The sequence below is a fragment of the Glandiceps talaboti genome (assembly GCF_964340395.1).
Source record: "Glandiceps talaboti chromosome 2 unlocalized genomic scaffold, keGlaTala1.1 keGlaTala1_2_unloc_1, whole genome shotgun sequence".
Lineage (NCBI taxonomy): Eukaryota > Metazoa > Hemichordata > Enteropneusta > Spengelidae > Glandiceps > Glandiceps talaboti.
Genome location: NW_027554289.1, coordinates 151626 through 202113, shown reverse-complemented (window position 1 = coordinate 202113; position 50488 = coordinate 151626). Strand labels below are relative to the sequence as shown.

Below are 50488 nucleotides of genomic sequence, written 5' to 3'. Positions count from 1 at the left end.
TCAATAACGTAAATTATATGATGTAGAATGAAACTGAAAGGGTTGGACACATCAGGAAGAATGATTTGTGTTATTTTCGTCATTGGCAATTATGGCAATCCAAATCCCACAAGATGACAACATACACCTATAAATTGCAATACCAGATAATGATGGATTTACTGTTAGTATCTGGGTAATTTACTTCCTCCACATGTAAAACAGATTGATATATTTTACACAAGATTTCATTCCTGAGACTCCTACCCAAAGTGGATATTATTACTATCTGCTACACAAGACTATGATCATCATACAAATTTACTAGCAATAGCAAGAACTTTGGACAATTCTTGTTGCTTTCTGAGGTGTGATGGTATAGGTACAGTTATTCGTGTTCCAGTTGGGTTGCCACTTTCTTCCAGAAGTACTATATTATTTGTATCAAACTTTGGTGTATTCCTGGCTCCTGGCATCTTGACACCAACAATAAGCGCCTTCTTTTTCTGTCCTTTTATTGCAATTAAAACTTTATCTCCAACTTTACCAACTCTTTGTTTGTTGTATACATGAATACATCTCGGTGGTTTGAATCTTGATGCCACACCTAAAGCTGAATTGTCAACTACTCGAAGTCGACTCAACAAAATGATGGCTGCAGATGGTGTGCTGGTACTGGAAGTTTAGGAAAGAAACCACATGTTAGAATGTAATAAAAATGACAGTAAATAAACAACATCTACAGACAAGAATAGCTGCTGAGTGGAAACATTATAGCAACTTTATAGCAAACAAAACTCAAAGTAGGGCGCCCTCAAGAGTTGGTACTTGGTGGCTAGTACATAATTTGCAATGGTTATGCTGTGATTACAACTGAAATCCAGATCCAGAATCAGATCTCTACCAATATCACTATCCCTGGCCAGACCCCCTAAGTTGACGATTATTTCTAACATAAGTGTGAATAATATATAAATACAATTGTATATGATCAGCCTACCTGAAGTGATGAATGACTTGTGTTTGGTAGGGAACCAAACACTTTGTTAGGCTCCTGTGGAAAATCTCACGTAAGGCCATTACTGAAAGGTGAGAGAAACTAAAAAAAGGTAAGTAAAAACACACTGGAATGAAGACAAAGCCATTGTAGAACTATATAGCAAATGTATTGCACAGCGTTGGCTATCTGGCTCAATACATTTGTGAACAGTATTACCAAGCCAGATAGACACATCTCTGGGCTAGCAACTGTATCATGTGTAGGCACTTGGCACACTTGTCTGTGTATGCAAAATGCGATGCAATGTAACATCTATTATCTGAGAGAAATTTGTGTAGACTATTCTTATTCTTTATTGATATTTCAATTAATTAAAAATATTAACAGTAGTCTGAAATCTACAGTCTCCATTGCATGTGTGATACAATTCAGTAATGAAGCTGAATCAACATGACATCATGATCTGTATGTAAAGTTTACCACCTCCTTCCCCCACCTCTTTAAACAAACACTTTCTTCAAATGTCTGCGCATATAAAGTAGGAGTATTCATAACATTTTAGACGTTTCGATTATGTCATACCTCAGACTTGTCTTGGTGTTAGTTACCATCTCAAGAAACTCAGTAACTTCTTGAGAGAGTAACACAAAGACATGTCTCTTGGCTAAAACAGTAAATACAAAATGTCAAAATATCATCATCGTCGTCGTCACCTCCACCACCACCACCACCACCACCACCACCACCACCACCACCACCATCATCATCACAACAACAACAACAACAACAACAACAACAACGTTAGGTGCGGGTTAAACACAAAAACTTAAAAAGTCACCAAAACAGACGAAAAAACCCACAAAACCGCAACAAGACGCTACAATTATTGCAGCTAGGTGTGCCTGCAGAGAATCCATAATTCAAGTGAAATGAATATTCGAATGTATCGATCACTGGTATATAGCACTCTATTCACATATACTAATCGAAATGTTTGTGTACAGTTCATCTCACCTTACACTTGCTGAGAAAAACAGAATCTACGCGAACAGACGAGTTTCACCTCAGATCAGACGTCCAAGCATGCTACCATATTAGAATGGTATATGGTACATCGTTACTGATTGGCTTAGCTCACAGTGGTAGCCAATCAAAGGCATCGTTTCATTTCTAGTTTAATACCCCACTGAACGACTTCCGGTTCAGTTTGTGCACAGTTTGGCGTCTACTGATTGTGACTGACGTCTGCTAGCTGTGGTGGTAACTTTGAATATTGAATATTCTGGTTTGTCATTATCTTTACCGGGACCACGACGGAAATTCATTGGTAATCAAATAGAAAATAATTCTTTTTACGTTCTCATGACTCCGGAAATGTTGTGTTGTGATAAATGATTTTTGTGAGCTGTCACATTCACATTATATTCATTCACAGTGTCAGTACACTGTACAAAAGTCAGTAGTCAACGGGACCTCTTATATTTTAAGTTGTACCGAGTACGCGGCCCTATGTATCATCTCTGAGATCCTGGCCACTGAACGGAAGTGAAACTATTATTCTGAGCTGAAGGCAAATGTATCACTGCACTGTTGCGCGACGAATGGTAGGTACTAACTACAATAATTGTACCTTTGTTTTTACTTACAACACTTTTTTATTCTTTTTTATATTTTATTTTGTGTTTCTAAACATTTTTCGTTTTATAGTTTATTTTCATACGGAGTTTGCAACCCCCTCCCCTCCCAAAAAAAAGAAGAAGAAGCAAAAACAAAAAACTAGAGGAGACATGATCGACGGAGCGAAACCTCTACAGTTACTACAGGCATTGGTATATACTATCCATACTCTTGAAAATTGTGTAGTAATAGTATTTGTTTGGTCTGTTACATTATGACGAAAGCAACGCTGTTTTTCTTTTTGGTCATAACGACGTCAATATAAAGATGAGACTAAACAAACGCTACCCAATTTGCAGCCAGCAACTTTTGGTATGGAGTCGAGTGCAGAGCCCCCCACCCCCCACCCCCACCCCCCACCCCCGACCCCCCCCCCCCCCCCCCCCACCGTATACTTGGATGGCCAAAACGGAAGTTTGGCCTGTTTCTTTCATACTTTGCCATGAATCATTGTATGTCTTGAACTTGTATGTCTTACTGTTAATGTGAGGACAATATGATATTGCACATACATACAATTTAGATATATACTACAATCAAAACATAAGGATATTATAACCGCTCTCTACATATACCTAGATGATACATGTAGTCAATAGACACACACTAGAACTACTGTATACTTTAATATTTATATTTCATAGATCATTATTAACTTTATTTTGTTTAAATACCAAATTAGAAATGTAAAATTTTCTAAACGGCTAAAATAAAGTGTTATCTTATAATATAATATGTATTAATTATCGTCTAATAATATTGATTAAATATAAAGTGTTAAAGTGTCTAACTTAGTCTCACATAAGGGAAGGACAGATATAAAATCTAAGTTAGAGTCTCATCAGTTGGTATGTGCACTTCATCATGTTCATGCCTTGAAGCTTTCTGGTGAAATTGTCCTTTTACTTGTGATGTTACTGAGATATGGTTCCGGGAGTGGGTGGGTGAGGGGGCGACAGTTATTTATATTGGATAATGTTGTCTCATGAAAGTTAGCGTGTTATATCTAAGGTATTGGCTAATGTTAGAGGGAGAGTGGATCAGCAAGGTCCACACCATAGTTTTTTTTATCATCCATAGTCTTATGGGGGAATATCTAATTTAGTCCACCGTCTGTGATAGAGGGACTGTTGTTACTATGTCACAAAAGACAAGTGAATGTCCTCAAAATAGATATATGTATAGTTATAGACCCTCCACCCTTGGTGGAGAGTTTATGGTACAATAAATCAATTTTATTTGAAATAACATCTGAGAAACATGTTGATTTAAGTATTAAAATCTGAGAGCGATAAAGAACAGCTTTGGATTTCATCCACATTAGGATCCTGCCCTAAGGTTGGGTAATATATATTATGATATTTATATAGCTGCCATCTGTGCTGTATATAACTTATAACATTACCACCAAACATTGTGATGTAACAAACTGTCTGTGATCAAGTTATTCTATTACAAACTACAACAGATAGATGTACGGTACACATGGATATGAACTGAGGTGTCACCAATTTTGCTATTATTTCTTCAGTTTTGAAGGATGTGGAAGGTTAGGATGTATGTAGTCTTTGACATGGTATAGATGAAATATCTAAGTGTCAAGAATTAGAAAACAACCAATTGTAAATAATCAAGTATCATGAGCAAAATGTGCTTTCACTCCTGTTGAAATAAATATAGCACCATTGTTTGTGTCAGTGCACATTGTGGATTGCTTGTTAATGTTATTGCTGATTAGTAAACCCAAAGAAAAGCACACGCTTCCTGTTTTAAATACCACTATGTTGTCTTTGGTCTTTTGAAAATGTCAAAGAAATATCTTGAAGGAAATTTTATCGATTGTGTAGGCAAAAAGCTGTTGCTACAGATGACATACAGCATTTGATGCTAGGAGATAAAGTAAAATGACACTGTAAGGGCAAGAACTTTTTTAGTTAAGTATTTTGACTGAGGTATAAGCCTTAGCTGCTTATCAAATAGAAGGGAAAAAATAGTAATTAAACTTAAACTATTTATTTTGTAGAATTTTACATGAAGATAGACTATTAGTAACCATACATTTACTGAATTTTGAAAGGTTCTTTTTTTATTGAAGAAAGTAAGTTAATTTTTAATTTTTTTTTTTAAGTCTCACTCATAATGGATTTTTGAAAGTTTGTGGACTTTATAATTAGAAGCATGAGATGTTTTGATGGAAATTTTCAAAAGAATTCTTCTATTAACATGCTTTAATTAGCTCATTGCAATTGTTAATGTCTTATATAATCTTTGTAGTGTTGTGTTGATTTCAGTTGCTGTTACAGTAATATATTTCAAGTTTATTTCTTATTTTATGAATTTTGTTTTTTTTAACTAAAATTATTCTTTCACTGTTCATTTGTGCATATGATTATTTTCAGTTTATTGGGCGTATCGTTATCTGTTGTGCATATTGCGTCTTGTACTGTTAGAACTTCTTATTTTGATTTATCCATTGGTAATATGTTAATAATCAAATGAATTTAATGGCAAAATCTCCTTCTTTATTGTGTGACCATTTGAAAACTGAAAGCAATCAAATGAAATCAATAAAGCTTTTATGGTAGTTTTTATTTAACACTTGAATGAACTAGGTTTTAGTTATTCACTTTTTCAGAAGATGAAGTACATGTAATATGTATATGGAGACAGATTCAGACTTTGATCAGTTGTATAGCCTTCCAGTGTGCCCTCTAATTTGATGTGCCACTGATGTACACAATTTCTAGTGACGTGCCAAAATTTGGTCTTCCCTAATATCTCTTACTATGTGGTGACACACAAGAAATGCCAATTTTTATCATTTTGACTCAAAACAATAAAATATGGCTATCATTAGAGGGCACACTGTAGCCTTCATTGTACTGTAGATGGTTTCTCAAGTCAATACCTGTCAGAAACTTGATTACACCTGACAGGACATAATAGTCATTTGTTTGATCTTGTGATTATATGAATAAATTAATTATTGGTAATGCTACCACTCAGTCATCAGTAAATCAATAACTCTTTGAGAAGCTGTCATTTTGTGAATGTATAGTGTATATCATATGATGAGAATTATCATACTCTGTCTCTTTAAAAGCTAGTGATGTAGTTTTAGAAACATGATCTTTTTCTTCTATCGAGTGTTACCTATTGAAAAAAGCTGAATAGGTAATTTTTGATGCATTGAATTGTACAAAATTGCTATCGTTGTTAATCTCAAAGTTTGCCCTGCCAACTTAGGTTTGATATTTGATAATATCTGAGTGGAGAATTCAAACAAGTGTTTTGATCTAACCCCAGTGACATTGGAGTTCAAAGCACCAATTTTCAGGTGATAAAATGTGCTCCCATTGTAGTGATATACTGTCAAAACATACCATGTTACTTGAAAATAACATTTCTTATGAATGACCATGTATCCCAGGATCTGACAACCCTAGATATATATCAAGAAATGAGTGAGTGAGTGAGTGAGTGAGTGAGTGAGTGAGTGAGTGAGTGAGTGAGTAAGTGGGTGGGTGGGTGGGTGGGCGGGTGGGTGGGTGAGTGGGTGAGGGAGTGAGGGAGTGAGTGAGTGAGTGAGTGTGCTGGTGTGTCTTGTGCTAAGGAAATGTGATTTGGTGAAATATTGCTGGACCAATTTTATTATAATTCAGTCCCAGTTTTATTTTCAGATGCATAAAACATGATGTGCAATCTTTCAGGGATGCAAAATGTGAGACATTAACATAGAGTTCATAACTTTCATTAAAATGTCAATGATAGCGAAATATGATCGCCCTTGTACACATGTCATTATTTCACCCCTCCAGGCATTAATGGTAGAGTCAGTCATTTTATCCAAAGGCTTACTTATGTTACATCCCCTCAGCATAATATTGGTACAGTCCATGTGCCAAAGGAGGTTGTTTCATTACTATTGTTCACATTCATTAGTCTACATATTACATTGTGCGTATGCTGTTGTCTGACATTATGAAAGAATTTAATGATTTCTAAGGATATTTGCTACATGCCTGGATAGTTATTTTCTAAGAATTATTTTTACCGCTAATTTGTTCCCATGGCAACTGCAGCAATGGCTGTTATATATACTGAAGTCTCTCATTTAATATTTATATTTTGTGGAACACGTTTCTACATGGAATTTTGATAGAGAGGGATATTGAAGACATTCTAAATGATGTATAGCATTATGTTCATTCATTCCTAATTTTAGAACAATGCCAATGGTGTACACTTGATATCACAGCAAATGTATTTTTCTTTGTAATGTTTGATTTCCAATTATCTCAGCAATTGCATTAACTTGCATGTTCCATTATGTCCAGTCAAGAGTACTTTGTTTGCCTATATTCTATTTTACTTTCCACGAGTGAGCATATTACAAAAAAAAAAATCTGTACATTTTGTTCCCCCCAACGTGCAAAAGTTCAGTACATTTAATTTGATAAAGAAGATATATTCTATGTAAACCTTGCTCTGAGTTGCAGTTCTAACATGTCCTTGGAGAACAGATTGTCATGTGAACACCCCTGTTTGTATGAATGGAATGTGCCATGTTTAATGATTTTTACCAGTACAGGACTGACTATATAGGTAGGTGTATTGTAGGTGTTTCTGCTTTCTCTAATGCTTCTTGTCACACGGTGCAGCTCTCCTTCACTTTCATTGATCAGTTCTACCTAATTATTCCTTCTCTACAGACCTAGATTTACTAGTAGACTTGAGGCTAACTGGAGAGTGTTAGTGGTAAGTAAAAACATTAAGTCAATCTATTAGCCTTTCAAGTCTGTACTTGTGTGCGAAATATGCCATGATTCTGTCAAAAGGTAATATTTGAGCATTGCTGAGATATTCAAATAATTTATTGAAAATATTCATAACGTAATCAATATATGAATACTAAATCATTCTTGTTTGCTAGACACTGTTGGAGAGAAATATTTTGACATTTTGGCATGGACATTTGCCCCACTGACACTGTTCATATTTGTGTGTGTGTGTCTTTTAAGTATGTACGTAGCAGGATGATATCAATAGCTCACTGCTCAGTTGGTTTAGGTCATTACTGTAGCTGTCCATTTTCAGGTTCTCGTAATGATGTAGATGTGGGAATTTAGAATTGATTCTGCAGGGTACAGAATGAGAAGTAGGTTGTGATGGAGAGAAGAATCAAAATCTGAAATTGTAGTCAGGGATGGAATTAGAATAGGTTTATCATTTTGTAGCTATTTTCCAGTGGCTATTTTGATGTGATAATGTAAAAACTAACATGGTACATTTAATACAGGATTCCGTGTACAAAAACAATCCCAGGGGGTGTATTGTATCCCAACACTCCCCAATGTGCACTTGAGGAGGGGTGGGGTTGGGGTTGGGGTAGTGTATAACATTATACCACACTGCTCAGTTTACTCTGCTGTGGTGCTGGTGTAATTGATACAAAATTGTATTGATTACAAACACTTATAAACACAAATTACACGGTAAAGTGGGGGGGGGGGTGCATTGTGTACAGACACTTTGTGATATACACTGATGATGATGTCTCTTGCTTTGCAGTATGATAAATAAATGTTATGGCTTTCAGTTTTGTAAAGATGCATAAACGTCAAAAGGATTGCTTTCCATTTGTAGTGCATGCAAGGTGTGATATTGGTTTGATTGTGCTGATGAAAAGCATTCTATAAATAGCATTTAATGATGCAGAGGTTCACAGTCAATGTATTTCAATTTGTAGAAACCATGATATCACAAAAACAAGTGTTCTTGCTAAGGTGCATTTTCACACTACTTACACAACATCATGTCATCATCTGCTCTTACAGTTCAATTTCATATCTTTTACAACTTCATAACCAAACATCAATGAAAATGCGAGAATAAATGTTCATAGTAATGAAAGTTCTACTCACAGAGTCAAAAAAATTCTGGAAGCGAATCATAAATTTTCACTGACATCTTGTCAGCATCATCAGGGGGTGTACTACCTTGATGATGCTGATGAGACATCAGCAAAAATTTGCGATTCGCTCCCAAGAATTTTTTTCTTTGAGTAGAAATTTCATTAATAATTATTGAAAATGTTTTCTTTTAAAAATATATTCAGAAAAAATGAATGACATGATTGATAAATTTTATGCAAGTGTGAGTTTTGTTAATACTACAGTTTATACTATTTCGTAACGTAATTCCAGCCACCATCATGAGACCTGAGAAATGGCTCGTAAATGGACATACGTCACCACACTCTTTTCAAATTTGCGCATTCTCAAAAATTTATAGACAGAACACTGATAAATTAGTACAGCAGCATCTAAATTCATAGGAAGACCACAGCTTCAGTTATCAGAATTATAACATAATGCCATCAAGAGGATAACACATGGTATCTTCTTTCCGACAGTACACATCCCCTAAATCCTTATTTTGAAATACTTCCCTCTGGTCGCAGATTCTGCGTACCACAGGCATGCAGACATTTCTATAGTTAATCTTTTACTCCATCAACAATTTAAATTTCAAATTCCAGAAAATGTTAATTTTAACTTTCATGTCATCCTAGATCTGTTATTTTATCCTACTGTCACTTTTTTACTTGCTGTTGATCAGCACTTTGCAAAGTCTGTAATTTTAGCCTGTGTCATGGCTTTATTTTCTTTTATTTCATTTTATTAATATTATGTTGTTATAACGTTTTGATTTTTTTATTATTGTATGTCATTTGTTTTAGTCGCAAGTGACTAGAAATGATTTTCCAGGTTTACACTATGGACAATGGACAAAAACATTAATTTCTGTATTTATGACAAATTCATTTTGTTTTGACAACCACAAAATATATACAGCACACTTTGTGGAGAATGACAGTTTGTCCTGTTTTGAATACCATCAAAAAAAGTTTGCAAATCCCAGCATTATTTTAAATTTGGCTAGCGAATTCATTGAGTACCAAATATTCAGTGGTTCTCTGTTTTGAATATTTTATGCTTGATATATTGAAGATGATCCTATCTTTTTATTAGTCATGTTGTAATGATGTGTCATACATGTGATGTGAATCTATTGGGGGTTGTGCCCTACCTTCAATACAATAATTTACAACTGATATACCATTACATGTACATACGCATGCTATCATAGGATATCTTACTTTATCCAGTGAATATTGTCAGTAATTAAAGCATTCCAGTATAAATATTAAGTGTTCCTAAATCTAACCTATTTTTATTTTGATTGATGGCTTGTCTGAATCGATCCTTCCTAGCTAGTTTATGTTATGAATCATAAATTATAATTGACATCAACAGACCTTGTCTATGCAAACATGAATTTGAGAGCTCTGAGTACAACAATTAAAATGTTTGAAATACACCGACTGGTTTATGTCATACAAAGTTTAAATTGAATGTTTCAGGAACAGAGAGCTCAAAACTGTGCGTAAGACACTTTCATTAGATCATAGATGACTAACAAATGTATCACTTAAGGCCCCCATTAGCAGTATTAAACTACAAGCATTTTGTAAGTAAGTCCTAGTAATAAAGACGACTTATACAGAATAGAAATCCTCCTAGCTAGGAATCAGGTTGGCTTGGTGTCCATGTAAATGCAAACATATCTTGAACTCTCCTGCAACCCTTGTGGGGACACCTATAGATTATGTCTCCTGAAACCCTCCCGAGAATATTCAGTGTGTGTGTGAACACATGACTAGATATAATTTTCTAGCTGTCGTGCAAGTACACATAATTATTATAACTGTCATGCCAAACGTAGGATGCCTGCACTACACGGGTTTAATATTTTACAGTCCAAGAGCACACCTGCAGTCTTATACTTTAAAAATTTTGAACAGTTTATGAATCTTGTCTCTGAAATTTGATTTCAGATGAAATGACCCCAGTATGACCTTTATCACATGTATGAACTAATTCAAATAAAAATGTGTATTGATTTGGGAATAGACAAATTTAGTTGTGTGAAGTCTACCTCAGAGTCTGATAGATTAAAGGGAACAAAGGCAAGGCTGATTTTATCATAGCTGCTTAGGGGACCCAAAAAAGTCATTTTTACCAATCATGCAATGTGCATCCTCTCTAGAAGAGGCCTGCTGTATGCTTGGCGAGGCATTCTCGGAAAAAACAAAGTTGCAATCTAAACACTTCGTCAACAATAACAACACCAACAAAAGTTGCAGCAGCATTGTTTGGGCAATGATAAAAGAGATGTTTAGCTAAGATAATTCCAGCCTCATCTTTGTTCCTCTTTAAATACTGATTGAAATTTTAATCTGTTTAAAATATATACCACTAAACTCATTTTTGTTAACATGCATATACTCACAGTCTCAGGGACTGTGATATACTGTATTTTGTAAATTCAGAGTATAAAAGATTTCTTGAAATATAGGCATTGATATGAGCTTGTAAAGAATATTTGGCTGCCTAAGTGGCCAAGCAGTACCAACAGTTCACCATTGATACAGCAGCATGCACCGGTGCGAGTTTAATAGAATTAGAAAATACGAGTTGCAGGGATGTGACAGCTGCAGAGTTCATACCTAGTGACAACTGTGCTATGGAGATTGAGTAAATTTGTATATTCTGAATCAATGTACATATGTACATGGACATTGGAATCATACTTTAAGCTGTATTTAGGACTAAATTTTGACTTTTGTTAGGGGTGCAATTTTAGTAATTTTCTGCAAGGCATCTTAGAGGTGGAGTGTAATGTACTTGTATATGTTGTTGTATTTCACAGATACTTGTAGCTCACACTCTCAGTTAATTGTTAAATTGAACACTTGATTATTTATGCTGCAGTACTAGTAGTATATGATTTGTATAAGGCTCAGAAAAGTCATTGCCAGAAGTCTTTCACTGATGATTTAGACTAATACGCACAGTGAACTTTTTTTATTTCCAGAAATAGTGTTGATAAAAAGGGACTCTCTTTCCTTGAAGGTTTAAAATTGAAAAGTCCATATGATATATTAGTCTAGCTGCTAGACCCTCAGGGCAAAAGTGACCATAGTTCACACTAACTTTACAAGTGACCATAGGCCACATAATGCAGAAGGTGCTATGGTCGAGGACATCCCTTTGTTTGGCAACCTTGCGAGCACAGATCTGGAGCTGCGCACCAGTGGTAATATCATTTGGCTTTTGTACAGCAACCTTCTGAGCACAAATCCAAGGTCTGTTACAAGACTAATGTCATATATATATATAAACCTCTGTGTAGATATATAGTGTTACAGATGATAGTTTTAGTACATGAATGTGTTCTTGTATTAAACCTGTACGCCTTGTGATGATTTACATTTTCAACACTTGAACAGCTTTTACTTGTGAGTATGTGATGACAAGACAGCAATAGGTGGTGCTAGAATTTATCGCAATTTACAACATATTAGAGGATGTTCCAAATGATGCCATAGACCTTTGACTGCTAACCAACATTTGAAAGTATTTTGTACAATTTGGAATCAAAGTCCAATGCCGCAAGGCTGAGACAGGTGTCTGTGTGTGCAATGACTTTCCCCAGACAAAAGTATGTAATAGGACCATTTTCCAGCAAGAAAATCTTTGCTGCAATGCAATTTCCTAGTTAAAATGTCTGCTGCAACATACAGTTTCTCTGCTGTGTGATGTATTGTGCATTGCAGCTGTAGTACCACTACAACATGTCTCATCAATGTTGCAAGTTTGTTGGGCAGGATTGTAGTGTGCTAAAAAGCTTCACCTTAGAGCTATTTCTTAACTAACATTTTGTGCAGTAACAGCTATAAGTTACCAATGACAATGCAACGTGCAGTACTGATGTAGCAGCAACTATGCACAAGTGCAGTAAGGATGCATGTGCAACGACACTGTAATTTTAACTTATGACAGGATGATAGATTCACATCCTACATAGTGTATCCTCAGGTGTCAGTAATGTACACAGTAGGCAATGAGAATTCAAGCTGTATCTCATAAAAAGGCGACCATATACTTCCAGATGATTAATATGAAGTTGTCCATTGGAAATTTAAGTCTGAATACATATCCTGTGATAATGCTCAATGACATTGTCACAGTGAAAGCCATCAGGAATATTTTAGTTGGGGACATTAAAAATATGACATGGATGGTGAAAATCTGAATAACCAATTAAGTTATCAACACTTCAACAACTTTTTGAACATTTGCTCAATCATGGTATAGTTTGATTGAAGTTGAACCTACTTTAGAATTAGTCTGGAATCTGTGCACTGTACAAGGAATATACATTTTCTTGTTAGAATACTGGGCAACATTAATTTAAAGTTTGTGAGATTTCAACTATATTTAGTAATTTATAGATCAATACAGCTATGAAAATCACAATTCCCTACTAGTAATCTACCTTACAGGAAAAGTCTATTTGTATTTATCAAGACAGAGATTGTACATGTAGTCTGTTTTTCCCATAAACCTGTGCAGGAAATCCCCAAATTTGCTACACGCATGTCCAGTGCAGGGCTTCTTGACAAGATCACAAAGCTGAGTAAGTTACTGAGGTATGACATTTATTTTATTGCCCAAAATTCATATTCAAGTTGATAGCAGTAATCAATACTTGTGTACTAAAGGTAGAAATAAGTCTGACTAGATTTCCCTTTAAAGCATCAGGCATATGATAAAAAAATGAAATTTACTCATGATATAAATTATATAATATTGTTTTAATTATACTTTAACTATACAGTGAAAACTCTCAGGTAAAAGATATATTGTGTGTAGGTTCTGGGTGAGAAATATATTTGGAATTCATTTGCAGTCTGTTAGAATACCCCCCACATATTTAAAGTCATGCATGATTTCACTCCTCTAGTTATTCTTATCTCAGAATCAAAAATTATAAAGGGCAATGAAACCTGGCAGCACACACTGTAATAAGTTATAAGGGGCAATGAAATCTCATAGCACTGTGATAATTTAGAAAATTTAAAGGACAAAACATTTTTCATGTCACTGTAATAATGTAGAAAAATGCACTGAATCCTCATGTCACTGTTATAATGTAGAAAATGCACTGAATCCTCATGTCACTGTTATAATGTAGAAAATGCACTGAATCCTCATGTCACTGTTATAATGTAGAAAATGCACTGAATCCTCGTGTCACTGTTATAATGTAGAAAATGCACTGAATCCTCATGTCACTGTTATAATGTAGAAAATGCACTGAATCCTCATGTCACTGTTATAATGTAGAAAATGCACTGAATCCTCATGTCACTGTTATAATGTAGAAAATGCAATGAAACCTCATGTCACTGTTATAATGTAGAAAATGCACTGAATCCTCATGTCACTGTTATAATGTAGAAAATGCACTGAATCCTCATGTCACTGTTATAATGTAGAAAATGCAATGAAACCTCATGTCACACACTAATATTTAAGAAAATGTGATGAACCTTATTATGCCAGTATAATAATGTAGAAAATGCACTGAATCCTCATGTCACTGTTATAATGTAGAAAATGCACTGAATCCTCATGTCACTGTTATAATGTAGAAAATGCACTGAATCCTCATGTCACTGTTATAATGTAGAAAATGCAATGAAACCTCATGTCACTGTTATAATGTAGAAAATGCAATGAAACCTCATGTCACACACTAATATTTAAGAAAATGTGATGAACCTTAATATGTCAGTATAATAATTTAGAAAATGCAATGAAACCTCTTGTCACAATGTAATTTAGAAAATATAATGAAACCTCATGTCACACTAATAATGTAGAAAATGCAATGAACCTCATGTCACATACTGTAGAAAATATAATGAAACCTCATGTCACACTAATAATGTAGAAAATGCAATGAACCTCATGTCACAATGTAATTTAGAAAATATAATGAATCCTCATGTCACACTAATAATGTAGAAAATGCAATGAACCCCGTGTCACAATATAATTTAGAAAATATAATGAAACCTCATGTCACACTAATAATGTAGAAAATGCAATGAACCTCATGTCACATACTGTAATAGAAATTTAAAAAAAAAATCAGTGTAATTTGATGTGAAAATCACCCTAGTCAGTAGAGTCTGATTCATACATTTCCATATTTCCATCTAGTATTATACAGGTTAGTTAAAATTGATTCCAAAAGAACATTATTTGATTTTACAAGATTGAGAAAATATCTGGCAGCATACAATGTACTAACAATATCTAGTAAATTGCCAGGTGCCTGTTTTTCCTGACATTTCACCGTAATGAATTATAGAAGAGCTTTAACTCATTTCATGTTGAATGGCAAGCTTTTAAATGGAAAGGTTAAACCCACAATTACCGTTGCTTACTGCGCTGCTGGAGTCATATACTGTACACTGATATTTGATGTACACCACCAGATTTTTTTGGAAAAGTCACAAGCTATGCCATGGCTATTTGATACACAGACACACTTACGATATAGTAGCCAGTGCGTCATTTTCTAAATAGGTTGATTTTTGCTTCATCATGAGGACAGTTATTTTTGATAAAGCAATGAAATAATAGAAAGTGACAAGAACGATGTTGATTAATTAAAAATAATGTAAAATATAAGTTGTAGTAATATGCAGACTGACTGCCCTGCGACACCAATATATGGCCTATATATGTGTCATGTTCTATTCATCAAACAATGCATCCTGGGAAATGGGGGCCTCCCAGGGATATGGTTTCTTTATAATCCTACAGTATAGTGTTTATTAAATACTGTAAATCATTCATTTCAAGATTCTTTCGGTGCTTGTTTAATTTTGAATATTTGAAGAACATAGATATAGCTAGGTGTCATTATATTTGCCAACATGATTTTATATTCATATAGATATGTTCTATGAATGTGATCTTGTTTCTTCAATTTTTGATGCCCATGAAATGACTTCTTTGTCAGACTATTGATTTTGCAGAATTTTAGCAAAAAAATATGAATTGACTTTAAAAGGTGTGAAAGTCTCTTTGAATGATATAGGCTGTGCCATTACCATGGTTACAAGGACAAAGCATGATTGGAACATTCACTTCAGGCCGTACAGAAATCTTAGATTTTGTTCGTAATCATGGTAATTGCCATGCAGACAGCAAAACTTGTTCTTTAACAATGAAAGCTACCAAAGAAAAATATCAGATCAGAATTTTCATAAATCCCTTTCAAAACCTGTCCATGAATAAAATATAAAATTACGAAGAAATGTTTCAATACCAAAATTACTTTTCCAGAAAAAAAGTCAACTTAATTAATATGCACTAAACTGATTCCAAATCTAAAGTAAAAAAATAAATAAATATCCCTCACCAAAATTTCTGATCGTTTTACTTGCCTTTGAATACAAGTCTAAAATTGCAAGAAGGGAAAGAAAAACAAATAAAAAAACGTAACATTTTGGAGTAAAAAACAGTCATAATTTTGAAAATTACCAGTAATTATTGAAACTTTGTCTTTTTAAAAATGTGTCGAAATATTGTAGAATCTGAAGTTTACTGTTATAATGTTATTATAGTGCACAGTTTTATCATGAAATATACCGGTAGCACCGATCTGTTCATATTTTCCTGCAGTACCTCCTTCATGATTATATGCACTGTTAGACTGGAGTAAAATGTTGTTGGCGATACAAAATACTTACAGCTGAGTAACTCAGTAAAGGGTAATTGTATTTGAATGTCATTTAGATCTATGAATACAATACCCAAATTGATTTTTTTTCTAGATCTTAATTGTATTTTACAGTGTCTTGGTTTTCATTCATTTCATTTTTTGAAATTAAGTTACTGCGTTATAAAAGAATTTAGCCAAATTTTAATGGAAAAAAAAGGCTTTGATTTTGTGTAGTGTATCGGGGTAAGATGTGTAGCTGTAAATCAGATGATTCATTGTGAAAAAAAAAAAATCGTGATTTTAGAATCCAAAGTCTGCAGGTTTTAGTCTAAAGCTAGCTATACACAGAGAACTTACTGTATCTTTTGTATAATCCTGTGTGAAAAAAGTGATTATTTCAGGTGAATATGGTTTCAAAATAAGTGAACGGACAAATTTCAGTACAGCTATTTTTCTGTCAGTTTATAATCTGTACAGACTCAGATATGCTTGTATTGTGTGCCCCAGTGATTTACATTCACTTAATAGTTGTATTGAAACATTGATATGTAAATGCCACAGAAACCTCAAAAGTATGTGCTGTAAACTTTACACTTCTGATTCACGGTTATATTTCTTACAGAATGCACAGAATTGATGTTTTAAATGCATTGTGTATTAAATTATTCTGTCTACCAGTGATTTACATTCTAAATATTGATGAAGCTAGTTTGAGATATCATTTGTAAATACTACAGGGACCTCATATATAGTTCAAAATTTGTACAGCCAATTCTTGGGTTTTTTTCTGTCACAGTTACAAAATGTACGGAATTGATGTTTTAAATACATTTTGTATTAAATGAATCTATCTACCCGTGATTCACGTTCTAAATATTGATGAAGCAAGTTTGTTTTATTGAGATATATCATTTGTAAATACAACAGGGACCTCAGATATAGTTTATAATTTGTACATCCGATTCATGGCTATTTTTCTGTCACTGTTTATATAAATGTACAGAATTGATGTTTTAAATGCATTGTGTATTAAATTATTCTGTCTGCCAGTGATTTACATTCTAAATATTGATGAGGCTAGTTTGTTTTTATTGAGATATCATTTGTAAATACAACAGGGACCTCAGATATAGTTTATAATTTGTACATCTGATTCATGGCTATTTTTCTGTCACTGTTTATATAAATGAACAGAATTGATGTTTTAAATGCATTGTGTATTAAATTATTCTGTCTGCCAGTGATTTACATTCTAAATATTGATGAGGCTAGTTTGTTTTTATTGAGATATTATTTGTAAATACTGCCACAGGAACCTCATATATATAGTTTAAAGTTTGTGCACACTTTAGATAGTGAACTATTCAGAGAGACACGTAGTGTATACATTTCTGTACTCTTAAAAGTTACTGGTAGTGAAGGTGTGAATCTATTTTTTTTTTTTTTTTGAAACATCATATTTAAATACCACAGGGACCTCAAATATGTGTAGCTTAAAGTTTGTGCAGATGTCACTGTAGAACTATATAGAGAAACATGAATATTGCTATAAAAAATGTTGTTTCCTTGATATGGAATGATATATTGTAGTAGTTCCGAACTCAGATTTTTGTCCATACTTCATGCGTAATTCATAGTAGAATACAACATTTAATTAACCTTTGTAGGCAATCACTTGCCAGTCAGTCTTACTTTGAATATTCGTGAAATGAAATGTCATGTGAATAAGTAAAGTCAAGAAGATAGCTCAAATCCAACCACACGGGATATTGAAGTGTACATGAGAACTCAAGAAGTGTTGGATGTGAAATGGCATCTTGATGCCAGCTAATACACAAGGCTGAAAGTGTTTTGAGATAAATGTTGCAGATATACAGCTGGCATGAAGTACTTGAGATGAAGATCAATAAAAAGTAGCTAGCTGCATTGTACCCTTCTTATCAGTTGATACTTAGAAAGGGCCATTAGTTCAATACTTGGCTTTGGTGCATGCTGTGGATATAAAATGTCAAATATCCTTCATCAGACATTATCAATCTGTCTATGATGCACATCTGTTTGATGTGATGAATCCAAGCCCTAAAGTATGTATACATGAACGCTTGGAATTAACTTTTCTTAGGATTCATTTGCATTGTATTGCTCATTTAGCCTGAACTCAGAACTGTTCTGGTGATGTCTACAGTTGTAATCCACAGTCCCCTTTCGTGACCTGGTGTATGACAGTAAATCATCACTTGTAGGTATATGGAATGTTTTGGATTCTTGATAACAGGATAACATAATCTCTTAAAAAAAGCTTTGTCTCTATATATTATACTACATGACTATAATGTCCAATGACATTGCTTTCAATACCATGTGTTTTCCATCCTTTGAAGTAATGCATCCGTACAACATGGTTGTATGTGCAGACTAATTGTCAATTTTTACATGTATGCTGATCACTGTTATTCGTGTTATTTTTATACTGGCTTATTGGTCTGCAGTTGATGGGATTAAGAGAATGTGAGTCATAATGGTACTTATGACAATACAAGTATATGAAACAGTGATGTGATTTGGGTAGTATCCTTGGAGCATCCAAGTTGTGACCTCAAACATAAATAGATTCTTATCAAGCAAATTAAAGATAATGCTGGTATGGTATCATATCCTTGTGAAGGCTTCGTTTCAGATAAATTTCATATTGTGCAGACATACATGTAGTAGATCACAGGAGGAATATTGATTCTGATCTCTTCTAGGTTATCCCAGAAATGAAGAAATCTGCACTGCTATAATATTTGGAGTAATTTGACGACAGAGAAAGAAAAGCAAGATGGAGGACGATATGGGATGGAGTTCAATGTATTCAGGATCAAGATGTGATGTGGTTGGTAGAAACAACACAGAGTTGCAGTATCTCCTGTATGGTGGCATCCCTCAGAACTTGGGATTTAATATTCTGTGCTGGGTGGTAAGTAACTCAGTCTAGTAGTGCTTCAATTTTTAGCCGATAGCTATAGCTGATTAATGAACCATAGATGCCACTTGAATAATATGCCTTAGGCTGTAGTCAGTGAAAAAAACATAAATTGTCTTGCAGTTGATTTTTATGTCTGGATGATGAATAAAGGGTAAAGGCCATTTCTACTTTTGAAAACAAATTAATATCTATTTGGTTGGTTTGAAGTAATTTGACATCTCAGTCCATGGATATGTTCTTTCCTTAATCATGGTTGGTGATATGACATTGTAAGCCAGGTGCACAAATACTTAAGATTAGATTTCAATCAACATTTTTGTACGTCAGCAGCATGAAGATTAGCATATTACGCTTGAATTGTCTATTTTAATTCAAATAGTATGAGGGGATTGTAGTTATGTCATTACAGTCATAATAAATGATGATATGTTGTTTTCTTCATCCATGATTTCAATCCATGAATTGAATATTTTGTGATTTATTTATTTATTTATTTATTTATTTATTTATTTATTTATTTATTTATTTATTTATTTATTTAGTCATTCATTCATTCATTCATTCATTCATTCATTCATTCATTCATTCATTCATTTGTTTATTTTTGGCATGATGAGAAAAGTACACAATCTTTTAGGGAAAGACAAGTGAAAATCTTGAAGTGACTTTTTTCAGTAACAAAATCCCTGATATTAATTAAAAATCTGTACATGTTTTCAGAATGGTAAAATCTGTAAGATTTGTACATTTGTCCAAACTGATGAATATTTTATTTTTGTGAAGTTCACGTCATGTAACAGTCAGTTGAAACATGTTGAGATATTGCATAATGTATAAAAAGCCTTTCCGCTATGAGAATAAAATCCCCCTTTTCAGTAAATAGTAGGCTTAAAATTCCTAAGAGACACCTGTGACCATAGTTCAGGTCCCTGGAGATTCTTGAAATCCATGGAAATGCATTATAGATCTCCAATGACCCTTGACCTGATGAAAATTGATCTGTTAATAAGTGAATAATTTCATGAAGTACTTTTGGCCAGAAATTTAGTAGAATAATCACATAAATCATCAAAGTTATGATATTTTCAATTACTAAATTATGACATTTTGTACATTTACTGATGTATTTAGTCTGAACATGTATGGAAGTAGTTATCATTAAAAATGACATTTATACAAGACACAGTCTAGTGGAAAAAAAGAATGTTCTTGTACTATTTCAACCCTTTTCACAAGTTTGTAATGGTAACATATTTTTGATTTGCAAATCATTTCTTGTAAACAGAATAATCCTGTGTACAATAAATACCACGAATGCAAGAAAGTGAATACTACTTTGTTATTTTTCGTCAATTGGTTTTCTACAACAAGTAATTAGCAATGGTTTCATCATGTTGTCTTTTTGTAGATTGTTCTTCTCCTGTTTGCAGTATGTAGGAAAGTAGCCGGAGATTATGGTCGCATTGCTTTAGTTCAGCATGAAGAAGAAAGGTAAGCGTAAAGAGTGTTTTTTTAAGTAGTTACGTAGCAGGTTTACTTCAAATCAGTCTGTGACATTTAAGGAACAACTCTCTGAAATGTTAAGTACATCATGTTTTGATTTATGTGGGCTCTATTAATACTTGAATTTTTTCCAATTGTGTAACATAACTGTATTGTACTGAAACTAATAAGTTAAATTATATTAGTTAAAGAAACTGGAAGTACAGTGACAATTAGATATTTTTTTTTATACTTTGTCTGTATGAGTATGTTCAGATTTGGAAATGTGGGTGACTTTAAAGGGCTTTGTTACTAAGTCTTAAAGGCTTTACTTCAGATTAGGATTAACATCTAGGTGAGAAATACAGTTTTTTGGCAGAGCTTTAGAAAAAGCAGGTTCAAAACAAAAACATCATCCCATGTAATCCTTATTAAGAAGATAAAACTAACGCCATGACCTGAAACATGGCCCTTTAACAAGACTTTGGTGTCATGAGTATATCATAACTTGATAAGAAAATACTATTGATATGTGATTACAGATATTTTTTGGGAAATTTGAAAGAAATATTTGATGAGTTAAACACTTTTAAAAAATAAATCTAAAATATTTGCTATTCACAGAGTGAGAAAGTTATTGAGAATAGTACTAAATTTTCACGAACATCTTGTTCGCATTGCTAGTGGTGTACTATAATGGGCTGACTTCGCAAGATATTTTTGGAGATTTTTGAACTTTCTTAGTATATGTGTATGTCCTTTTTCATGACTTGTAAGAGAGCAGGAGACTGAATACTGTTAAAATTATAGACTGACTTTGTACTGTTTATTAAATAATGAAATGGACTTAACATATACGCTTTACTTAAGATAGCAAGACAAAAGGTGAATTGACTCCTTGAGATGAAAGGAAAGTACAATAATTGCACCACAAATATTTAAAATTGATAGTAAAGAACTGTGCAAGCTGAAGATAGATTTTATGTTACGTAACTGAATTTAGTGTGTAAGACATGTGTGTTGTGCTGCCATATCAATACATTACGAGATGGCGCCCTAGCAACACATTATGAGATGGCCAAGGACGATGAAACCTCATGATATATCTTACAGTCTACTCTGACATTTTTATTCATTTTAATATTAAATCCATAGTTTAGCACTAAGCAAGCTGAAAGTAACGTGTATTTTATTCTTGATTCAGTGTGTACATGTATTTCATAATTTAGTTTCATCTGTGTGTCAGATTATAGAAGTGTTATGTTTTACAGTTTCTATTGTCTTCCAAGCTATGCAAATGATACAGTGTCAGGGTTTCAAATGAGTCTGACTAATTGAATATATACCAATTAATTGAATTAGTTTGAATTGATGTATGACAAATTGAAAGGGTCTTGATAATTATCCAAAATGTAAATGTCATGTATTAAAATATACGTTCAGGAGTGTACAGTTACTGAAATGATACTCTCAGATTATATTTTTTTTTAAATGTACTGTCTTTATTTAATTACTTAACTCCCTAATACAGGAGTATTCCCACCGATGATATGTGAGTGCCTACTTATCATATTTTTTGCCACAGCTTATGCTCATTATACATTCAATTTTATACATGTACACTGCAAATTTAAGAAAAATCTGCCCCCACCCCACCCCCCACCAAAAAAAATTGTCTAAGCAGCTGCAAAGTGTTTGCATAGCATTGTTTTTTTATGTGAATGTTTGTGCGAGGTAATTCAAGCTAACATACCAGTAGAAAAGAGAGAAGATTATACATGTTCATTTCAACTTGCATCAACACCAAATGGGTTGATGTCTACAGCAAGCAATACAAATAGTGCATGCAACCTATACACCATGTACATGTTTTGCTTTACAGAATAAGCTTAATACATGCCAAGAAGTACTAGAGAATAGATGTAAATAGTGCTGGCAATTCGTACCAAGCAATGCCCAGAGAATGAATGCAAACAGTGTTGGCAATTCGTACTAAGCAATGCCCAGAGAATGAATGCAAACAGTGTTAGCAATTCGTACTAAGCAGGGCCCAGAGAATGAATGCAAACAGTGTTGGCAATTCATACTAAGCAATGCCCAGAGAATGAATGCAAACAGTCTTGGCAATTCGTCCTAAGCAGGGCCTAGAGAATGAATGCAAACAGTGTTGGCAATTCGTACTAAGCAATGTCCAGAGAATGAATGCAAACAGTCTTGGCAATTCGTACTAATAAGCAGTGTCAAGAGAATGAATGCAAACAGTCTTGGCAATTTATCAAGACTGTATAGACTGTTAGCAAATGTTACACTATTGCAGTGCACATGAAATGAATACATTATTAATATATATAAGTAAACTATGGTAATCTCATCTTTATTTAAAGTATATTGACGTCTTTATGTGTGATTATGTACAAAAAAATTGTGTCTCAATTTTTCACTGAGATGCGTTCCATCATATCGTCCTGACACCATGCATTTCTAACTCAAATATTTCAAGGCAATATGAACAAACTGATATTTGTAAAGTCATTGGTATTATCATTGGTACCGGTGTTTAGCTGAAATGATGGACAGAAACATGAATGATGATCTATGCATAATATCTGTTGTCAGCTGTGTTTAACAGTTATCTTTGAAACCCACCATCTTGAATACCTTAAATGATGCATTGTGGGAAATGTGATATCATTCCACTGATACATAATGTGTTAATTACGCTTGAAAATAATCTTACCCAAAGTTTGTGACAATGGATAACATAGTTTTCATCACCCAGACCCTCACAAGATGTATAGGGGGGTTACTTTAGCCTTTAATTTTCATCACCCAAGATTTGGTCATACGTACCACAACAATACCATCATAGGTGTCAGTATCTTGGCATGGCTCAGTTTGGATTGCAAACTGTAGTTGAGTAGGACCTCTTGCTTTTCACCAACATAATATCTGAACTGGAAAATAACCTGAGCAAATTCACAATTTCCATGTGGGATGTTGTCCTCAACAGCAAAAGAGGGGATCAAAAATTGACATGAACAAATAAATATTGTTGGTAAAACATTGCTGGTAAATATTATCTAAGCACGGTGACATTTCAAAATTGATTGAACCATTTTGAATTAAATGGGCACATCATGTACAGTGCATGTTTATGATTTAAGTTTTAATACACACTTTAGTTTCATATTTGATTATTCTTATTATATTCAAACTGCTTCACGTTGCGAATCATGTCAAGCAGTTTGTAATGCTCCCCACAAGGAGTGTGGCTGTAATTTGAAAATTTATATTATGATGTAATTTATTAGTTACCAATGAATTTACAAGACACCACAATCTAAGTTACCAAGTCTCTGTGCACATCTTTTAAAACCACCTCTATTGAGCTGTATCAACTCAGATTTCCTTAGGTTTTAGCAAGTATCGTTTGAATGGATTTAGTAGACTGACTTCAGCTAAGGATGGGGCCTCAATGGTATATGCCACTTTTAATGTGTAGATGGTTGAAATTGATGATTGGTTGGAATTATATCATACACAAGTCAGCGCGTCAGCTCAACATCACTCTCTGCATATCCATCATGATACATACCGTATATCTGACAAGTCTATTAAAGCTCACTTCTCTGGTACCGACAAGAAAATTCAATCTCAGAAACCAATTTAGCCAGTGAGGTGAGGCAGAGTTGAACAGTGCCAGTCTGAAGCAATTGTAGAACGAGTGTAAGGGTAAAGTTGACCCTATCGAAGTCACTCATAATTGGGTGGTACAGTTGAACAATTGGAGAGGATACACGGTGCATACTAAGTAGTGCACTTAGAGAGAGATGCAGAATACAAGATTAGCCACCATCTTACACTATCAGTTACATAGCCAACACTTGTCTGTTTTCATTTTCAGTACACACTGTGTCTATCATGATCCATTTTTAACACTCTAGCTACAAAGTTTGCAGGGTTTCTTTTAATCATGTATGAGTTGGAATATTTTCCTTTCAGGAATGGCATTGAAATGAGAGAGGGGCATGTTTATTTTTCAGCTTTTTCTCCAAAATGTACCACTAAACCTACATGTATAGTACATTTATTTGGCAGATATTATACAAACTGCTTTGTCTGTATGTGTATAGTAAAAGCCTACAACATATACCACTTTACTAGAATTGTTAAATCAGAAATCACTGTAAAACCTGACATGAACTAATGTTTTTCAGGACAGGTCACAGAAATCAGAAAAAAAAGCCAGTCGGCTTGCTTGTTGTAATTTGGGCCAACAGTAATACACTTTTTCATGTTATGTTCATTTCTTTATAATTGAAACTTGAAGATTTACCATAATATAATGTACAGTGTTTAGTCCATCACTTACAGCTAAAACAGGCAGTGTTCACCAAAACACTATAAATAACATAAAAGTATTATACATTTATGATCAAATTGACCACTTTGCAAGTTTAGGTTGTTGTTTTACTTGATAACTAACAAAACTTTTACTGCTGAACACAGCATGGTTGATATTGAGGGGAGTCTAAAAAGCTGAATTAATGTACACAAAACTCTCGGCAATCACAATCCTGCTGTGTTCAGCAATAAAGTAAATGCTATTATCTAGCAAGTGAAACAACAACCACAACTTGCCAAATGATCAGCTTTGATCATTGTAACTGTATATGCTATGGTATAGTCTTCTGGCAAACACTCCCTGTTTTAGTTGTATAAGATACAAGACAGTAAATTGGTCTCACACTTCAGGCTTTTTCCTTAGGCCAAATTAAAAGAATTGGTTCTGATTATACGTTACTAAAAATCTATAATTTAATTTTTTTTTTTTTAAATTCTGATTTTCATGCCATTTTAAACAGCATGTAACTAAAACCTCATAAAACAGTTTAGAGTTGACTGGTAAGGTCAGGCAATCATGCAGAACCACACCACTTTCTTATATTTGGCACTAAAATGGAAAGCTTTCATTTTACAATTGAGGTATTCTTGACCTTTACATACTGACCTTCTCTCAAAATAACTGATAGTATATAATTTAATGATGGTATTTCTGTACAGTTATGATGTCACTGAATTGTTTATTTATCACACAGAGTTGTGAGTACTGCCAATGGCCTCATAATCTGATTAAAATTTTGGCTGTAGACTGGAAATCAATTCCCTCATCTACCTTTGTTTCCTTAATATATTGTCATTTGTTTTGACTTCGTAGGAGTGGGATCACTCCCAGAATTACAAAATGAAAAAAAGAAATGACAATATACGTTAAAAAAAAATAGAGATAACCTAAGGAATTGAGCAGTATTCCTACATCAGATTTTTAATCAGATTGCCCATAGCACATACTTCTGTTGTGTAAACATTTAGATACTAAAATAAACTATGACATAATGGACCATAATTGAGGCCTCCTTCACAAACACAACCTGTTTAATTTATAGCTTATACAGGAAATTAAACCTGTCATATTATAATTGTAAAACATACACCATCATTTGGTAAATCTGTGAATCTTCAAGTTTCAATAAATCAAAGAATTCACATTAAAAAAAATGAAAATCAAAAAAGCACATCATCTGTGTTATCACCTGGCAAATGATGGATACAGTTGGATTGTTGAGAGATGTACAAACACCAGGTTATTCATTAGTGCATGACACCTGTAAGCTGCAGATTAGAGAGAACACACTGATGAACTAAATGTGCATGTTACTTTTTGCAATAATCATAAATCATGTTTTCCTTTTTATCCGTTCAATAATGGATGTACTGTGATGTGGTATGATGGTAAGAAATAGTAGAAATTACCCCTAGTGTTGGTATATATATACATACATGTGTACATCTAAATCTAAATTTCACATTGCATGTTTGTTTCTTTTTTTTAGGTGGCCATATGGATGATGATTAGGTATTTATTTTAGATATTTAATTTATAAAACATTCGTTCATGGCATCCTACTTGAAAAATCAATGTGAAACAACATTGTCCAAGTCTGTGTTTGTCACTTTATACATTGCAAAAAGTCAAAAAATGTGTAAAAATGTTTGTTATTGTACATACAATAACAAACATTTTACACATTTATTATGCTTTTGCAATTCATTGAACTGCAAACAAGGACTTGGCATGTGTTGTGGCACATTGATTTTTCAAGTAGGAAGCCATGATAAAATTGTTTTATAAATCCAAAATCCAAAATAAATACCCAATCCTCGTCCATATGGCCACTTTTAATGTATATTTACATTGTATGATTTGTTTACATTATGCAGGTTTTCCTGACAATTCTAATATTTTGCAGTGTTCACTGGTACTAATCCAACCTAAAAAATTGACATAAATTTCTAGAAATGATTCCTGTGAACTGATAACTTTTCTTAACAAACGTATACATACATGTTAACTTTCATTTCAAGGTATAGCACCTGCATGTACTTCACTGTCACCAGTTTTCTTTCATTTCTCTTTGGAAGAATGTACACAGAATCGTATTTTCATATCTCAAATCTTGTTCTATGCTCCCTTCAAAACCAAGAAGACTATAGGGATAGATTCTCTCAGCGTAGATAAAAAAAAAAGTCTTTTCTGTGGAATTAACACAGTTTCTCAGTCGTTACCTTTCTGATAAACATTTTCATTATTTGCATGGTAAGCCCTAAAAATTTACATTTGTTTAAAAAATATGGGTTCGGACTTCCCTGTGGAATGTACCGGTACTTATTAAAGCAAATTCATTGTCAGTATGAATACTTCAATCAAACTTCAAGTCTAGACGTTTTATTATTTTTTTTCTAAAACTGTAAAATACAGTTAATGTTTGTAGTGTCTGTAACATAGAAAATTGGAGTGCTTATACCCATGAAACAATGCAACTTTACTGTTTGAAAAAAACCCTGTCCTGCTCTGATGCTGAATAAAAACACCTTTGAGCACTCCACACTTCATGGAGTCACAAAATTATACACCGAGTTGCCAGTCATTGGATTATGCAATGCGTTTTGCCTCCTGCACAACCTGATACTATCACGTATAACTCTAATTTCAATTCTCGTCTGCCGTTGTAAAGTTTCCATGTTTTTGCAATTTATCAATTTTCCAATCTCTGTCTTTGTGGCCATCACAAGTCTGACCGTTCACTTGTCATTCTTACCTTGTACTTCTACAATATACTCTCTTTCTGCACATCCTCAAAATTATATTTTTATGCACTAAATTGATGTTAGTATAAATAACATTTTCCTTTTTTCTTCCCCCACATTTCAGTCAACTTATGATCAATGCTGTAACCAGATACAGAGGATATAATGTGTAGGAGTCAGGTTTTTACATTCAATTTTGTTATTAATCCAGTCAATTCTCAATATTTCATTTCTAGCGTTGTTTTTTTTTCCTGGAAACAACTTTTTGTGCTAACATTTCTACGTTTTCATTCCTTTCACTTACTCAGCATGCCAATAAAGTTAAAACATCCACAACTTGTCCACCCTGTTATAAAAACACTTCACATTTTGGAATATTCCTGTATTGTTTGCTGTGGGTGAATAGTAAATACCAACATTTCAATAGGCATACTAAGGTCTTCGTGAGATCTTAAATCTCATTCATTTTCATCATTCTATAACAGTAAATAACACTAAAATTCATTCCAGTTTCCACCTCTTTTTTTCATTGTAATACACTCACTGCAACCCTATCCTATGTCTAACATTGCAATATTTCAGTCTCTACCAAACACCAACATGGCTGCCACTCATGTACAAATACTGGTGCTCACAAATAAGAGCCGAGACCATGAGACACATAACACCTACAAGGCCTAATGCTGACATGGGATATCACTTTCTATGCATTATATGTGCACCGGTTATGCTTATCATTCTGAACTAAGGTTATATGGACACAGTAAGCATGGTAACAGTTGCTGTGTTCTATTCAATTCTGTATCACTATGTATTGAACTCATCTTTCTGATGCACAATGAATTATCACAAATGTTTCTGAATTTACACATTGGCTGACATCATGCTGCGACTTTGAGATATTAAATGCACCCACTTCACTGAACATGAATCGCCTTCAATCTTATTTTATGACTCAGCTTGTGTAATTGTTCAAAAAAAAAATGATGATGAAAAAAAACACCCCCCAATTATTGGCTGATTCTGCACATGCTCATAATATTGTAATGGCTGCCATGTTGCCTAGCAACAGCACGTCATCTCATGGTTGTTGGGGAAACTGTGAACATCTTCATCATTTCATGATCATCATGCTTTTCTCTTTCTCCAGGAAAACAGTCACATCTCTAAGGGCTTTGTAGTCAAAATGTCTCTCTGAGGATTTTTGTCTGTGAAAATAAATATTCTTTCCATGGTTTATCCTCTCTCCACGTTTTCCACCAATACTTACCTCTTTTCAAAGTTGTATTTCTTGCACACATAACAATTTTAGTAAAATAATGATATAGCTGTAATTTATTACTTGTGTATTAAAGGGGCACAAGCTGAGTTTATAAACATTTTACTCAAATGAAAATACCTAAATAAAACCACATTCCAGTATAATGTTACTGTACTGTCTTCTATAACATTATGGTTGTTGTGCTGCTTTAATAGAACAGTTGAGTGAATAATAGGAATTCCCTGAACATTTTTTGGTATGTATGATAAATTATGTCATCGGATTGTTTATGAGTTATATCTAAATACTGGGTTTGAATTCATTCAATTGTAAGTGATGGTTAAGTATGCTTCATTTAGTACAATACTGTGAGTATGTTTTAAATTTGCTGCAAAAATTACACCCAAATACGGATAAACTCAGCTCGTGCCCCTTTAACTTATGAAAAAATAGACTAATAGTTTGTAATTAAACACAGCGAAAGGAAAACAAATATGAATTTAGTGATGAAATTACAGAATATTAACAAATGATTGATTCTTAAATCAGCTGTAGTTTAGTAGCTCTAAGTTTAGTTAGTAGTATGTACCATTAACATTAACATACTAACAATAAATCTCAGTCCAATAAAATGTAAAGTAATAATTGACATATTTGTCATATTTATTGACTTATACGAAATATTGTACATAATATTTTAGATGGACACAGAGGTTTTTTGGAGACCATTCTAAAGATGATACTGGTAAACCGATTGACAGAGAGGGAGAAGAGGCAGCAATGCGTTTGCCACACCAAGAGGACCAGGTAGGGTAGTATAGTGTATGTACCATATAAGGTGTGTGATCTGGTGGGTGGGATAATATAATGATTTATGTGGGTGTGAAGTTCATGGCTATGTTGTATGTGTCTGACCTTTATAAAACTGACATATTCCTTTACGTACACAGTCCCTCTGGATGGCTGTGGTGTACAATTAAAAAGTATCTTCCCTCAATGTTTCAATCCCATATGGGAAGTCATCCTCAAGATTGAATTTGGCAGTTCAGAAACAGAGTTAGCTGTGGTGATGAGTGAGAGTGTAATGTATCACTTTCTGTCTCTGTATAGTATGCCTTGAATTTTGGTAATGCACGTTAAGTCCAGAGTACACATTTGTGTGTGTGTGTGTGTGTGTGTGTGTGTATAGAACCACAGTGACCACATACATGCAAGTGTATAGTGCTGCAGCCAATCTATTGAAGATTTGGGAAATTTTGTACATGCAAAGTTGCTGTGAAGTCACATGTGATGTACCTTGTAATAATATAATAAATTTGAACTGTCTATGGTACAATTTAATTCTGGTTCTATCTGTCTGCAACATCACTATCTGTCTCTATAATACAATTAGGAGATTACTTTTTCTACTTCAGTTATGTCAGTGCCTTGATGTCTCCTTGTACTGTAAATTGCCTGTCTGTCTTGATAGCAAGATATTCTTTTTAGCCATCAGTCCTGGCTACCTTATTTTCTTGTTAGATGTATCGTTCTATAGTATTTATAACAGTGCACAAGCCAGGTTCAACAGTATACTCTGGTTGTTCTACGTCACTGGTTCTGCTGTGTTTGAAATAAAAGTCAAAACGTTCAAAATTGCCATTACTTTCCCCAATTTTTAAAAATATTACTGGCACTGGTATGATTATTTTATTCCCAATGTTGTTCTTCATTCAGCTGGAAAATACTCTTGACCTAAGGGTTTGTTTTCACTATATGAGTGGGTGAGTGTGAATGTGTGGATGGATGGATGATGGATGGATGGATGATCGATGGATCATGTGGATGGATGGATGATGGATGGATGGGTGGGTGGATGGATGGATGGATGGATGGATAGATGGATGAATGAATAGATGAACGTCAACAGTGGCATATTACTGTGTGATAGTATTTCTTAAATTGCCACTTTTTAGTATTTGCTATGCACATTTTTGGGTTGGGAATCAATTAAATACATGCATGAAATTCAGCTTGATTTAGCTGCCTGGTGGCAAATATTGAACTCCACTGTAGCTATACATGATGTATTCTATTTGTAGCTATACATACATGTACAGTTACTATACTACCCATGCTTCTGTTTGATTTCTGCTCTGTAAATTTGTACAACACTGTATAACATAAGTGACTAAATTCTCATCAGTAGCAGCTAAATACCTACAAATCACAGCTGTTGGATATTACAGTATCCTAAGATAAATTTGTACAAAACTGTATAACATCCGTGACTAAAAAAGCACAGCAATTGAATATTATAGTATTTTGTTCGGGAACAGCATTTATGGTCACACCTGAAGTTGAAATTGCAAACCATGTATAGGAAATAGATAAGGCAAAAAAAAAATGTTCGCCCCATTATTGCCTTTCAGGTAACAATAGTGGCAATATATTGATTGGAGGTAGAACTGTATTTTTTGTATAGTATTAACCTTTGCTTGGTAGTTATTAAAGTTTTGGTTCATTTTACTTAAAAGTATTAATTGGTTTATTTTACTGTGGTATTAGACAGTTTGGGTTAATTTTCCTGCAGAAAAAGCTTGAAGTTAACGCTACTGTAGATTTCAATATGTTTGTAAGTGCTAGTCATTTTCTGTTGACATATCCTGTTTTAACATTTATATTACATTTTATAGCAGATATATGTAGGGGGAAAAGTGTGTAGCTCATAGTAAAGATAATGTAGTCAGTTTGTCTGAACAGTGAAAGTGAGATAAGTCTAATATCCACTTGTTGAACTGTATAGATATAGATCTGTCATTTACAGCTAGCCTTCAAGCTTGTTATAGAGAGATTTACGAGGATTTTGTTTTATATACAGGGATTCTGTGCATGGATTCCAGCTATTTTCAAGATCAAGTAAGTATGGCAATTACACAAATACCTACTAGACAGTGTATAAAATGCAACACAGCATCTCACACACATATACTAGGACTCTGCAGAGTGCATTGACCCCTCTTTCAGTATTAGCTTATAAGGCAAGTCAGGAAGAAGAAATTTATGAGTCTTTGTATGGAAAATGTGCAGCTGCCCCGTAAACCTCCCCAGTAATGATGTCAAATTGAGATTCATTTTGTCATAAAACATATATGAACTGATTTATGGGAAACATTCTGTAGGTTTGAAGGTGAAACTGTTGTAGTTGATAATCAAGTAAGCTTTATATTGCATGCATTCTTCTTTTCCAATGAAAATAGAGGAGTCTTCATAATTATTAAATTTTTTTATAAAAAAGTTTTGATAATGAAGATGCAAAATTCTGAAAAGAATTTTATTATTATACGTAATGTTACTTAATATTTTTTTTTATCAGATTTTTCAATTTATTTCAGATTTTGTTTTGTTTTCACAATGCAATGGATACAAAGAAGTCATTCATTGTTATTTATTTTCTACCTTGGTGTCACTTAAGACTTACAATACATAATTTGATATAGTTTACTTGATATGGCAAGTATCTATCTGGCAGTCTATGCATGGCATATTGATATATACAAACTATGCTTGTCACCAGTATTTGTTCATGTCGTTTACTTTGTAGGGATGAACATATACGAGCCAAGTCAGGTGTAGATGCTGTCCAGTATATATCTTTTCAGCGCTATGTTCTCCTAATGTTACTGGTTCTATGTATACTATCCATCTGTGTCATACTACCTGTCAATTTCTCTGGTATTCAAGAAGGCGGACCCAGTAATTTTGGACGTACAACAGTGTCCAATCTGCCAACAGAGTAAGATTAAATATTCCTGCATGGTTGTCCTTGTCACTTTCCTGTAACTGGTAACTGGTATATGTAGTGACAGGCATTGGCCACATCAGTCACAAATATGAAGTTACTTGCACATCACAGACATAAAAAATACTGCTTGTTATAGAAGTAGATTAATATGTAACTTGTCGACAAATTTTATAGTACTATCTGATACTTTCAAGAGAAATATTGCATGATGTTTACAGGCTACAACAAGACTTACAATTATACTATTTTGAACTGTTTTGGTTCTTTTTTACATTGGACAACTATTGAGAGTTTTGTTGAAACCATCCCTTTTTTCTTTTGTTTTTTTACATCATATCAGAAATGTTCAGGAATAACCATTGTTTTAACCAGTCTAATCAATATTTCATTGCACATTGCAGCACTACTATGGGTTCACACAGTTCTTCTCATTTCTCATTCAAGTTATCACTAGTCCTAGTCATGGGTTAATATCCACAGGCTGTCAGTCAGTCATCAAACTATATCAGTCAGTATTTCTCATAAGCAACTTGATCTATGTTTCATTTGAACAGCTCAGCACTGCTATGGGTTCACACAGTCTTCTCAGTTCTCTATCTAGTTATCATTGTCCTATTCATGCGCCATTTTACCATGCACCTACAGCAAAGGGAAGAACATGACCTCGTAAGTTCAACCTCACTTCACCTCTCAAAATTGAATCATATTTTAGTTGGGGTATTGCGAGTGTACGATATTCCTAGAACAATAATACCCACTCTTTCATATTGCTGGTATTGCTTACAGTACTGTGTTATGTATGATTTAGCAGTGGTATTAAAGTGATAGGAGTAGAGTGCATATGTTACAGTGAAACATTCAACACATAACATGAAATCAAATAGTGGTGTTGCACCACCTGCTAATACAGCTTCATATTTACATCTTGGTGATCATCACAGTGATGTCATAGACACACACTCAGAGATGGTGAACTATGCCCTGCATGTTATTGCCCTGTGCATCATTTGGGCTACCTTGTAAACTGTAAAAATATAAGCATGACATCATTACTACGTTAAAATCTGAAATGACATTGAAAAGTATTGACATGAGGGTGATTAAGAATCCTTATAATCCCATAATAATCTTTAATTTCCTGCCATAATGTCAGCTGTCATGGTAGGTTTCCTTCAGGTTACATGTACTCTGCTTTTGTCAATAGTTCTGATGTAATGTCAGCCTCATTATGATGTTTGAGGTTTATACCTGTACTCTGTTGTCTGTATGTGTTTTTGACGTAATGTCTGCATGTTGTCATTATGGTTTCTGAGGTAAGTCTTACCTGTACTCTACTCTGTATTCCATTGATATCTGTGTATTAATGTCAGTTTTCATTTTATAAGTTATCTATACTCCTGTTTGTTGTTGGTATTTTTTTTACGTACATGTAAATGTCAGTTAAATTGTCATTATATGGGTTATCTATACTTTGTTTGTTGTGGGTATTCTAGTCATAATGTGGCAGTTTCCATATCATTTCTTCAGGTAACCCGTACTCTGTTTGTAGTCGGTATTCCACTAGAGAGAACAGATCCAGCTTTAGTCAAGCAACATTTCCAGTAAGTGATATATCATTGCGAAAGCTGTCTAGTCTTGTTTAGTCATACTTACTTACTTGTCCCTCTTCCTTCAAAGTTTTAAAATCAAATAAATTGGAAGCATTTGAAAGTTCTGAATGAAATATTTTGTAGTCCGGACTGGTATATTACAGTGTCAAGTTATTTTTTTTTTTTTAAATGGAAAACATATTTTGTAATTTTGCCCAAAAAAAGCCAATGTAAACAACTTATAATGTCCAAGTACAGGAAACATAGTACCGGTATACTTAATATTTGGTTGCCAGTCAAAATGCTACTAACAATTGATAACATTAACTTGTACATGTAAAAGTATACCAAATGGGAATATCTTGATATCAGTCAAGGAAAATTATTATTATTATTATAACTTTATTGTAGGATACACTCCCATACATGACATCCAAGTTACAGATTTTGAACTTTGCAAAGCTGTACTTCATGAAGACTTCGTTATTGGTTTTTTTCTTGCATAGGGAAGCTTATCCTGATGTCATAGTAACTGAAATCCAATTTGCATATGATATTGCCAAGTTGATGAAGTTAGACAAGAGAAAGTAAGTATTTATTATATTCTATGTATTAGCTATATGAATAGTAATTTGAAGAAAATAATAAATAATTGGTGAAATTTGTTATGAATTGACAATGCAATATTTTCTATGGTTCATGCTGTGAATACATTACATTACGCTATGTAAGAAGTGAGCATGAATTTCCTTGAAGGTACAATTATCACATTATCACCAAAAGTCCCTATTTGTCTCCTTTGAGTAATAGTATGTGTTATAATATACCTAGTAATAATGCTGTGCCATGATTCGCTAGAATCAGTCACGTGATAGGAAAATAGAATGACTATTTCCCTACTAGTAGGGAAATAGTTCCATCAACTTTTACATGGTCACGTGACCACCGCGCGTTCACAGCAGGTCAAAATGGCAGCTTCTGACGATGTCGTCTACCACCGCGAGTTCACAGCATGAGGTATATTATAAAACACATATTGCCTGGCCTATATTCGGGCTATAGCACCCGTTCATTACCCCCTCGTGACTGTCAGTTACCAGAATCACATGCTTTGGCCTCGAGAAATAGCATGTGATTCTGGTAACTCACAGTCCCTCGGGTGTAATAAACGGGTGCTATAGCCCGAATATAGGCCAGGCAATATGTGTTCATTATGTCTAGTTGTCAGCTGGTTAAAGAGAAATTTTTGTATATTTTCAGTTCAGATGATAAACTCCCTATTGCCAAATTCCTTTTAGATACATCTCGAAAGATATCCTCAGCAGACAAGTAATGTGTATTGTATTTTTTGTCTTGTATTGTATTGTGTTTACTATACCATGCTTTCCACAGCATGTTGTTAAGTAATAAAGAATAATTAGTTAAAGAAAAATTGGATCTATATATCCAAGAAGGGTAGAAAAAAACTTATTCTAAACCTGACTGAAATAATTTCATTTCATTTCATTTCATTTGTCACAAAATATTTCCTTCACACCAGGCTAAATGCTCATCAGAATCGTATGCACTGTATTGAGATGCACCAGAAGAGTGGTATTAGGCCAACACTGAGAGCTGGAACGTGTGGTCAACTCAGCTGTTGTGATTCATGTGGTGGACCCAAGGTGAATTTTACAACTTATTGTATGACTGGAACCATATGTGAAATATCAGAAGTGTTTACCCCAAATGTTTCTTGAATAGTAGCTGTTTTCTTTGCTTCCATGTCAGTAAATAAAGTTTACATTTACCATCCAAGAACAGTCATTTCAAGAACTTACATTTCAAATATTCAGCAGTTATTCCACCATTACCCACTAATCCAGATGAAAACAAAGATGGGTATATTCATTTCTGTGAACAATAGTTTTCAGAGAAATTTAGATTGTCATGAATATAAGGGAACTATTAATTTCCAAAGTCAATTGCTTTCTGAAAAATAATAGTTATGATAGTTGTTATGAATATTGTTTCAGGTTTTAGAGCAAAACTGAATTTAAACCAATCAGAATATTAAACCCTGGTATTTTAGTACATATCCTCATCAATACAATATATTGTTATTGTATCCCCAGGTTGATGCCATTGAATTCTATGCTGTAACAGAGAACAAGTATGCTGAAGATGTGTTGGAAGAGAGAAGAATAGCCTATAGTAGTAATTTAGGCATGGCATTTGTTACTGTACATAATGAGAAAATAGCTGCAAAGTGAGTCCATTCTTCCAACCTTGTACTACCCTTCACATAACAGATGTAATTTGTGTTGTACCAACCTGGCATTTTAGTTTGCTGACTCAAACATTGTTCTTACATATGTCAAAATGGCGGAATCAATTTTCAAACTTAAATCAACAAACTTGTATCTAAGACTGAGAGGTATCTTGAACTAAACATCTTTTGGCAAATTTTAATAATCGCATATAAACTTTTCCAATCATTCATATTCATGCTCATTTCATTAAAACATACAGTTAGCTTTCATGCAATATACTTTCATAGGCTAAATACAATCATATTTTGAACATGGATAATTATTAATCTTTAATGTCCTCATGGTGACATCAAATGTCCTCATATTTCCATGGTGATAGTGTCCATGGTGATATCAAAATGTCCTCATATTTCCATGGTGATAGTGTCCATGGTGATATCAAATGTCGTCATATTTCCATGGTGATAGTGTCCATGGTGATATCAAATGTCCTCATATTTCCATGTTCTAGGATTGTACAAGATTACAAGACTCTGAAGACTACTCCACCAACCATCTCAAGTGTCAGTACACAGCTAAATTCAACACGGTGGAAGTTAGACTATGCTGCAGCCCCTGATAATATCAAATGGTAACAATCAAACCTTTTCTCTACACTGATCCATACTAAAATGTAATAGATATACAAATAATGTCTACTCATTGGATGCCATGGAGGTGTTGCGTGCTGATTAACATATCACAAAGACATAGCTCCATTGGGAGTCAACTACGTTTCAGAGCTTTATCCTGATATTTTGATGCTTGAATAAAAAGGTATTGTGTATTCAAAGCATCAGAATATCAGGCTGTTTTCATTTAGATGAACAGTAACTAAAAAATACTAGACATAGTGTCCCTTTGTCGAATCTCTAACAATATTGTGGGAGGCAGTTTACTATGATTCTGAGGGACTAGCATCAATATTATGATTACTTATCTTATAAGTTTATATCATGAAATATATTTATGATAAAAAAAAAACAGCAAGAAAAAATTTTGTGGTTACTCAACTTCATTAGATTGTACAGTACGTTGTGTTGTTCTGTCCTCACTAGGTTGACCGATGTGTGAGGGCGCCCCGTCATGGCATACCTTACAGACTTCAATTTTAAGTATTCAACAATGGAATCACATGATTGAACCAGATAAGCTCACATGAATGATCACATGATTAAAGACAAAAAACCATGTGATTGATCTTATGGGTTATAGCCAATATAATGAAATGATTAATTGTTTGAATTTTGTATTAGGGAGGAACAACAAACTTTGGTTCAAATATATAGTGTACCATGATGACAATGGATAAAATTGAAATTAGGATATTAATTACCATTGTAAATTGCATATGTCAACTTGAAAATTTCCATAATTAATAGACACTGTAATAGCATTTTAACATGTTATATAGTACAACGTGTTATTATATGATATGAAGAAAATGATGTGTAAGTATACCCTTAGGATATCAAATTTATCAACTGCATCAATCACAGGGGATATACTTAATTGTGTTTGATTATCAACAGGGAGAACCTGTCAGTAGCACCAGAACAATGGTGGATTAGAGTATCATTAATCAATCTAGGTAAGTAGTAACTACTTTATTATCATAATATGTTACTGACATGTAAGGTCATTGTTTGGGTTTATACCCTTTAACTGTCAAAATGTTGACCCATCCAGTGTTTGACATGTACAAGATTAGCAGTCCTCTACCGGAGCTAATATAAAAGTTTTTGCTTCGGGATGTTATTCTTCTTATTTGGATTTGAGGTTAGATTTGTTGTTGTTGGTGCTCCTCAGTAAGTTAAACACACATGTACATTGTAGGTGATTAAAGGAATATTTACACAACAACCAATCTGTCATCTAGATGTGAGATTAGAAGATTACAGTCATGTGTTTTACATATCAGATGTGTTTCAGCATAGCATTAATACTGACTGAACACAACACTGTTTTTCTTTCCTTGTCAATTACTTTATGCATTTCCAGAAAGGTTCAGGGTATTGATACTCCACATCATGGTGTTGTAAGCAGCAGCATGATGTGAAGTGCCACAACTGTGAATATTTCAGTCTTACAATATTTCTGTTTGTCTCGGAGTCAGTTATTGCTATTTTCAAGAAGATCCTGCTCTATCAATTAACGTATGATACTCAGTACCTTTCATTCAGCATATCTATGCACTTAGTCGGTTCTGTCTTAACTTTATGATGTCTTACATTTTGGGATCTGAGACTAGTTGAAGGTGTCTATATAGCTTTCGTGTGAATCTCTCAGACGTCTTCATGACATAGTCACTTCACACTAGACTCCAAAAAAACGAAAGTCTATTCCTAACAACTATACTGTAAATAATGGAGTCCAGTTGTATCAATATCTATTTCTACAAATGATATCTATTTTTAACTTTGTATATTTGCAGTCTTGTTTGTATGTCTGTTCTTCCTGACGACACCAGCTGTCATCTTGGCTGGCTTGGATGATATCAATTATCAGAAAGCATTTGAGAATATGCATGTAAGTATATAACTTATCAGAATTTAGAGAAATTAAAGACAAGTTTCATATTTGACATATTTCAATTTTTCCTACCATTTTCAACTATCATTGTCATTATTGGGTAATTTGACCAACCCAGCATTATGTGACCTAAAATTAGAATTTAATATATAAAATTTGTCATATTTGGCTTAGAAAGGCCTGCTGTACACTCAGTGGGGTGAGACGTCATGGGAAATAAAAATGTTAGGAGCTTCTTTTTGTTCTCACAGCTGGCCTCAGTGTTGTGAGCTTTGTGTCAACAGCAGTGAAATGAGTCCAAGACCCTGTAGAGGTATCAATGACATGATTTGTATGCAAAGTTTACAAAAGAGTAGGTGAACAACTGAAACAAGTTATATGTATGACAGCAATATGACAGTTTATGTACAAGTCTCATGGTGATGGCTAAACAAGTTCACAGATATTTGATGGTGTTAAAACTGTCCTACAGTTCTCTGGAATTCATAATAAAGGTGTCTACAATGGAACACGATGAAAGAAAGAGTAGTTTTGGATACATATTTCTCCATATGAAACAAAGATTATCCTGAAATACAGTCCAATTTGGTCTATGTCCCTTTAATTGTCAGGATCCTTGAACATCAAGAGTCAATTAAACCAGGCAGAAGACAAACCAATGGACACATTGTTGGTATCTCCATGTCATATGCTATGTGCCCACTTCATAAGATGAGTCATAGGGCACTTAAAATTGTTTGCACTTATTGTATTTACAGGTTTTAGCTGTGCTACTGGTATGTAGTTTCACTGTATGGCCATTTCATGGTGGTTTACTTTACTCAACAAACATTTTGATGCAGTTGTTTTCACTGTCAGCTACTGCTATTTTCATTGGTGTGTCTTCAATCAGTGTCAATCCAATGGGTAAATTCAACTCATCCTCATCACTGTCAATGCGACAGATAAATTGACCAAATGCATCAAACTTAAGGATGCGGTTCTCCCTGTCACTAATGTACACATATCTGTCTTTACTGATTGTCAGTCCTGTGGGATGTTTCAGTTTTTGGGTATTTGATCCACACTCACTAAAGCTATATACAAACTGATCATTTGAGTTAAGAACCTGAATACGATCATTGTTAAAATCACAAAGATAGATGTATCCCTGGTGATCTGTATGGATGTAGTATGGTGCTTTAAGGTCCTCTTTACCACTTCCATATCTTCCAATGGACTTGATGTATTCGCCATCTTGTGTGTATTTCCTTATCAAGTGTCTGCTTTGATCTGTCGTGTCATCAGCCTTTCCATCCCACTCTGTGACATAGACACTGCCATCAAGTGGACTAATAGCAATCCCAAATGGATATTTCAGTTCATTTTGTCCAAAACACCGGACTAATTTACCATCCTCATCACTTACAACTATTTGGTTGTTGCCTCTGTCAGTTGTAAAGTAGTTATTATCAGCTGATACTGCTACATCATATGGTTTGAAAAGATTATCAAATTCTGTAAATTCAAATGTTTGCTTACAGTTCCCATCAATGTCAATGACCTGTAGTCTGTGATTACCCTTGTCAGCTACAAACATGTCTCCATTTTGGTGTACTTTGACAGTCTGTGGGTTGTTAAAGTTTCCAGGTTCCTTGCCTTTCTTTCCAATGGTTTTCACTAACCCTTTGATGATAGGAATCTCACATGCACATCCTGGTATTTTATCATTCCCTGCACTGAATTGAACGTTTAACTTGCCAGCTGTTTTCCCACATACAATGGCAGTATGTGTTCCATCTCCATTATCAGTGACTTCAATCTCTTCTTGTGATCCATCTGACTGTGTTACATTCACTTTCACATCTTGGTTAGGTAGTATTACCTTCCCTCTGCTATCTTGAGTTGTAATGACCAACTTACCTGATTCACCTTTCAGGAGTTGTTTTGGTATGTTATCAATGGTACACTGAGTGGTACAAACATCAGATCTTAACACACCAACCATGTTTTGTGCAGTAAACTGCTCAACATCTAAAGCCTGGAATGTGATCTTTTCATACAATACTTCTGGGTTGGTTTCTAAGTCAGCTAGATCATTGAGACGTTGGGTTGTGGCTTGTCTTGTACGTAGCAACTGACAACCATTGTTTTGATACATCAATGTCTCTACACATTTACAAGTACTGGTAATGTTCTCATACTTGAACTCTAAATCATCGATTTGAACTTCAAGATGTTTCTGACGTTGGTCACATGTTGTCTTCAACTCTTGTACCAGCTTCTTACCAACTACTTTCACTTTCTCAGTCACTGCTTCAACTGCAGCATTTATTTGTTGTTCTCCTTCAAGACACAGTTCTTTGAGATTGTCAACTGCTTCCTTGGCAACAGCTTTGCAACCATCAGCCTCTTGTGCTTTCACTTTCAGTTTGTCTACAGTTTGGGATAATTCATCAGTATACTCCTTGACCACTTCTTGTAGAAATCTAAAATGGTGTTCAGGAGTTTTGTGATCACATAGTGTACATTCCATACAGATAGGTGTCTGACATGTATCACAGTAGCATTTCAGTTCATTTTGTCGATGAAGTTTGCAGAATTCTTTTGGTTGGACAGCTGATGGTTTTGTTGTCTGTAGTTCCTTGTATTCCTCAGTGGTTAAGACTGTATGAGTGTTTGCTATTTTCATTCTCTTGTGTATTACCATACAACTCATACAGAAATACTGGCAACAATCAAGACAAAAATTAGAAGCATCATTCTCATCACAAAACTCACATTTCAGTTTCTTGACACTGGCTTCATCGTGTTTTCTGTGAATAACTTCAAGCAATGAGTTGACAACATGGTTGTCGTTCAGTGTAGCTACGTCATCATCAACAAGTTCACACTCGGCATTACATGTGGGACAGTTTAGGGATCCCTTCTTTTCCACCAGTGTCTCCAAGCATTGACAACAGAATGTGTGATCACATGGTAGAAGTTTAGGTTGTCGATAGAACTCAAGACAAATTGCACAAGTCACAAAACCTTCACCAATATCATTAAGAATCTCTTCAGCTGGTTTAGTTGGAACACAAGCAGCCATGATTTCTAGTGGCTCATTTCTGCATTCCATGTACATGTCCCTGCTTCTGAGAAATTCAAATCATTAGAGTCACCTGATTTAAGACCCCTTAGGCCAGTGGAATATAATAGTCATCCATTGGGGTGAAAGGTCATCTAAGGACAAAGTTGAAAGCCCTGCAGTGAACTATGAAAATATGGCTCTTGTATGTTTCTTTCTATCTAATATTATCATTAACACTCAGTGTATTATGTACATGAAATGTTGTATTAACCCAAATACCTAGTATAGACCTTTTTAGTCTTGTTTTTCAAAGTAACTATTCATAAACACATCACCAAGTTATGCAAATAATGCAACAATGATGTGTCACTACCTAGACAGAATCACAGTCCCACTATCAGATAGAGAAACTGTGACAGAATACTTACATATGGAATGATTTAAGGTCACCACAATGATGAATTTGTTACTTTAAATTCTACCAGTCTAATTAGTCCCTAACATGCATAGCCCAGTTGGGACATCATATGATACTATGACAGATTCAGCCAGTCAGTCCATGTATGTGTCTGTGTCCCCCTGTATCTCTGGAATGTATGAACTGATTTTAACCGAACCTGACACAATGTCTGATGTTGTAGTCCACATATGCACATCATTTGGGTTCTCTACCTTTGTGGTAACACCTGAATGGTAGCCATATTTGACGTAAAAAATAAAAATTTTACCTTCTAAGGGAAGGTTAAGTATGGTAATGTCTGTCTCTGTGTCCATACCTGTCTGTACCATTGCTTTCTCAAAAACAACTCACTCAATTTTTAAAAAAAAATTGGTGTACTGTGACCTTTTTAGGGTAAAGGCTAGAAGTGATTAGGTTGTGGTAAACATACCATGAATATTATTATTAGTACAGTAATTATGTAAATAACAATTTTCAATAATTAGACAATATCTTTATAGTGCATGCTTAAAATTTCATATAATTTCATATGTACATTGTTGTATGCAGTTTTTTATGTAGCTTTTGATAATATTTGCACAATAAATGATTTTCTATAAGTAGGTAATGTCTTTTTAATGCAAGCATCAAATTTCATATAATTCCATACATACATTGACGGTGACAGAGCACATTTGTTGTTTTAAGCTCTTTGATGTAGCTTTAAACCAAACTGAGTCATTTGCATAATTAACTCTTTGTAAAGGTCAAATGACCCAAAATGTGCAAAGTGTGTTTGCACACCTCTGACATACATGAACTGGTATCAACCATACCTGGCACAACTCAGGTACTGAAGTACAATTATGTACAATGTACATCACTTGGCATATTTGACATTAAAATTCAGAATATGAATGAGTAAGTTGACACTATGGGATCTTTGTCGTGTGTTTGACAAAGGTTTGTTGTATACTAGGTTTTCCTTAGGGTTTCTTTGTCAGTGTTGAATATGCCAAAATTAATGTCTTTTTGTGGCAAAATTTGAAATCAGGGCAATGCAAATTTTAAAAACCTTAATTGATAAAAGTGATATTTGCACACATATACAGGATGTCAGAGTTTGAAGTGAATACATTTATTAAATTGTCTTCATATTTTGATACAGTTGTAGTTCTCTTGTAGTCAGTTTGAAGCTCTCTTGATAAATTGTTCATTTCTGTATTTTTTTTATTTTTTTTGCAGTCTCCGTTTGTTTCTCAATTTCTACCAACCCTGTTACTATGGACATTCTCAGCCCTGCTGCCACTATTAGTAGCCTGGTCTAGTCAGTTTGAAGCCCATTGGACCAGATCTGATGAGAATCACATGGTGATGAGGAAGACATTTGTCTTCTTACTGTTCATGCTTCTAATTTTACCATCCTTAGGACTGACAAGGTATGTCAAATTTATGTCATTTATTTACCCATTTCTTTCTCATTCCTCATACTTTGATACAAAATTATCAGTGCAATGATAAATTGAATATTTCTATTTTGCTAGATTTGTTTCAAGTTGTCAATTTGATTGAGTATTTGAGTTACACAGGCACAATATCACACTCTTTGTTGATTCTACTCAGATTAACGAAGCACTATGATTTGAAAACTTCCTTGCCATGGTGATCACACAACAACAGATTTCTGACACTGTATACAGTGAGTGTCAACCTGTAGTCTTGCTTTTATGTTACTTTTATCTATTTCAGTGCGCAAGCATTTTTTGAGTGGTCACTAAGCAATGATGAGGCAATAAAAATGAGATGGAAGTAAGTATGGATCAATATTTGTCAAAATGAAAATGGTGTCAAAGATGTGATTTTATATCTATGGAAAGATGTGAGTGATTTACAGAATACAGACAGGACTTATAGTCCAGGCCTATATCTAACCTCCTCTGTTCTCCATTATTATTGAGCATAGATGAGAAATAATACTTACTTCATTTTTCTCCAGTGCATAATATCATGAGAAACGCTATTAAACATTTATTAGAAGATTTATTTTTTTTGTCCCAAAACACTGTCAATGACACCACAGCATACAGTAAAAGAGAGAAACGTGTTAGTGGCATCATACACTCTAATACCTGTAGTCTACACTGCATGAAAGGATGGTGTGTTCTGGTTCTGTATATTAAGTGATGATCACACAACGGCATTGCCGAAAATCTGAAAATGCCACATTTCTGTTGTGTAACCGTCTTGTATTTGAAACTGGAAACCACTTTTCATGCAGTACGTGCTAGTGCTACTTGATGCAAAGTCAACATTTAAATGCTGAGTCTAAGGAGGTATTAGATGACGATGTGAAGGATATGATACTGTGCAGTGAGTCAATATACATACTATACCTTGACAAAACCCCCATGATGATAATGTCAAGACATGAATTATTAAACTTTGAGATGTATAAAACCTCATGGGGATTGTGACATGTTTTGTATGTCTTATAACACGTTCAGCTCTACAAAATAGGTTATTGTAACATATATCCATATTGTGTGTTTCCCTATCAGCTATACAAAATAGGTTATTGTAACATATATCCATATTGTGTCTTTCCCTATCAGTTGTACAAAATAGGTTATTGTAACATATATCCATATTGTGTCTTTCCCCTATCAGCTATACAAAATAGGTTATTGTAACCATATTGTGTGTTTCCCTATCAGCTCTACAAAATAGGTTATTGTAACATATATCCATATTGTGTCTTTCCCTATCAGCTGTACAAAATAGGTTATTGTAACATATATCCATATTGTGTCTTTCCCTATCAGCTATACAAAATAGGTTATTGTAACATATATCCATATTGTGTCTTTCCCTATCAGCTGTACAAAATAGGTGATTGTAACATATATCCATATTGTGTCTTTCCCTATCAGCTGTACAAAATAGGTTATTGTAACATATATCTATATTGTGTCTTTCCCTATCAGCTATACAAAATAGGTTATTGTAACATATATCTATATTGTGTCTTTCCCTATCAGCTCTACAAAATAGGTTATTGTAACATATATCCATATTGTGTCTTTCCCTATCAGCTATACAAAATAGGTTATTGTAACATATATCTATATTGTGTCTTTCCCTATCAGCTCTACAAAATAGGTTATTGTAACATATATCCATATTGTGTCTTTCCCTATCAGCTGTACAAAATAGGTTATTGTAACATATATCCATATTGTGTATTTCCCTATCAGCTATACAAAATAGGTTATTGTAACCATATTGTGTGTTTCCCTATCAGCTCTACAAAATAGGTTATTGTAACATATATCTATATTGTGTATTTCCCTATCAGCTATACAAAATAGGTTATTGTAACCATATTGTGTCTTTCCCTATCAGCTGTACAAAATAGGTTATTGTAACATATATCCATATTGTGTCTTTCCCTATCAGCTGTACAAAATAGGTTATTGTAACATATATCCATATTGTGTCTTTCCCTATCAGCTGTACAAAATAGGTTATTGTAACATATATCTATATTGTATCTTTCCCTATCAGGTGTACAAAATAGGTGTTTGTAACATATATCCATATTGTGTCTCTCCCTATGAGCTGTACAAAATAGGTGTTTGTTACATATATCCATATTGTGTCTCTCCCCTATCAGCTGTACAAAATAGGTTATTGTAACATATATCCATATTGTGTGTTTCCCTATCAGCTCTACAAAATAGGTGTTTGTAACATATATCCATATTGTGTCTTTCCCTATCAGCTATACAAAATAGGTTATTGTAACATATATCCATATTGTGTCTTTCCCTATCAGCTGTACAAAATAGGTTATTGTAACATATATCTATATTGTGTATTTCCCTATCAGCTATACAAAATAGGTTATTGTAACATATATCTATATTGTGTCTTTCCCTATCAGCTGTACAAAATAGGTTTTTGTAACATATATCCATATTGTATCTTTCCCTATCAGCTGTATCTTCTTACCTGACAACGGTGCATTCTTTGTCAACTATGTGATTACATGTGCATTAGCTGGTACAGCATTAGAATTGTTCCGTTTTCCTGAACTAGTCTACTATGCTTGCAGTATGTTGTGGACTCGATCAGAGGCAGAGAAAATCACCAAGAGGAAGGTTAGTCTGCAGCCCCCACCCCATCCCATCTTCCCAATCACACACCCATTTCAAAATGTAAAATTTGACATTCAATTGGTATTTTTACAACAAAAACTTGTGCTTACTTCAGAAGTTGTTCAGGTGATTGGTTATCCTAAAAAGTAGTATTAACTGGAGTATATTATTATACTGACTTATATTAAGCTTTCTGTGTATTTCTGCTATATCAATGATAATCTTTGAAAAGACTGCATTTACGAATAGATAAATTTCAAACCTTCACTATTTCTCATTATATGGTACAATACATTCCTGTGTTAAATCTTGTATGGCAGCCAATACATAATAAATTTAGAAGTGTCCTTTATGGTAAATGGTCAGACAGTTGGAATTGAGTCTTCTATTTTTTGTACAATTTAGATATATTTTGTTGAATATCTTAGACCGACACCAATCTCTTGGGAGATTTTGTTTTTGTCTCTTAATCTTCAAATGTTTTGAATTTGATACTGATTTCAAATTTTTGATGGAAAGTGTGCTGGTCAGCTTTTTAAAATATAATTTTTCCTCCAAGTTACCAGTAGTGTGGCTTAGTATTTACCTGACTAGACTTTTTGCAATCACTCACTCAGGCTGCTATTTCACACAAAAGAACAAAATTGTGACTATGAATATCTGGAAAGTTATGTATTTTACAGAATATTACTGATATGAGTGAGAGTAATGCTTAGTACTATGTAAATGAAATACCATAGAGTTGATGTCATGATAAAAAGATGTTGACTTTAAGTTCTATGTTTTGTATCTGTAGGAGTTGGCGTATGACTTCCAGTTTGGTGTACAGTATGCTTGGACACTATGTATTGTTACTATTGTCATTGTCTACAGTCTTACATGTCCACTTATTGTGCCATTTGGTGAGTCACTATTCTTTTAGCCTCGGCATCCCCATAGCCCTCCAACCACCACCACCAGCCATGCACCAGTGAGGGTGCTATAATAGAAATGAGTTGTGTCTATCCTCAACTGTTTCTCTGGCATGCCTGGGCTGATTTCTTTCTAGACTTCATACAAATAGAGATATGTGTATACCACATATAAATTTAAAATCATCAGAATCTCACATATAATGCATGAAAATTCAGTGAATTGTAGCTACACTGAAAGTCATGTTTGCTACTTTTCATTTCAATGAATGATCCAGATAAGTTATTCTAACATGACCTTTGACTTTTCACCTTTCTGACATGACCTTTGACTTTCCCACCTAGGTCTAATATATATGGCACTAAAGCATCTTGTAGATCGTTACAACATCTACTATGCATATGGACCATCACGTATTGATAAAGAAATACACAAGTCAGCCGTAAACTATGTCATAATATCAGCTGTATTCCTACAGTGTTCAATGCTGTTCTTCTCTGTTATAAGACTTGGTAAGTGCTTGTTTTCTTACATTCTTTGTTGCTACAACAGTACTGTGTTACTTGAATTATATGTATAGAAGCTTTTTCTGTTACCATCAAAGATTTGTATTTGTTATTGTTGCGCAATTTCTGGTGCAATAAAGATCAGTATTATCTGTTTCATAGAAAAAGATGTATCTAGCTTACTATAATCATTTCCATCTTACATCATCAGTAGTACATGTTATATACTGTGGGTAATGCATAAATGTCTTGTAAAGGTTGTTCATATATGAGAAATATGATAAGAAATGTACAGAACCGTCAATAGATTGCCCTTATGATGTCATCGTAATACCGGTAGTTGCATTATTAGAATATCATTGTTGATTACTCTGAATGTTGTATGGTTTATGTAATAAGGTTACATGTAAGGTCACACATGTTAACATTTATAAATGCCCGCATCCAGGCCTAAAGTGACAACACGTCACAATATTACAGTTTGCACAATATATGACCTCATAAATTGCATTTTATCCGTATCAGCTAGATTCTGGATGTTACCCAATGTAGGTGATGGTTAGCTCACAAAGTAGAATTTGACTTGTCTATACAAATCTGAGCCGTAATAATGGATCAAAACTTTTTACTTTTAACTTTGGAATAAATGTGTTTGTGATTGCGTATGGTTTTGATTACAGGTTCATTGGATCCTAGGACCATAGTCAGCGCCGTAGTACTTATCCTTATTCTTGGTTTGCTAATAGCCAAGACTTGTTTTAATATCTGGATGGGATTCATGCCACATGCCTATGAAGAATTCTCAAATCTAGAGGAACCTATGCCTACAGATGAAGAGCCAACTGTGAGTACTTTTTGTAGACTTTCATGATTTATGTATCTTGTTTAACAAATTGCCATTAGAAATGTCAACAATACTGAATTGTTTATATGGACGGGCTTCCCTCTGTGCTACTGTATAAACCATAGAGAATATTATAAACTTAACAACTGTGTTTTCTGCTCTCAACCATCACCAGAGCTACTTTTTTTTCTGACTTGCCAGTGTTTCCCTGAAGAAGACCTCATGTGGAAAATGTTGGGAATAAAGATATATTTTTACTATAGAATAAAAGCTCCTCGCGATCATCCCACTAATATAATTATTGTGGCTACATGATTCTAACATTGTTGGTTTATTCTTTGACAGAATTTTGTCCCAGATGTGCTTCATGACCCTGTAACTAAAGAAGGAGAAGAGGATGATGGCAGTCGCCATGCAGCTCCTCCACGTCTTGCATATGGTGCAACTACAGCAGGTGATATTGGTGCAGCAGACATCTCAACTAGGGAACATGCACCACTGACTGAACATATGGAATAATGTGTGATTGGCTATCTTATATTTGGCCGGTACTGTGAATATTAACTTGTCGACATCCATATGATGCTAGCATTGTGAAATGCTTCAAATAATCTGTCAACACTCAGCCCCCATGTCCATTGCTGAATATTTGTCTACATGTACATCCATGTGTTAAAATTAATGTTTTCATAATTTCGTTGTCCTAAGAAGGGGGCTCGTTGTCCTAAAAAGGGGCTCGCTGTCCTAAAAAGGGGCTCGTTGTCCTAAAAACAGGGCTATTGGTATTAAGGTTTATGTCATTGTAATATAGATGGACATGCCAGAGACCTGTATGATTTGGCTGTATTTGAAACTGTCAGGTTGTGTCCAGAGATGTAGAAATGTTTGTATAGGTAAATATAGATTTTCATTTGGAAGAAATGAGACATAGACTATATAAATGTGCAAATGAGAAAGGTTAATTGTTTAGCCAATTGAGTCATGTATATAACTATGTCAATTTTGTGTACTACTAAAAAGAATATATTATTTGGTTAACTGCCAGACTATTCTTGGATAATACTGATATCTATTAAGTTAGCCACATGTGAAAATAATGGCAAGTGTTCCAAACAGACTTGTTTCTGTTTTATAAAGTAGCTAGTAGTATATACGAAGTTCATGTTCCAAAATCATGGCAAAGTGGTGAATCAGTCAGAGTATTAATTGCAATAAA

General features: G+C 34.1%; 2 protein-coding genes across 3 annotated transcripts in view; one reads left to right on the top strand and one right to left on the bottom strand.

Moving 5' to 3' along the window:
• Positions 1 to 2073, bottom strand: part of LOC144453246 (large ribosomal subunit protein uL14m-like) — a 2535-nt gene extending 462 nt beyond the window's left edge. The window contains exons 1-3 of one of the 2 annotated variants that reach the window (XM_078144517.1): positions 1994 to 2073; positions 980 to 1061; positions 1 to 654 (exon numbers count right to left, since the gene is read on the bottom strand). The exon at positions 1 to 654 is cut by the window's left edge and continues 462 nt beyond it. In XM_078144517.1, the coding sequence (XP_078000643.1) occupies positions 291 to 654; positions 980 to 1059 (444 nt within the window). In that variant the 5' untranslated portion in view covers positions 1060 to 1061; positions 1994 to 2073 and the 3' untranslated portion in view covers positions 1 to 290. Of the gene's footprint in view, positions 655 to 979; positions 1079 to 1993 lie in introns of both variants that reach the window. The other variant, XM_078144518.1, reaches the window with a different exon arrangement.
• Positions 2074 to 19119: 17046 nt separating this feature from the next.
• LOC144453242 (osmosensitive cation channel TMEM63C-like) lies at positions 19120 to 50159 on the top strand. The gene is made up of 20 exons (XM_078144513.1): positions 19120 to 19265; positions 20683 to 20765; positions 29868 to 29973; positions 32027 to 32064; positions 32750 to 32941; positions 33505 to 33616; positions 34478 to 34551; positions 35046 to 35126; positions 36080 to 36203; positions 36654 to 36787; positions 37303 to 37422; positions 38363 to 38421; positions 39265 to 39359; positions 44099 to 44292; positions 44603 to 44662; positions 46851 to 47013; positions 47807 to 47912; positions 48267 to 48434; positions 49109 to 49272; positions 49618 to 50159. The coding sequence occupies exons 1-20, from the start codon at positions 19128 to 19130 to the stop codon at positions 49789 to 49791; spliced, it is 2385 nt and encodes a 794-aa protein (XP_078000639.1). The 5' UTR covers positions 19120 to 19127; the 3' UTR covers positions 49792 to 50159.
• Positions 50160 to 50488: the final 329 nt, after the last annotated feature.

Excerpts from the sequence above, each read along its gene's own strand:
- LOC144453242 (XM_078144513.1), top strand. The coding sequence starts at position 19,128 with ATGGAGGACGATATGGGATGGAGTTCAATGTATTCAGGATCAAGATGT. Across the intron at positions 20,766-29,867 it reads GTTCAGCATGAAGAAGAAAG|ATGGACACAGAGGTTTTTTG; the intron begins GTAAGCGTAAAG and ends ATAATATTTTAG. Across the intron at positions 47,014-47,806 it reads AGAAAATCACCAAGAGGAAG|GAGTTGGCGTATGACTTCCA; the intron begins GTTAGTCTGCAG and ends TTGTATCTGTAG.